We start from the raw sequence: 72,089 nt of genomic DNA, 5'->3' as shown, positions 1-72,089 counted from the left end.
AGTCTGTAGCAAGGCTAGAGTGCAGCTCTTGCATAAGTGCTTAGGGGATCTTTATATAGGAAAGTGCCTTTCTGCACCTCACTCTCAGTACACTGAGCTAATGAGAACTGACCCTTTTGCAGCCAGAGAAGAATATTCTTCCCAAGTACATACCTATGCCAGTTGCTTCCTTTGAGACACAGAAGAAGGCTACACGCATGCAAAAATTAGAGACAGAGAGAAGATGCAACCTGAAAGCAACCTTGTGTGCAGAACAGAATCTGTCTTATTATTAGAATAATCAAATTGCATCAATGAGCCCTAGTCAGGGCTGCAAGACCCTGAAGATTGTTGTTGTACTCACAGCCATGCTATAAAAAGACAGTACTGCCCCCAAAGAGCTTAAAACTGAAAGATTGTAGCAAACAGGTACAGATAAGCCAATAATACCCCTAAACCAAATAATGGTGGTTATGAGACAGATGGAAACACAAAGTGAAGGACATGATCTTCTCATAAGCTCTTGTAGCAAGTACATTTAGCAGGAAGAGGGCAGAAAATCAACTATTAATTCTGCTCTACAATATATCCTGGTAAGAACAGAGCCTGCCATGACTCAAGAAGGTGTGCTCTATTTCACATGTATAAGCAATGCAATTTGATTCCAGGTGATGTTAGTTTACCTCAGATTAAGCAAATGTGTAAGTGCTTTATTGAGTGAAAGCCAACCCCCACATATTTCATTGCAAAATATTTGAGTGGAATTAGGACAAACAAATGATGGTCTACTCAAACTCAGAGTGCTGCAGAAAGCCTCAAACCCAGTTATCCAGTGGGGTAAGAGCTACTCAGTATCACACTGTAGCTACTTCTGATGCTCTTTTTTCTTAAAAAAAAAAAAAAAGAAAAAAAAAAAAGAGCAGCAGGGAGACATTTTTTGGGGAAAAAAAAGAAAAGGTAAGGGTGAAGATAAGATGCACCCACCCCAGATTTTTTCACCATTGTCATCTTCTAGGTCAAAGGGCAGATCAGAGTATTAACTGGGGAAAAAAAAAATTCCAACTATTCTAATTGAATCACACCAGGATATACAGCTAATCCAACATATAAAAAAAAATCAAATATCCTTTTAAAAGATACTATTGACATAAGAAAATTATCCAAATTATTTTTCTTTAAAATATTAATAATCTTCATTCTAACTTTGTATCAAATATCCTGATTAAAATAGATTGGCCAAATTTGATACCCTTGTTTGATTTGCTTTCTTTCACTATGGCTGCAATTGTAGCCAGCACAGCCAAAGAATCTGGGTAGAAAACTTGGACATGAGCAGCAAGTGATCATTCACAGCCTACAACTTGCTCTGAAAGACAGCTGTGAAGTTACCTTGGACGGCAAAATTATTTGGATTAATAGCTTTGTCCCATATTCACAAAAAACAAGTCTCAAGGATGCTCCTACAGCCTTTACAGATACAGTTTTCTGTGCGGATTTTCAGAGGTCTGAGTAGAGAAGGACAGAGACCTTTTGAAAAAAGCAGTACCCTCTTCTCTCTAGCACTGAGGAGAATATTTAGCACAGTCAAACTCTGCCACAGTCAAAGCAAAAGGAACTTTTTTTCATGTGTTAACTATATGTTTTTATGTCTATGGTTGATATATTCACATAAATTACAGTAAGTTCAAAAGGAAAAGATACTGAGGTTTATATGATTATACTGCACAAGAAATTTTTTAGCTGAAGATTTAATTAAAGAATGTGTGTTATTTTGTAAGTAGAAAAACCATTGAATAAATCAGGTTGGAAGAGGATGTCAACTCCACATATAGCTTGCAAGGTAAAATTCATAAAAAATGAAATAAAATTCATATATGCAGTAATGCTACAAAACCTTTGATATCCAGAATGAAATAAGAAAATTACCTCTTTCTCACAGAGATAAAACACTCCTTATTTCTTGTTATTTGAGCAATTTTTTATTTATGCTCTGCAGATGTTGCACAGAGAAGCAGCAGAAATGTAGTCTGTCCTCCAAGATGCTTGCAGCTTGGACTTAGATAAAACTTCAGTGAAGTCCTTAAAAAAAACTCTAAAGCAGGCAATTTCTTTTTAAGAAAGAGCAATTAAGAGAGCCAGGAACAAAGTTCAAATATATACATACTCACACAAAGGCACATGTGGAATAAAGCCCTTTTTCTCACCTCAGTGTATCATCTCCCAGTAAAAAGTGACTTGCTGTTGAGTGATTTAATCAGAAGTTATTCTGCATAACAGTACTTTAAAAGGTTAAGGGGATAAGTTCAGTCTTCTTGTAATTCTACTTACTTTCCAGTCTCTACTGTCCAGACACTTGGAAAGTGGGAGAAGAAGTAAAAAAAAAAGACAGAAATCAAGACTATTTCAAGCATACTCTTTGGCCAAAAGTTTAGATCAAACTGATAAGACTGCAGACTGCTGTGCATACTCCATCACAGTGTTTAAGAAGTGAAACAACCACACTGTACTTCCAAAAATAATACACAGAAAATAAGACTATAGATAACAACCCAATTTTCTTAGAGCTGGGATAGCTTAATCAAAAATGAAAACTGCTGCCTAATCTTCTCACTCTGCTTTTCTTGTCACCTTACCAGGTCTAAGTCCTTTTTTACTGAAGAGTAAATACTTTTAAATTCCCTCTATTATTCAAGATAAAGAATGCTGTAGTGCTGCTGACAAATTCCCTCACTAGGGTAAATAATTCATTTCTCTAGGACCATGCAGACACCTTTTCCTGTGGCTCTCCTTCGGTTTTCCTGATGCATCATCTCACACATGCACCTATTATCTGCTTAACCACCACGACCAGAGCTCAAGTATTGCAAAAGCAAACATTTTGCTCAATCATCCTCAGATTTTCCTTTATATACATGAAAAAAGAAGTACAAAAATATAAAAGCTAGTTAACATGCTGTGAGTGAAGGAGGAATAAAAATTACTTCCTGACCCCAGGCTTTCTTGAAGCCTCTTTTTACCCTGAAGGTATTTTGGAAAGAGAATTAAGAATATTATAAGCATAGCAGTTCAGAAAAAGAAGGAAAGGAGGGAAAAGGCTTGTACCTAAGTAGCAATCCAGCCGGAGCTTGTATTAAAGCCTAAGAGGTCTGTGTCTCAGCAGCCCTGTGGTTTTAAGGAAGAGCTCTAATACCTGCTTGCAAAGAGAATCTGATTTGGTTCTACCTGCTGAGATGCCCATGCACAATGACAGCCCCTGTACATTGCTCCATTTGCTTCATTTGAAGAGATCTGAAGACTTTGGCAGAGCAGCTGAAAGGCATAAGTGCCAAAATTATATCCCTTGATGGATCTTTGCTTAGCTCACTTTGTTGTGAAAAAAAAGAAGTCATATCACATTTTCAGCACATTGAAATGACATTAAGGTTGCATGGTCAGGCATTCAAAGATGCAGGAAAATACCAGAGTTAAGGTTTTATGTGAAAATTAAATTAGTCTCATAAGACAGACATTGTAAAACTTATCTTTATTCTAAGGTGTAATTTTTCGTTATTTTATCATTTACTTTTCTCTCCTCTCCCCAAGATCTACCATTGCCTGCCAGATTTCAAGTGGAAGAGTATAGACTGTAAGGTTTCTCCCCCTACCCCTCCAAGTGAAGCAAGATGCAGGATGTTTTCCCTTTGTAATACGAAAAAAAAAGTCATTTTCTGTCAGCTTATTCTAAGTGCACCAATATAAGCCTGGCTGAAATCCCTCCTCTCCCCACCTCCCTTGAATGAAGACACCTATCTGGAAAATCTCAGCCAAAATTGTTTAAGCTTTGGCAGCATTAGCATGAACAGTTAAAAACACGACCTTCTGGCTGAAAGCGTTAAGCAACCCTAAGCATAGGTAGCGTTAGCAGCCTTGTCCCTCATACACAAACAGAAGAATGAGATCACAATATTCAGAAGTTTTTCGAGTTGGAAGGAGATCTACTGCCAGAGCTGTGTGAGGAATATGTTTAATGCTTCTTCCAGCCAATGCAATGGCATCCTTCAGTAACAGGATTAACAATAGATATTTGCACATTTTCCTACAACATCTCTGCCAAAACAACTTAGCTCTGACCTCCCAAACCTTTTGCCATACCCTCAATCTCTCAATTACAGTACACCCAGCTCCAGGAAGACACAAATATTCCCTTTCTCTATAGATGCTGAAGAAAAGTTTGTAGCAGAATTTTTCTTCTGCCCACATGCGTGGTTTACATTCTCACTGGAAGGCTGCTAGCAGTATGTCCTCAAGGTCCTCCTCTTCTCTCTCCCATGCACCCATTTACTGTTTAGACTCTTATTCCACATCAGGTACTGCTTTGCATTAAAAGACAACTACAGCAGTCATCTCTCTTCTGATCAATAAAAGGAGATCCCTTCTGTGTTCAAAAACCACATTCAGCTAATTTGGTCACAAATTACTTAACCAGCTGCAAGAACCACCAGAGAGATTCACTGCAATGCAGTGCAGTTAATGGCCTCTTCTGCCCTCCAGAACGATCAACCTCAGAATCTCTGTAATGAACAAATTATCCAGAAACTAGGTCTGAGGTTAGTGCTACTCAATTAAGATGTATAAGAATATCAATATTAATAGGTGGTTTGGTTTTGCATTTGGTTTTTGGTTTGGGTTTTCTTGCTTGTTTCAAGAGATGGAGCAGTACTATTTTAAAAGCATTGATTCTAGGTGAATGGTAGAAATGTAATGGTAACATTCACTGATCATCAAAACAGGATGCACACACAAGGTTTATGTCAAGCAACACCATGGGGTAAAGCCGTGCTCTTCCTTGCTCCCAATCTCCAGCTGCAGAATAGGTTCAAACCTGCTGAAATCAGCTGTCAGGTATTTACTCCCTGCAGATGGGGCAACCCAAAAATTGCTGTGCATTTGCAGAGATGCTCCTCTGGCACTGCTCTTGTGCTTCCTCATATTGCAAAGGATATTCATCAGCAGTGAGCTGGGGTGAGTGATTCTTAACTTAAAGCTCACCAGTCTTCATTGCTGCTGTTTCCCAAGCTATGAAGCAAACTACTACCATCCTTCTCTAAAATCTGTGTAATTTACAATCATGCCCATTTGAACATTATTATTAAAGTGGACAGGCTGATTCAATCTGGAGACAGTTTTACATACTAAAGTTCATTTCAAAACACTTGTTGCCATGGGGCACTCGGGCTGTTTCCATCAGGGCAGTTCAAGTTCATGGCCTAGATAACCTCCTTGACTGCCTGCCTCCTGGGTCACATCACCTGACTCAGGACATCAGCAGAGGCCCATGAAATCATCCCCCTGCCAGGATCAACACCTCCCAACAGCCTCTGTGCTGTTTCATATAAGCACTTCTAGGTGGCCACAAGGTCATTTGGTTGAAGAGGGAAATGTTTGGTTTGCGTTAGCTAAAATTAGTCGACGGGTGCAAAGTATTCTTTTACTTTGCTATTAGAAGCTTGAGAGTAGCTGGATGTTCTAAATGGAAAAATTATTACTATAACAAGGAAATATCTTCCTTTCAAAAGCGCCATGTCCTCCACGTGGCACAGGGCTCTCAGTTATCTTAGACTGGGATTTTAAAAACAGCAGGGGAAAGGCTTTGGGTTTGAATTTTTTGTTTTGCATCATTTAATGTATTCTAACAAGCATTGAGTTCTGTAAATATTATGCAGGTGAAATTTAACTGGGCAAAGAGCTCTTGAAAAGAAAATATTAATGAACAAAAAATTTATGTATTTCACACTTCTATTTTTTCCTCAATGCTTCTTTGTTAACTTTCTTGAAGAAAGCAATTATATAATAAAGTGTATGCAGAAGTGGGGGAAAGAAATGTGGTTACCATGTAACAGAAATAAGCGGCAAGCATTTATTTTCTTTGTGGTGTGATGATGTCACTTACTTTGCCATCTGCAGCCAGCTTAAAATCAGGGTTTCCATAAAATAATGCACAAGGACACCGCAGAGGCTGCTGCAGTACAGTCACTTTCTAGGCGCATGTGCTCACAAGTCCTTGAGCTGGTTTAGGCCCCAGCAGCTTTTCTTTCACTGACCTCCTGATAGAAAGCAAAGCATGCCAGTGGGGCTCTCAGTAGAATGGCACTAATGATCTTATACTCTTTTATATTTGACTATGGGTTGATATGAGCATAAATTCTCAGACCTTGAACAATCCATTCCCCAAATGTACAATTATCAAGGACACAAAACAGTCCATTGCAATAAAAGCTGGGAATTAAAAATAATAATTTCTTGGTTTTTTGCCCATCGAAAAAGCCAGAACATAGATGGGCAGCTAGGTTTCTGTTCCTGCAGCTCACCCTTTGAATTGTGCCTTCTCCCTCTTTTGTGCAGCCAGTTCTCCCAGCCTCAACAAGTCCTGATCTTTTCACTTTCCGGCTTAGCTTGCTGGGAACACACAGCAAATTCACACCAATTCCTGTGTGTTCCTCCTTCAGACGAAGCTGATTTCCTCAGTTCAGTTCCAAGGCACTCCCATCCAAATGGGAAGGCACAAAGGGTAAATGGAGATTTACAAGAGCTATTTAACCCTATTCTGTCAAATATCTAGGGATTACACTGATGATACTGCAGCATCATAGTTGTCAGCAGGGATTGATAATAGGCTTGTGGACAGATGCCCTACATTATGACAGATTCAGGACAGATTTTGTGCATGGGAAATAAGGTATGTTTTTTGTTTTACTTACTAAAACATGAAGTTAAATATTCAGTTAATCTACAACAGGAGTTAACTTCGTTTTTTTTAATTTCATTATTATCTCTTAAAGGTATGTTATCTCAATAATTCTGTCCAGGATAATCCAGCATTTGGAATCAAGGGTACTGGGCCTTTAAAAGCTAGAAAACCACTTTATTATGAGACCAAGAGATGCAGAAATGCAAAAAAAACCACAGTTTGAGAGACTGACATTTGTACTCTGACACATTAGTGCACTATGTTGGTTTTGACATAATTTGAAATCTTTGTGTGCTATTATACAACATCAGAAATTAATTACTTCCTATTCCTATTAATTCCCATTCACTTTAGAAATGGTTTCATTAAACAGACGTGTGCCTGACTTTTCTCTAATTCAGCAAACCACACTGACTTCAACAACAAAAACAAACCAAATCAATCTATTATTCAGTCCATTTCAGGAGTTTGCTTGACCTCTAAAGCATATAACGAATACCCAAGCAGCAAGAGCTCTGAGGGAAGAAAATGCATGCCTCAATCTTTCAATGTAAGCAAGAGCAGTGTGTCTCAAAGTAAAAGTTACTGCAACATTGATGTTCCAGCATTACATCAGTAGAACCAGTTTCTACAACACAGAAAAATCAAGTCCTGGCACATCAATCTACCAAGCCACTTCCCCAGGTTTTCTCTTAGAATAAATCTCAACCCCCAAAATAGAAAAGTTAAAACTGTGGTCTTCCTTACACAATCAACCCAGAATTTGGCAAGACTTGGAAGGCCTGAAAGGGTTAATTACACATCTGCTTTTGTTGGTATTTTTTAATTCTAATTGAAAAAATGAAAAGCTATAAACTGGATGACAACCATGGCCATCAACTGTTAATATTTCTGTTCATTTGTCATGCAAAATAAGGATTCCCATTTACTACTTTATTTTTAGTACTGCTTGCTCATAAGCAGCTTTGTATCATCATCTGTCAGTTTTGAACTTGAAAAAAGTTACACCACAGATTGCATTTACACTTTGCAGCTGGTCTAGGTAAAACATTTTTATATCACTTGAGAGAGCATATTTTCATGAATCTGCATTCTATCAGATGCACAAAAACCAGAAGAATTGTGCATTTTAATTTTTTTAGAAAGAAGAAATTCATTCGGATCTTTTCTTTGTATCAGAGTTATTCTTCGAGAAAAAAATTATAAGTAGAAAAGAGGAAAGGAAAAAATGATAAAGAAATATTGAGGTGTGAATGCTGCTTTCATAATCTTTGAGGTTACTAGATAGAGCTATAATGGACAGCTTGACATAGTTCTTAAATGCCAGCCTGCAGGAAAAAAAAAACCTGTGGGTTCTTTTTATATGTGGGGGGAGGTGAACTTGACTTTTCAAGTGTGTCACAACTGATCTTAAAATATTGTGCATACTGGGGACAATCTCTAACAGAGAAGAAGCCTCAGCTTGCACACAGGGTGAGTGTGTGCAAATTCCACAAGCTTTCTTTTTCCGCTCTGAGAATGTATTAAGAGTCCAAGATTAACCAAATCATTGAAAATTATAATAGAAATTTACATCTGAATGCTGAAGGAAAACAAATTGAAGTGAGGGCAAAGACATTTCTTTCAAAAGAATTGGTAGTCAATCAATAGTACAGTTTTCTCTTGGCATCGCCACACACAGACTAGATGACTTTTTTACACTAAATTAAGCAACCTGAAAAGGTATGGAGTTTACTACTCATAGAGTGAAGGGTTAAAACATAAGCATCTATAACAGCTCAAAGAACCTTATTTAAACAGCCTCTTTCGACTTCCCAGTCTTTGAATAACCTCATCAACCTCAAAGGACAAAACAAGAAAAAGTTAAAGGCAATTTCTCCTCTACAGCACTATAAAAATTACATTTATTTCTCTTTTTATTGAAATTATTTTATCCATACAATATAAATAAGTTTGGTCCTTAGCATCTAGCCATAAATAGAATTCCTCCAGTTATAGAAATAAAAAAGTCTACGAAAAACTGAGAAGTAACCTCCATACTAAATGAAAGGCTAGTCACCTTCTCTTTTAGATTTTTTTGTTATTTTTTATGATCTATTCTTATTATAGTAACGTTCTTTGCACTTTTTTCTGAGTCAGAAGGTGTAATAAATATTATTTGTTGTCAAACTATAGGTACATGGTGTGAATAGGTACATGCAGTGAATGTAACCTTTCTCTTCTAACCCATGTTGCCAAATGACTTTCTAGGGTTTCACTGAACAGGTGAGAAATGCACAAACTGCCTCAAAGTAATGTGACAATTGGACCTTCCAGTCTAGAATACAGCAGAGACTCAAACATATGAAAGAAGCCACTGTAGCTAGTTAAAATAATCCATAGAATACAACTAACATTTTAAAACATTTCATCTGAGAATATACCTCATTTCAGCTGTGGGCATGCTTGGGTTCAGAAGCTGGTTTCACAAGTAACAAAGCAAATATATGAGCTAACAGAGCAAATGATAAAATACATCTAATTGAATCCCTCATTGCTAAAACCAAATACAATAATCTTATTCATGCTCATATCTATGTTCATATCCATTTTTGTATCTTCTGAATCTAGGCTTTTCATGTTAAATGCCAGCCATGAGTCATGGAAAGCTCATCACATTATAAAAAAAAATTTTAAAAAATATAATCCAATCAGAAACCAAACATTCTGAAATAATATCTCTGTAGAACAAAATAATACTGAAGGTCACAGCCCTCTCAAAACATGCATGAAATTGACATTGACATTTATTAGGACTCAGTATACAGCAAAGGAGTGGGATGTGGCCTCAAAGAAACTGCTTCTGAGTGGTATACAAAAAACATACCAGTTTACAGGCAAGTCCTTCACCTCGTACAGGACTCGCCCAGATCAGCAGAATAGCTTAGTCTATGAAAGGTCTTCAAGAGACAGATTTTTATGTGAATAAAAGGTAGATTAAAAGAGATGCTATTTTCAACTTTTATTTCATTTATTAAATTAATTTATGCAATGAAAAGTGCTTTCCTTAAACAAAATCTGTGATAGGTACAGAGCTATGTCTCCTTTTCTTGTACTTCATATTTATTAAATGCTGAGTAATATGAACCTAACCACAGCCTTTCCCTTAAAGCTAAAAAAATCTGGATATTCTCTCTATCAGCAAATAAAGATAAGAACAGAATGCCAAAAATGCCAATTTTACTGCATATTTCAAGAAGTGATAACACACTTTCATAGCAAATTCGCATTTCTCTACCCAAAAATCAATAATTTAACCATGCTCTTTTCCTTGAAAAAAACCTCTGGAATTTTCTTAAAATATCAATTACAAAGTCATCCTGCTATTATTACAAATTTATGACCTCTGAAGAGCACAAATAATTTGTAATTAAGGCATGGTGGGAAATAAGAAAATATGCAACCATTTATGGTGGGAATGCCTTTAGGAAAATTTTACTTCTGTAAATACACATGAAAACGCTGAAAACTAATTGAAGAATATGAAACAAGAGTGCTTTTATACCTATGCAAAGGTTCACATTCAGCCAAGAATTCCACTTGAAGAGATGAAGCCTACAACGGCTGAATACATGACATTTACAAATAAAAGCAGCTGGCTATGAGGAGTCTCTTAAAACTAATCAATTTTCCAATACATTTTATTATGGTTGTCAAAAATCCAATGATGCAGGTTAGTAGCATGGAGCTATAAAAAGCCACAGACACCATGCCAGCTGCATAATCTTTGCTTGTTTGAAAGTCTGACAGTTTCCCTTGATTAAAATAAGGATACTTCATTATAAGTATTAAGCATTGCTTTATGAGTTATGTAAAGTTTATGCTTTTTCATTTATGCTTTAGAATTTTAACCACATTGTCTCACTTATGCATAATCCATCAACCCAGGTGACAAATATTCTTCTATATTTACACACTAGGAATATACAAGGAGCATAGTGTATTAGCAGCTGAAACTACAAACGCCACTGTCAATCAAACTGGCTAGCATAGGACCATATTTCTTGTCACCAAGAGGCTTAAAGCAAAGAATCTGTGCCTAATTCTCTTAAACCTTGCAGGTCAAAAGGTTTTAAAATTATTTTTGACACCATTTCTTTGCTTTGTCAACAGGCCTGAGTACTTTTTAACATGTAAAGGATATCAAAAAGCTGCTCATCGTAACAGTCTGGCATTAGCAATTTATGGATTTAAAGTCTAGAGCACACAGTAATTCCACTGGTACAACAGCAGGCTGTTCTGGAGTGAGAAGATGGAGATGTGGCTGTAGGACTAACTTTTATTAATGCAAAAGCTCCAAACCGATCAGTTGTGCTCCAGGCAAGCAGCACTTGCTGAGCCAAAGCCACTGCACAGCCTAAGGATGTGCCGCACTGCAGAACAAACACCCCATTGTCGGCGCAAGCTGTCGCAGAGACACCTTTCCTGCCCAGAGGTTTTATGCCTGTTTCCAGGTCTTGCTTTGCCCTCACACTCTCAAACAAAAAAATAGGGTCTCCAAATGGCAGCAGTGATGTCGTTCTTATTTGTTGAAGTACTCTGTACAGAAATTATAATCACCATCCTTGAAAAATCAGGGCTTTTAAAAATTTTCAGAAGTTCAAAAATTTGACCTTTCTTACTAAAGATACTGTTCTGCAGCAGGCCCAAACCCCAGCTGAAGTTCTGGCTCCAACCTGACAGGTCAGGGGAAAGAAATCATTCCTTCCCAGTGGAGTTTACAGAAATTTTCAAAATACTGAATTATTGGAAAACAAGCCCCCCACACAAACTGCTGGCGGCAGCTCTGGGGACGGTAGCCAGCAACTTCCACTCTCTCTCCAGCAGTTTCAAGACACATCCCTGTGATCTGGCAAGGAGCAGAAAAAACACCATGGAGGAGGCAGCACAGCACCTCTCAGAGAGCCAAGAGCCCACAGAAGCAGACGCTGACCCACCACGTAGAAATTACTACACAAACCACTTCCCAGTTTGTCCAATAAAGCAAGGCTGCTGCACCTTCCCAGCAGAGTGAAAAGATTTCTGGCTGAAAACAAAGACAGCAGGCTGAGCTGAGAGTTGATGTAAGCAATGAAAACACTTACATGGTGAAGAGAAATAGGGTGAATGTCAAGTAACAGTGGGGAGAGCATGAACTTGGTCATGCAAATAAAGATTTGAAGAGGGAAAAATGACAACAGAATAATAAAAAGGAAAAAAGTAAAATAGATTAGTGCAAAAGAAAAAAAAAGACAAGCTATCAAGAAGGGAGAAGAACAGATTAAGAATAAAGAAAAATACATTGTATTTACAATGAAGATATAGTCAGGATTAGAGTTCACTGGCCCAACATTACATTCAAACATCAAAATAAAAACAAGGAGTGAAGGAAGCTTAAAAATTCTGGAATAACAATGCTCATTGACCATGTCCAGAGGTACTTATGGGATCACAGAATAATTTAGATTTACAAATACCTTTAAGATTGAGTCCAACTGTTAGCTCACCACTGCCAAGTCTACAACTAAACCTGGTCCCTAAGTGCCATCTTTTGAACACCTCTGGGAATGGTGACTCCACCACTTCCCCATGCAGTCTGTTCCAATGTTTGATAATCCTTTCAGTGAAGAAATCTTTCCTAATATCCAGTCTAAACCACCCCAGGCACAACTTGAGACCATTTCCTCTCATCCTATCCCTAGTTACACAAGAGAAGAGACCAACCCCCTACCTCACTACAACCTCCTTTTAGGTAGTTAAACAGAGTCAGCTTTCCCGAGTCTCCTTTTCTCCTGGCTGAACACCCCCAGGTCACACAGCCACTGCTCACAGGACTTGTGCTTCAGATCCTTCACTAATACTGCCCTTCTCTGGACTCACTCCACCACCTCAATGTCTTTCCTGTAGTGAGGGGCCCAGAACTGGACACAGCACTCGAGGTGCAGCCTCACCAGTGCCACATAGAGAGGAAAACCCCTTCCTAGTTCTGCTGGCCACACTATTCCTGTTACAAGCCAGGATGCTATTTGTTTTCTTGGCAATCCCCAAAACTCGTCATGAGGGCTTCCTCTCTGTCAGGGAACAGGTATTTGAGATCCTCCAACCCTAGGCTTTACAAAAGTATGAGCACTGTAAGAAAATCAGGTTCTTGGACAGAACAAAGATGATGCCTCTGTGCCAGTGAAATTGGTGGTGCTTTGAGTGCGGTAAAGGAGACAGCAATGATGAGAACAGGTGCTGGTGTCCCTTCACTTTTGCTTTACTACAGAGCTATCATTGCCAAAGACTACATTCCTCCACTATTTTCAAAAGGCTGTACAACATAAACATACAATTGTCCCCAGGCTTTCCCAAGTGTTAGGCTAAAAAGAATTATTATTTACCACAGCAACAATTATATGTAGCTTGGAAGACCCCAGCCTTTCTGGAGTGGGTTACCTCCACATTCTTTCCCAGCCTTACAAGAGTTAATTCTCCTGTCTGCCAAACTGCTTAATTCAGACACTGAAGCAGAAGGAAGAGGAGGGGGAGGGAGGAGAAAAGAGGGGGAGTATAGCCAACAGGACAACTCTATGCAGTCCCTAGAAGTGCGCTGAGGCTGAATTTTGGCCCACAGCCCAATGCTGGTGAATACCAGTGGCTTCAACTATATAAGATGAAATACTATCATAAGGTTATATCCATGTTCCTCCCTGCACTGTTTGTGTGCACTGTGTCTGGTTTTCATTTTGGTTAAAGGCAAGGACACTGCATTCAACAGCCCAAACTGACACTCACAATTAAAACAGTGTATTTCATGACAGCATATGTACTGAGACATAAATATCAAGTCTATTAAGATAAATATTGTTATGAACCAAACCAAAGGAGAGACAGTGAGCTCTGGAACACTTGCACATAAGGATCACGGCTCACCTTCCTCAACTTTACCCTGTTGGAGCCTTGTTTCAGGACAACAGATCGCTTACCTGTTACACCTCCCTTCTTTCTCTGCACTGTTTTACTATGCAATTTAGAAAGCAACACAGCCACAAGCTTCTCATTTCTCTGAAGACAGAGATGGGCACAAACCTCACCCGAGGTCTGACCTTTGTAAGGGTTGCAACTTGTCTGGCAGAATAGGATAAGTGATAGATAACAGCCCATCATAAGGGCAGGAAGAAGAGGAGGAATAAAATATACCCTCCATACTGGAAGCAAGAGAGATGAAAGGCAGAGATAAAGGATTCCTATCAAGAAACAAGGTGAAAGAGATACACATATCTTGGAAGCAGAGACTGCAAACTTCGTGAAAAACAGGAGAAAAGGAGACCCTCAGTGAGAACAGAAACAGACCAGAAGAAAAACAGCAGCCACATGATGAACCCATTCTAACTTCAAAAAAAGGAAGTATAGGAATTTGCACTGTTACTAGAGAACCCAAAAAAACTCAGATGTTTACAAGGTAAGCAAAAAAATCACTCTTGGTGGTGGATTGCAAAATATGGTTAAATAACTTCTGAGCAATTTCAAGTTTCTACTCTTCTTCTTCCTTCTAATTCTTGTTTTCTCTGCTATCTATCTTTCTCTTCCTATCCCCAGATAAATTGCATGTTCCTTTTTTATAAAACTAAAGATCAGTTTGTGGAAAAAAATTATCCCCCTTTCAGTGAAATTGCCAAGGCCTTTACAACCCTTATTTTTCTCTCTTTCCCCATTAACAACTGCCAGTTCCAGTGTGCTCCTTTCATCCATATTGGGTGGCATGGCAGATGGTTCTGTTTTAGTGTAATGAAAGTGTAAGCTTTTCTGCTGATTTATAGCTGAATAATACTTATATTGTTTACAATACTACAGTTTTATATGTGACATAGAACTTCTCATGGTTCCACAAATATCTCTTAAAAAAGTGGAGTACATTTTCCATATTTAACTAAAGGGTAATGCTAATTGATAAAAGAATACCACACAGGCAATCATGTTTAGAGAGCTAAGAGAAAATTCAGGGAATTTCCAAGAAACTGGAAAGCAGAAGAACATTGATAAAGTGATGCCCAAACAGAGCCTTAGAGAGAAATTACAAGTTCCTTCCTTTTGTAGGTGTGCAATGAATTGAATGCGTGTCACGCTCAGTTGCTCACTTTATCTCGTGTCTTCCCAAATTTCTCTTGCTAGGGAGCTCTGACTGCTTTCAACTCTTTCTGTTAAAATAGTTGAAGCCTAAAGTGCAAAATTCTTTGGAAATATTTCCCTTTGTTTAGAAAGGTACTAAAAAGTTATACCTGCAAGAAAAACAAGCTACAAATCGGCAACATCAGGTTTCAGTAATAATCCCTTTCCATTATCTAACTAATTCCATCTAATTCTCAGAAGTTTTGCTTGTCTGAGTTTGAGATGCTTCAGATATGGATCATGCAGAAGAAACTCCCAAACACAGAAGATCCAAAGGTACTAGGCAATGTAGCAAGGCTGTCAGACTTGTTAGGACAGATTCAACATTGATTCAGTGTGTACTCTGAGGAGGGCCCAAGAGTAGGCTTTCCTCCAAACCTATTGAATCCTGGTTTAATTTCACATTTAGGCTGAGGTTTGGACATGTTAATATTTTTTAGGAGTGATTCATCCAAAACTTTGAGTTATCCAGGAAAAAATGTGGGATTAAATTAATCCTAGATGTTTGTATTTAAAAAGGAAAAACCATGTTTAATATGATCTGAATGGCAGTAGAAACGTGAAGCCACAGAAAAATGATACATGTATGGAACAATAGCATAAATTACTAAGATCAGTGCATCTTAAATAACAAACCATATTCAGGAACAGTCTCTAGGAGAGGGATCCTATACTGAGCAGAATTGGCTAACGAAGTAACTCAAATCTTGCCAGCACCACGACAAAGCAGCAGCAAGGGGCGCATCACCATCATGTACCAAATTGGCCCCACTAATGCAGCTGGGTACTCCATAACAGCTGCTTTTGGTTGCACGTGCTGTACAGGCAGGCATGGAAACCCAATTCCATTTCACTCCTCTACACCCAGCCCCCAATAACCCACAGCAAAAAAACTGCTGCACTTTCTTGCCAAGACCAAAGACTCTGGGATTTTAATCTGGGAGGGAGGGAAGAAGGAGAAACAAAGTCAAGCCTGCAGCTGGTTTGGGTCTCGGGTGGGAAAAAAATTGAGAAGTCATAAACTATTCATTCTTCAAGAGAAGATGGGCTCAGGAATTTGGAAAGAAATTTCTGATTGTATTGAAAAGATTAAAATAGTGATAACAAAATAAGTTTCAGAAATGGAAAAGTGTCTGGAAAAGAAGTCTCCATATCTGCATATCTAATCTGCTTTACTTCAGCTGTCGAACCAAATGGTGATTCTGCATTGTAGGTTCCTATTAGAAATATCATATGGAAAGATTGGATGCCAAAGTATTTATTTCCACAGTGAAAGGCACATTAGGTGCTGAAACAATCATCAGTTTTGTTGATGTTTACATTGTGAATATTTAAGCTGTAGTAAAGTCTTAAGTGATCATTTTTGTTATGAAAAGAAATGACAGGACATTTGTATTTTGAAAGCATCTGAGTTTATCAGATTATGATTTTTAGCATATTTGTGGTCTTTGCCTAAAGCATATTGTTTGTGTGTGCCTGTGCAGCTCAAGTGTTCCTATCCTGTTAGCCAAAGCGTGTATGGAAGAAAGCACTTTTATTTTCTAACTGGGCCTTTGCTGCTGTATACCATGGGCCTCTCTCTCTCTCTCTCCAGCAGAGATTCACAAGCCACAGGACTCCAAGCTGCAAAGCTGCTCTTCTCCTGACCAGATCAATGACAGAAGGGAGTCTTGAAATCCACCTTGGAAGAGTTCAAAACCAGCTTGGTTTACCTTCCCACAGAGCTATCCCCATAAATTTACCTGAATGCTTGCTTCAATTAACTTTAATTTTCAGTGCTTTAAACATACACAGGGTTAGGGAAAAAACCTTAAGACCCCTTCTCTGACCATACAAGAACTTGGACAAAGCATTCAAGGCCTCAGCAAGGCAATGCAACACAGCAAAACATGCTGTTCTAAGAAACCCTAAAGCACAAAGTCGACATCTTTTCCTTCATATGCTTCAACCAACTGCCTGAAATGAGGGATGGACACTCACCAAACTCAAAATCCTGGTCCCATATGAGACTCAGAAAGTTGCTGTCATATTGCCATCATGTGTGCACATCTGAGGGAAGGAGGGTCACCCAACATAGGGAACCAGGGCAGGGCAGGTTGAGGACCATCAATACCCCGTGCAACTTGCCTCAATTCCCTCTTCCTCTAAAACCAATATAACACTGTGATATAGGAATTTTTGCAGGAAGTCTGCTAAGCACTGCATGCTGACAATGCACAGGGACAAAGCTCAGCTGTTGCACAGGCTTCTTGCAAAGGAATGTACTTCCATGAACATTTGTGTGCACACCCAGCACGTCTTAAAAGCAAAGGAGTAAAAACCAAAACAAGCCCCTTCTTCCAACCTTTCAAGTCACACATATTCAACAGGTGATTCTCTGATCCAATTCCTTCTTTGGACTTGTCTCCACTGGCCCCATCTGTTAGGTATTTCTAGCTTACTACCATAATTGCTTGATTCCCCACTGCAAATACACGCATCAAGAGAAACTTCCTGACAGACCCCAGAGCGCCCAGTATATCAGGTCACCTAGTAACAAACAGGCAAGACCTGAGCAGAACCCCTCATTGAAAGGAATCTGGTTTTCTGTTCCCTTGACAAATCAAGAGGTTGCTTCTCTACTTTGTATTTCAGCCAGTCTTGTGTTATATCCTCCCAAATGATCAACTACTTTCTTCCAACTTAACTTTGAGTTCTCCTTCCCCCATCTATTTAAAGATTGGAATGAAAATATAATTTCCAACTGTACTATTTGTTTTAACCAAAGTTCCATTTGGCCTGTTTCTTCCTCACTTAGATATCCAATATTTAGAATTCACAGTGGATTTACTACTTACACACAAACCCTCTCTTTTTAAAAAATATTGCAAAATCAGAGGGTACAAATACCAAGCTGATGAGAATGAGGGAATACAGAGGGAAAGACTTTCCATAAGGTTGGAAGCTGAAGCAGCTGGACACATTTCAGAAAAGAAGCAAATAAAGGCAGCACACAGGAAAAAAAATATGGAGTGAGGTATGCAAAAGACAGTCACAATAGCTATTTTCCCTTATCTAAATTCAAAACCAAGAGGCTCATTCAAATTTGTGGACTCCTGGAAATTCAAAAAATCACTCAACTGAAACACCATCATGCAGTATACCATTAGACCAAGGAAATATAGGCTGCAGAAATTATTCAAACAAAATAAGGTAGCTGGATATATACAGGTGGATATAGCGTTAGTACTGACAACTAATTTCAGAAAATTTAAATCACATCCCATAAGGTTTAAGACAAATCCCAGAAAAAACTTCATGAAACTATGTTCTCCACAATCTATCTCAAAGTTCATACCAAAAGCAGTAACTAACTATCCTAAACTGGAATAAAAACCAAATTATTTTGATAACAGAGGGAAAAACCAATGCAGGACAGAAAAAAGTTTTCCTTCAAATCATAATCCTATTGAGCCTTCATTTATCTTGTATATCTCTATTAATGACCACACTTTTTCCATTGCTCGTCATCAAATGGAAAAGAATCCATGAATGAATGACACATTAAAGAACTTCACAGACTATGAAAATGAGTTGAAGAGGAAAAACCAAGCCAAATCCCTGTCTAAGAAATACATCCCACTCACCTGTGGTGATGTGAACAGTATGGCTGGTGAAGCTGGAGATTTTGGTAGCATGGATCTTCATATCACAGTCTTGTGAAGAGATTATATTAATGGAAAAATCCCATATCTCGTGGGTCATCTGATGGAAACTGGATGAAGAATGTTAAGGTTGCAAGGCACACATAAATATAAAAAATGCAGTAGGGATCAGTTGAGAAAGTAAAATATGGAGGAGGAATTAAGCAAAGCAGTCCTGTCACCGAGCTTTGGAATGACCAGTTCCCCGAAACTAGAAAAATGTACAATAACCTGAGAGAAATGAAATATCTAGGCAGAAATTACAACCGAAAACTGAAAATCCCAGAGACTTAATTTACAAATTAGTTTAATTGTTTAAGATGACAACTACTTTGCCCATTCAAAAAGAGCTGGTGGATTCAGAGAGAAAGAAGGGGGGAAAGGTGGGTTTTTCTGGTCGAAAGCAAAGGATTTAAAATACTGCATAAAGATCTGGGATGCACATTATTTTTAAAATTTTTTAGAAGTTTAACTGGGTGCAGGAAAGAAGAAAAAAAAACATTTTAAAGACGAGAAAATTCTCAGACTTTAAAGGTTATATCTGCTTAATTTATTAAATCAGACAATGATGGTGTCTTCTTATAAAAAGTACAAAATCCTAAAGGATTTCTTTGAACCAATGCTAAAAATTATAATACCCTGCAAGTAAAGCTAACAAATGTAGATAAAATAGTATTGGTTTGGTTTTTGAACAATGAAATTTATTTACTTTGGTAGCACCTAAAATAGAAATGGAAAAGTTTTGCTTGTTTCAAATCAAGACTGTTTTGGGAAGATATGTTTCAAATAAAAACAAACAATGGGGATCAATGCCTGTGTGTTGTTTCTATCAGGTTTTTTGTCCTGATGAATACAGGCAGTTAGATCTGATCAGATGACAATCTCTCCTGGCCCTTAGTCCTCTGCATCTTGTGTTTGCAGCTCTGGTTGCATGTCCCGTAAGACTCCAAAACATATTCCATTTAGTCATACTTACACCTAAGACTAATCCACATTTTGTTATACTTTCTCCTCCCTTGCAACTGGCAGATGACATATTACCACTTTCCACTCAGACATCACTTTACCCTTTCTATGCAGCCCTTTATTGTGTAAATAGCATTACTGCATGTTTTACATCTTCTCCCTCTGGAAACGAAGATTATGTTAGCACACTCACACCATCCTGCACCTATCCTCTGCTTGTATGTGGTTCAAACAGAAATTAGCAACACTACTAGGAACCTGACATAGATCCAGCTTTTGACATAACTCTATATAGAAGCATAAGATCAGGAGTGCTTAAATCATCTTGGCAAACGCTCAACACTGAGGCAAAATTGAGTATACATAAACTGTTCTGTTTAAACCATTGCTAAGACTCACAAAGAGAAAGTACCCCAGAGCCTGCCAGGTAACCTAGTAAAGAACAGAATTAAATTACTGTTGATTGCTAACTGGTGTAAATGAACACTAAATCAGTAGGGCAAGGAAATCACCTAACTACATTAAAAGGTAGGTCTGATACAGGAATGATCAAGAAGCCTGCCATCCCAATAGCTTCAGTCTCAGAAGACAACAGCAGCATAAGCTGTTGCTGGAACTTGGTAGTAACTCTTTTGTGATGCGTTTCCCCACTAAGAAAACAATGAGGATGATGAGCAATAAACCTCTCACCTGCAAGTCCATCAGGATCTTTCAGGACTGATATTCCCACAAGCTAGGACTGTATTTCAAGCACTGTGCATTAAAATGTACTATTCACAGAGTGACCTCAGCAGTTCCATTTTCCAGTTTTGCACATTAATTTCCTCTGTAAAACAGCCAGACTCTAACATTGTTTCATAGGGTGTGTCATTTCAGTAAGCTTGACTGATGCTCAGCAGCCCCTGAGAGAAGGCCAGCTATTCTTATCCATTTATTAGACTTAAGTGGGAAGATCATGCTAGTCAAAGAACAGCTATACCACCAGAGCTACTTTTGCAGCTCAGAGAGAGGGTGTCACCCAGATCTGTACTATGCTATTGCATAGTCCCTCTTTTCCTCACTCTAACTCACCCTGTCAGCCAATATATCGTCTGCACACGATGTTTTCAACTGCTTTAATTTGTGCCCCCACAATGAATTAGAAATGCAAATCTGAATGCTCTTGTTCCTAATTATCCTGTCAGCACCAGCATCCAAAGAATTATGGATTTAGGTGCTCGGATTTATACCACACTTGAACACAGCACAACTGAGTGAATTGAATTAAACACCTTAGGAAAGTAGCAAGCTATGGAAAGTACAACCAGAACTACAAATCGACAGAACACAGCAGAGCAGCAGCCTCTGACATGTGCCAATAAGATATACAAGTGTCCTTCATGGGATTTACAATGTATATATTAAGAAGCTAGAGCAATTTAACAAAATTGCTGTACTGACAATCTTAAAGCTAACTGCATGTGTCTTGACATCATATATGGTGTGGGAGGATACAACCACAAAGAGTTGCATTCCAGACAACTCATGCCCATGTTTTGAGTAAGGTATGATTTATTTTTACTTTTGTTTTGTATTCTTACTAGGGAATAAATAACAAAATAAAACATGTCACATTTTATTTATTCTTTTTTGGCCTTTCCAGCCAAGCTGTTCTTAGTCTGCAAGCATTTAACATTTTCAGCATCAGTGCTTTACCACAGAAGACATCTGAGGGTTATCCTCTTCCCTTAGCTCTAATAAATTATATAACTCAAAGGTTGATCAAAGCACTCTCTCAACTCAAGCAAAGTAATGAAAGAAAAGTTTAAATTAGAATCATTTAAATATCCTCAGTATTGAAAATGTGGCTAGGCATGGAAGAGAGAGGAGGGAGTTGGGGTTTGTTGCTGATTTTTTTTTTTAATTTTTAAACAGACATAATCAAATCTCTTTTAAAGTTGCAATTAATTCCTAGCTGGGAGAGGGCATAACACATATGGAATTCAATTCCTCTTTGAAAATCATATGTTTGCATTCCTCCTATATGATGATTTTTACCACACCAGAAACTTCCTAATTAATTGCAACCTACTTCACTATACTGAAACAGATGTAAATAAGATTTTTTTTCTAGTCACTATAACCAGCCTCACTACACATGTACATAAAGGAGAGCACTATTGGCTTTGTGCACCCACAGAATAAATTGTATTTCACCACAGGCTGAGGGATGAATGGATCAAGAGCAGTCCTGCCATCTTGGAGGTTCTGATGGAGGAGAAGCTGGACAGGGCCCAGCAATGTAAACTTGCATCTCAGAAAGCCAAACCTGTCCAGGTTTACCAGGGGAGGTAATCCTGCCCCTCTGCTCCACTCTGATGAGACCCCACCTGCAGGGCTGCATCCAGCTCTGGAGTTCCCAGCACAGGAAGCACCTGTTGGAGCAAGTCCAGAAGAGGCCACTAAGCTGATCACAGGAATGGAGCGCCTCTTCTATGAAGGAAGACCAAGGGCATTGGGTTTGTTGAGTCTGGGAAAAAAAAGTCTTTGTGGTGACCTAATTGTGGCCTTCCAGTACCTGTAGGGAGTCTACCAGAAAGATTTTACAAGGGGGTGTAGTGACAGAACAAGAGGGAATGGATTCAAACTGAGAGTTAGTTAAGATTAGAATAAATTCTTAACCATGAAGGTGGTGAAGTACTGGAACAGGTTTCCCAGGGAAGCTGTGAATGCCACCCCTGTAAGTGTTCAAAGTGTTCCTGTTGGATGGAGCTCTGAGTAACATGGTCTAGCAGAAGATGTCCCTGTCTATAACAGAGGGGCTGGAACTAGATGATTTCAAGGTACCTTCCAACCCAAACCATTCTGTAATTCTATGATCTCCTGCAAAATAGCAACAGGTGGTTTTTCCCATTGAATAAAGGAGCAAAGTAAATTTCCATAACATTTCATTCATTCCTACTCTCACTCTAAGGAAAGTCAATGCTTAGGCAAAGCTCTTTAAATAGCCAACCTGAAGCAATTCTGACTTGTAACAGAATGTGGCTCTAAGGGATAAAACATAAAACGTGACTTGAAAAAGTCCCCACCTCGACATATTTTGCTTCAGAGTCGGGGGGATATTTTCAGAACCTGAGCATTTGGGAAAATCTGCCAAGTGACTGAGCTTGGTTTTAAGTACAAAAAGGTTGGCAGAATCACAGGAGAGCTTAAATTATTGGAGAACTTAAAAGTGAGAAAAAGCTAAAGCAGTAAAACCCAATGAAAACAAAATATTGGAGACTGAAACATGCCCAGGAGAGGCAAACATGGCCTAATGCCAATCAACATCAGCTTGAAAGATGGTACTTATTAAGAAGAGAGCTTCATACTCAAGAGACTGTTTTGGAGTAAGCCATGGAATCAGGAAGAGGGTAGCTCAGATGATGGGTATTACCAGTGGAATACTCACAATAGGCTTGCTAACAAAGAATCCTGAAAATATTAAAAGAATAAAGAGAAATATGCTCTATTCTTTCAGTCCAGCTCTATTGAGGCATCTGGTTTTTTTATTTAGACATCAGCAGCTGTAAACTAATCCATTATCCCAACAAGACTTTCTTTGGGGTTGAATGTTGAAGGTCTCCACAATGAAGAAGAGCTGGTGTTTTAAATCTAAGAAACACTACTTCACTGGGGTAGTACCTCTAGCTTATACAATATCATAAAAAGTAAACTGTGACTTGCAATATCACAGACATTTTTGCAAATCAAGCCCAAAAGCAAAGAAACATCCTGCTACACAGCCTACAGAACCTCTGAAAAGATCATTATGATATTAGGAAAATTCAGTCAATGTGATTTGTATGAATATCCAATTTTTTTATTAGTTCAGCACTGCATAAGGATTTGGACAACCTACATTTAACGTTTCTTTATAGCAGAGACTTCCTGGGACCCTGCAAACATCACATTTTTCAGGCATCTTTGATTGCTCATAGGAAAATATGGGAAATAATTCTTCCCCATTCTGCTAAATATATACCAGTTGTAAATTCACACTGCAGCTGCACAAGTCACTGACACAGCATTTCACACTGGGTTGTTTCAGGCTCCATGGTAAATGTTAAAACTTGTTTTAACATTCATTGTTTAAAAAATTTCTAACCTTTTGAACCTTCATTATATGTCTGTCCTACAGTGACTCAATAGTTTGCACTGGAACGTGGCTCCATGGGTTTTGCATGGGCAGGACTACAGACCAAGGGAAGAGATCTTCTCTCATAACACCAAAACCACTTCACCACACAAGTTTTTCCTATTTCTCTCCTCAAAACTGTTTTTGTTTCATCATATGCAAGGGATGCATGAGAACAAGAAGACAAACTAAAACTCCTTTTGATAATAAAACCATTAAATGGTGGGAAATAATTTTTTCAGTTTAATCTCTTGCCTTGGCTTTTCCTAGTCCTTGTCTCACTGATTATCTTCAGGACTCTTTAAGGCTGCTGCAGTAACTTAGAATTCATACTCAAGATGTCTCCTTCTCACAATGCAACTGGCTCTCACTTCCAACTGCCAGCATATCTCATTCCTCATCCGCTGTGTCAGGGGCTGTATGAGCCTCACAGCAGTGTTGTCAAAAAAGCAACAAAACAACAACAACAAAAAACATATTTAAGAATATCCAACTGTTTCACATCTGCACTGTACTCAGCCAGATTGAAAATGTGTTCTGAGTAAGTGATGGAAACAGGTCAGTGTAAATACTTGGCAACAACAACAGACATGGCAGTGTCCCATATTTTATTTCAAAAGCTAGCACATAGCCTCTGTAATAGAGAAAAAAACATGAAATCATCACCAAGGGCAAGGTGATTTGCTCCAGATAGACATTGAGCAAGCTTGTTTTGATGTTCAGCCCTAGAAACCTTTCGTTATGTAAACACACCTCCCCAGAGGTAGGATGCATCATTTATTTGATGATCAAAAGGTCAAATATACTTTAATTTCTTCAAGTGACATTAAAACTAGTGTCCTTTCATTAGCATTTTGAGCTGCTGTTGCTGAAGTCAAGCATTTTAACAGCAGTTGTGCTCCTCTCTTCCCCACCCCTTTTCTGCTAGGATGCCCCCAAAAAATTACATCAAGCAAAGTTTTCTCTGTGATTAACTTGCACTTGGAAGGAGCCTAACTTATTATTCACACATAAATAAGAAGACACTTAAATTAGTTTTCACACATAAACCCCACTTAGCTTGTTTAAGCATTCAGGACAGAGAGAAAAACCAGATAGAGACATTTTGCTTTTGGAAATAGCCTTAACAATGTATAACTTCATGGGAGTAGGGGGATATGGTTTCAATTCTAACCTGGATCAGACTCTAAATATTCTGACATGTATCAAGCAGAATTGCCAAAACATATTCTTCCCTTTCAAAACATTCCATTGGCTCTGGCCTCATTAGGCGGTTTAAATACTATTTCATTTTTAAAAATTAAAAATACAATGTTAAAAGGTTACACTGAAATAAAAATTTTATGTGGACCCATGGTACTTTATTTATTCTACTTTTGCAGTCTTTGGAGTACCACAGTGTTAGCTATCACTAACACTGTGATTAAATTTAGGCATTGCTCAAATGAATACCCTTTACATTAACTAGAGCCATTTCTACCCATTATTCTGGAATGACTAAAATTAAAACCATTGTTTCACTCTTATGTGACACATTAAGCATCTTGCTATAAGCACAACTATGAGAAACACTTCAAGAGCCACAGCTGGCTCTGCTTCAGAGTAGGATGGACCAGGTGACTTTCAGAGATCCTTTTCAACCTAGATTGCTCTACAACACCCTTAAATGTTTTTTCCATTTATTTTTCAAATAAATGTCTCAAGCATTTTCTTGGTTGCACTAACAAGTAGATTAGATTGTATCACACAGAGTTTCTGCTGGCCACATAAGTTGCTCATTCAATGTTCAGCATCACCATGGTATCTTGCTGTCCCATTTTACCTTTCCATTTGGTTACTGAATAAAGAAATTAAAAAAATTTATATCATGGCTATAATTCCTTTAAACAGAGGTGTTAGAGTGTTCTGGGGAAATAATACAACATAAGTGTCATCATAACCACACCTTTATCCACTCTCCTATAATAATTTTTTAGATTTACTTATTTCACATTTGCCTTTTTTGCAGACCTAAAAAGGAAAAACGTCTTTAAGGTCAATACCACCATGAACCCATCACATTGCTAAACTCCTACACTTGCCTCCCATGTGAAGGCACAATCAGCAGAGTCCTGTCCTCAAGATCTTGTTATTCCACAATCTCACGATTAAATCCTGGATTCACCCATGTTTGCAATTTACCTCAAGTAGAGCAGCTGTACCACACTGAAGTGATTTAGACTGAAGAATGTAGCTAAAAGAGCACAGGTTAATTGAAACAAAAAAAAAATAAAAAATAAAAAAATAATAATAAAAAAACCTTATCAATGGCAGATTAACCTACTCACACATCTGCAGGTTAATTGTTCATATAACTATATGCCACTCATACCCTGATTGTAACACCTCTTACATGATGCTCTGAAGAAGCCACCACACCTCACAGTCTGGATATTTTTTTTCTTTTATGAAAATCAGGGTAAGTAGTTTACTAATCAGCTTTTACTGTGGAACCCTATAAGACTTTGTATAAAATGTTATGCACATGATATCAGTAAATAGCCCAAAAAACACTAAGCACCAAAGTGACAAAATAACATATCTACTTCAAAACAAGCTTTGCATTCATTATAATGATAATTTTAACTACATTCAGAAAGATCTGGGGACAGTTGTAGAACAAGTCACCCAAACATCAGCTGAACAGTGAAAGCATGAGCTGAACTTGACAAATTATTAGAAAATTACTGGGAAAAAACCAGAAGACTCTGGTATGTGCTCAAGGTACAGTTGCTGAGAAAGCAGGGAGGGTATATTTAATATTTCTACTGTTACTTATGATTCTGCCTATCTGTAGCTCAATAGGCTCAGAGACATCACAAAGTCCCAAATGGGTCTTTCATCTAGGCTACAATACCCATCCTTAAGTCCCTGAAGAGTTTAACTACTAGCAGAATAAGATACTTCTCTGACTTATTTTAGCCAAGCCATATTGCAAATTGTAATGATGACCTTGATATGCTGCAGAAGTTATGTTTCCTTCTTTTCCTTATAGCCCAACACATCAAACTAATCCCACAGTTACCTAATATTCAGTCACAATAGAAGTCACAAAGAGGTATATTGAGAGATAAATGCAAAGGTAGTAAACGAACAGATTGAAAGTTGTGACAAAAAAAGCCATCAAAATTTCACCCTTTTCATAACACAGGTTAAAAAAAAAGAAAAGAAGATACAAAGAAAAATTCTTAGCTTTATTATACTTTAAATGGCTACTACATGAGCTTAAAAAAACCTCAGTAGAGTAGTATAGGCTGACAGAACCAATTCATCTAGTTAAATGACACCAAGATATGCCATTCATACAACTAATGAGGATTAGCATGCTGATGATATTCTAAAGATAGCATTGTTAAATAAGCCAAATATATCCCAGGAATCAAGCCTAATATATAATGCCAATCTATGTCCATCAATTAGGATGACACAGAGTGCTAAAAATATACAAATCTGTAATAACCATTGGTCCTCTGAACACAGTCCAGCTCTCTAAACCTACAGGCTATGGACACAGGCTGATAGAGGGGCCTGTAAAGTCCAATTGCGTTTGTAGAGAGCAGGGCTTGGTTAGTACAATCTGCCTGGAGCACAATATTGTTTCATTATCTGTATCTCTGTAAGGCACCTTGATCTACTAAACAGCTGTACATTACTGTGTTACTAGTTTTTCAAAGGCAATGATTTTACTTAACTCAGAATTCATAATGGCAAAAAATTTAAATATGTCAACCCTCTAAATCAACTTTTCACAAGAAAAAGTTTCTGGGAAACTAGATTAACAAGCCTCTCATAAGAAGCCATTTACAACAGGACGTTTCCTACCAGGAAACACATCCTGAGCTGCACAAGCAGTGCAAGTTCAACAGCCTTGAACTGCACGTGACCAAAATTGTCCACAAGGGATGCAACCTGATGAGCTCCCTATCAACGACATAGGACACAGAGTCGAAGATTAGGGGACAGAAAAATTAGGCAAAACATCTTTGAAAAAAGCACCCCACATACTAGTGCAATTCTTTCTAAAACACTTTGTTTTCAGTCATTATACATGCAGTAGTGGACAGGGGGAGGAGTGGAAATGAATGCAACACACAATTCACGTTTATGGAAGTCTGACTGACTTAGGTTGTTAGTAATGAGAATACCACAGACTAGTACAGTTTTTAACAGTGTGCTTAACAGATGGAAGCACACTGTTAAAAAACTCCCTCATAGCTATTAGCAGTATTGTTCTTCCTTCCAAAATCCAGCAAAGTGACCAGTTCTAGGGAGAACAACATAAAAGAGACATAAGCCACAGCTTATTAGGAATACCTGGTGTATTCCAGCTGCTGGCATGGGAGGAATTTCCTTCTGGTTTCCATGAACCACAATGCTGCAGCAACCTTGACAACAGCTCATAAGGGACTGCAAATCAGTGTTCTCCAGATCCTTTTTCACCCTTGCAAGGTTTGAGTAGAGATGCCAAGTGTATCTTTAGCATATCCATTCTTTCACTGGTAAAAACTTTGTTCTGACATTCTTGCTTCCAGAATAGAAGCCTCTAACTGTGCTCTCAAGAAATAAGCAAAGGCTAAACATCCAGACATACATGTTTTATTCTTTTTTTCTAGCCTTGTAAGCAAATACAGCTCCAAAGAAATTGCTCCTCAAAAAATAATGTGTTTCAGAGAAAATTTATCTAGAGTTTCAGCTAAAGAATTTATCACCATCTCTAGCTTGTCGCACACTCATTTTTATCACTTTGGGATCAGATAATACAGCACTCATTATTGATAAAGCAGCATTGTGATCCTACTTCATAAGAAAATCAAGAACACAGCTGTGCATAAAGGTATCAAGACTTAGGGTGAGTTACAGTTCTAAATACATATTTTGGACATCTATTGAGTATTTTACTCCTCTTCTGCTTTTTGTGAGCTTTTTTCCTATTTCAGAGTGTTTCTCTAACATATCATTGGTTAAGATTTAAGTTTACCTGGGACCCACAAATATACCATGTTTTATAATCTCTCATTGTAAAAGCAACAAAAGATGAGGAAAAACCTGACCTTTGTGGCTTCAGCCATCTGTGGAGCCAGCATTAGTCTTTTATCCGAGCCAATTATAAGCATACTGATACAAATATGAGAAACTAAGAGCAGGTAGACCAAATCAAATAAAGCCTAGCAAGGGTAATAGGGAGGTGCATGACCAAGTAAAAAAGATATAATAAAAAAAAAAAAAGTTGAAGAGAGCAACCTTTACCCCACTTATCCCAGTGCCTTCAATGTTTCAGAAGTACACAACACTTTTCATTCTAGCCGCTGCATCCAATAGTTACCCAAGTTTCTAATTGCTATTGATGCATTAAATCTCTCTAAATGCATCCCTTGCATAGTCCCATGACACAGAACTCCAGAACTAAGTCATTAGTCAGTCCCACTGCCTTGCAGGACTGATCCTTCCTATTACCTTTTCAGCCTGTAACCCCATAATTCTGCATTTATCCACTGTGAAAATTGCATGGCCAAAAACAAAGGCTCTAATGCTAAAGTACATTTTCAGAAAATAAGTGAGGTATAGACTTGCCTTAACGCAGCTGTATTCCAAAATCACTGAGACACTTTTAAAAGGTTCTTTTTACCTGTACAGAGCATAACTAAGAACATTTCTGGAAATCCAAATGCCCCATTAAGTGATAGACAGTAGATGCCATAACTGAAACAGTCCTGTACATCCAAATAGTGAAACTATTTACTATGACAAGTACATATTGAACACATTCAGATTATGCTGTGATGCATATTTCCTTGCATACAAATCAAAAAGGAAATCTTGACCACCTGATTTTACTGTAATTTAAAAGCAGAATTTCTAAAGACAGCATTACCCCAACACCACCACAAAAAAAAAAAAACTGCTGAATTTATAGTCTGTAAAAGCTCTGAAGAACAAGGTACTGTGTGTTCCGTAAATACTCTGATATTCAAAAAGCAAGAAACAAGCAGACACCTCACAATGAAGGGGATGTCACCTGCACTTTGACATTTCTTTGGAAAGATGTCTTTGCATCTGCTTTGTCCTATAGGAAGTTGTTTGGGTTTTTTATTTGTTGTACACAAGTATTTAAAGACACATCAGTGCAACTCTGTAGCAGGGATCATGTTTGATATTTAAAAATGGAAGTCTAAAAATAAACCGAGATGATACAACATCAGGTTCTGGAGACAAGTACATGATTAAATAACTTCTCATCTGAGAGTTTTCTGCCTGATAGGAAAGAATGAGACTGCATACATTCTCATTTCAGTTAATTCCTTAGATCCTGCCCACTTTTTCTTATATAAGATATAAATGGTGTAGCTACTCCACTTGCTAATTTCAGGTTTGCTCACTAATGCTCAGTGGAAAGATCTTCCGTGGAGAACACGTAATGCTTCTACACCTGCGTGTGGTGAGTGGTGGGACCCGAACCCCCACAGGAATAGAGATTCTGTTTGGAAAGCCACAATATCCATTGCCTCGAGCCAGATGGAAAACGCTTGAGGAAAAATGGAGAATACTTTCAGCAGTAGAATTTTTTATTCTAAGAAAGGTTATTTTTAAATTAACAATGAGTTACAAAGTTTAATTGTTAGTGCTTGAAAATTAAGCAGGCTGCATTAAGAGAAGACTTCAGGCTAGAAGAATTCAGTAATTTTATTCAATGTGCAGGCCTGAAAAGTCACACATGACAGAAAAAAAATTTAAGAGGTACTAGTGATGTTATGAGAAAACGCCAAAACCAAAAGAACCCTAAAACCTTTCACTTCTTTTGGAAACAACTTAATGTCTAGTAAACAAGCATAGAGAAATCTCTAATACTGGTTGCAAAGGTAAGGAAGCCATTTTGCAGCTACTAAGAGATGGAGTAGGCACACAGATCCGTAAGACCATTTAATTACGTAGAGACGTACTACTTTAATACTTTACATAGGGGAAAAAGTGAAGATTTGAGGCTATACCATAAGGCTCATGAAACGGCACATTAGAGAAGATATGGTCAAAACACAGAAATAAAGTGCTTTCTGAACATTTGCTGCAAATGTGTATCAGATTTAAAACCAGCAATCCATTCCCGCTCCTTCGTGGCGTATAGCTTTGCTGTGGACTGCTGAGTAGCTGTCATGCTATGCAGCCTGGCTGCTTTCCAGTCCTGGGTGAAGCAATCCCCACAGTATTTGCATGAAAGAAATGATGGGTTCCTTTGATGTGAATGATCTTGAGTGAATAAAAGGTGGGTTTGGGTTTTTCTGGCCTTTATAAGCATTCTTTGTCAACGCCTCTTGCTCACAAGTAAAAACCTGTGCCAGGTGTCCCAGAAAGTCTTTTCTCTGACGCCCCATGTAGAAAATATCCATTCCTCACATCTTATGTTATAATTAGCCTTCACAGAAGGGACTGTCTTCAGCTTTTTCAATAGTTGGGGTTTTCTTTATATTCAGGAATTGTCATCTGCAGGTATGCTGTGAAAAAGACAATTCCTTTGATAGATCACAAGTGTTTTTTATCTAAATGCATTTGTTGGTTTAACTTTACAGCTTTATACAGTTTCTGCAAATAATTTCAGATAATTACTTAAATGTTATTTCATATGAAAGTCATTACTACTAAAATCTACAGTATCCCACCAGCAAGAAAGAAAAAAAAAATAAATGGGCAAAGTTGCAAGCACAGCTCTTCTATTGTTTCTGACTCAAACAGGGCTGCAAATGCTGGAGACAGTTGGCATTTTGAACTGTCTGGAGACTGCTGCAGATTTCTAGAATTACATGCTATGGCTCTTGGTGTTCCACAGTTACCGCAGCTGATTTACTAAAGAAAAATTAAAAATGCATTTCTCAATAATATGTGTATGCTCCATGCCTTACTGAAAACAGGAAATCCATACACCCATGGCTGCATAGTCAAGCATGCAGAGCCACACAGTCACAGTGAGTTTAGATCAGAGAGGGTGTGATGCATGATAATCTCCAAATGTTCTCTGATCTACTCAAGTCCATCTCTACTCTGAAGTTTATTTGTCTGTAACAAAAGTCCAATAGCGCCAGCAGCTTTTAGAAGGAGAGGAATAGTATGTCTACCAGGAAAAGCAAGTCTACGTTAAAACGGAATTCAAACCAATAATCTAGCAAATCATTAACCTGACTGGGAAGAATTCTTGCCCTGTCAGTATATGTCCCCTGCTAATTTACTCCTGGCTGTAAGTGATGCTGGCAAACTCATACTAAAGTTTTTGAAAACAGAGGACCTTGAATGAATTCCATGTAGAAATGGTTTGGTAGTACATCAGAAAATGAGTAAAGATTCTTAGTATCTGCACAAGGCCCTTGGCCTTCACCATTGAGGTGGGAGGTAATGACAGCCTCATCCCTCTTTCATGCTGCCCAATAATTATATCAGCCTGTTTGTATCCTGACGCCACTAGAATCACTCTTGGACTTCAAGATTTTCTCAATAACAAGTTTAGCATGCTTTTGGCATCCTCAGCCTTGGTCTTCTTTTCCATAGCTTGTTTTCTGCCCTCCCACTTTTTTGTCCCACCTCCACCTGCATCCAAGCTGTGTTGATATGTGCAGCACACCACCTGCCCAAGTGGAAGGGATACCAACAGCTGAAGCTTGTTGAAAGTTTGCTCTGCTTCTGTGCAGAGACCAAGCAGTTGCAAAGTAATGCAACCTTTGGGGAAGGCCTGGATTGCCATGATTACATCTAGGGTACTTTTCTAATTTTTTTTTTTTTTTGCAGTGAGGCTGAAAACAAACCAGTGTAAGTATGATATTATTCTGGCAATATCTAAAAAGCAAGCATGAACCCAAAGTATTAGAAAAATCTAGAAAAGGTGTTTCTCCCAGTTTCAGAGCATGTGATTATTTTATAAGATGAGAAAAATACATTCATTCCTAAGGCTTTCCTGGAAGTTTAGATCCAAACCCAGCAAAATGTTTTGTCTAAGAACAAAGCATTATTTCAGTAAAATTAATCTTCTGGTAGATAGTTTCTTAAGACGCAAAAATAAAACATTCTAACACAGATCTAATATTTTATATCTTACAGTGATTAGAAAAATACAGGATGGAAAGCAGATTAAATACTTTTTTATAGTCTATAATTTTAAAAGTTACAAATACTAAAGCTTTACATGAGCATGAAAAATTCCCATCAAAGATAATAAACCTTTCCTTAGGACAACCAGCAAAACCTAGGAAACTTTAGTCTCCCAGCTGTGACCAACACAAATATCCATCTCTTCAGCAGGATCTACAGAGAAACAGTACTGGTTACTCAGGCACTGTAACAATTTTGGGCCCTTCTGGCTTTAACAAGCTCATTTTAGTACAGGTTAAATCAACTGAGTTACTTTTAACTGCTGGAAAATTACGAATGGGATGTCCAAGCAGAGCTTGCCTTGACTAATCTTCTTCTCAAACAACCTCAAATTTAACCACGATACCCTTTTGTTTAAATAAGACATACACACATTTCTGGGATAGCTTAACCATTCTCCATTATTTAACCTTTACGTTTTTAAATGCTGTAGTGTAAAAAGTCTTCTTAAAATACACTGGGACTGTTAAGTTCCTGTAAAGGGTTCACAGTATCTTTGCTCTTCCTTACTCCAAATAGAAAAGGCAGAAAGTCATTAGGAAGTTTTTGGGGGAGTTGTCTTTTTAATTTTTTTCCATTTAAAATATGTATTTCCATAGCCTTACACTAGTACTCTGAGTCTGTTTTCTACACTGTTGTTAATACTCAGCCACAAATAAATTTCCAGTGTAGAAAAAAATTACTACAGCCAAGTGTATTTTTGAAGCAAGCAAATGGGAGAAAAATTGTTTTCCACACTTATTCCTTCATATTGTTTACCTGCATTACTCTTCTGAAATGCTGCTGGGGACACAGAAGTGTTCTGTTGTATGAAATTTACATTCAAGAATTCTCAAAGCTCCACAATTTTCCCCTCCAAATCTCTAATGCTCTCCTGTACCAAAACCTTAGCCCAAAAAAAAAAAAATCACAAAAAAAACACCCCAGCTTTGAAGCCGCTGGAAGTACAAATTTACATTGGTGTCCACTGTGGTCATTCACTGTATTTTCCTCACAACCACTGAGACCTTTTTTTAAACCATATCCATGAAGCATCTTTCGTAATAGAATCCAAGGCTTCATAAAGTGCCATGACTGTGATGAAAAATATATTTAACTAATGACACTGTAACCAGTAGAAAAGAATCCAAAAATGGGAAAATAAGGGGAACTAAGACTAGAAATCAGCTATATACTTCCACAAGAGGGTTGAAGGATTTCATGCACCAAGACTGCACTGTAAGTACCATTTCAGTGCTGAAGTCATCAAAAAGGTTTATCCTAATAAGCTTAGTTTTTCATGGTACCAAGCTATACCCTGGTCTTTAAATTAATAAATTTAGTCCATTTTAATACTTTATAAAATGTGTTCAATTTAATTGCTGGATAAAAAATGTGGTCTTTAATTATGTACAGAGACAGCCTGGATTTAACAAAACATAAAGTGTAATTTAAAAACTGGGAATGGTAGGTGACCAGTAGCATTTACATTTTCAATAATCATGGTCAAGTTTTCTTCATGTAGAGCTCTAGGATAAACTCAAGAGATTATTACTGTAATTAAGGAATTTACAGATCTCTTTCTTCAGAGACAATCTATTTGGCAGAGATTTGCAGTCTCTTGAATGAACTCCCTCCAATCCACTGACGTCACTATCTTGCACTCACTAAGTTCCCAACTAGCGTGCACATGCAGCTGATACTGGTGTCAGTCAAAGCCCTATCTCAGTCAAACAGATCTTGCCAATAGAGATATTTTCTGGCGTCTGACTTCAAGGTACATGAGGGCATTTACAGTCCCAGGGAAGGAGGCAGACTCCAGCAAGAACCAACCCACCAGGTGCTCTAACATTACACAGCCGACTGCTCCAGTCTCAACTACATCCAGAATCATACTAAGTAATATCTTTGAGAACAGAGGAGAAGAATCCAGGCTTACACAGATGTAACTGAAATCAGACTATTGCTTGTCACCAAAGAGGTTCCATCACTCCAGTTAGAGTCTGTGATTTATATGACACAACCGACACATTACAGACATGCAAAAGCTGGTAATTCACTCCTAGGAAAGATGGGTTAGAGACAGCACACAAACTTGCTTTATAAAATACCTTCCTTACTGACAACTAAATCTAAGATTTCACCTGGGAATAAGAGCATCTAATCACATGCCATAAACTGAAGCAATCTAAAAATATAGCCCACTTATCAATCCATGACTGTTCCAAACAAGTATTAAAAATAGGTGTTTTAGCTGTAATACAGTATCCAAGTCTAAACTAAAATTATACCCTGATTAAACCAATGCTCCCTAGAGAAGTCACAGAATCAATGGAAATTTGAAAATCAGTGGTTTGGGGGGCCCAATTTGAAATACTCAAGAAACAGGATTTTGAGAAGATGGGTGTGGGGAAGTGCTGAGCCTCTCAGACTGTATGTACAGACAGTAGTCAGGCTAACACCATAGTTTCACTACTCAGTGAGAAAACACGTAGTAACTACCTTCTACATCGTTATTTATTTTGCAAACCACAATGTGGTGTGCAATACATCTGAGAAGACTGGTTCAAGAGGAAAGGGGACATTCAATTACATTAGAAGAGTTTATTCGATTTTATCACCATTCATGCAGTTTTTTCTCAAAGTTTAAAAAAAAAAAAAAACCCACACATAAACCCAAACACTATTATCCAAAGACAAACCAAATCTGGACAAAAATAAGAATATTTAGAGCAGTTAGAGTCACCAACCTAAAAAGACTGCTGGAAAGGATAAAAGCTCCTGCTTCAGTTTTAGCTCAATTTCTCATTAGAAGGGATTAGAATGAAATTTTCATAGAAGCCTCTAATTCCTATGGGGTCTACCATCCTCATCTCAAGCATCTGGTATGGTCATCAGAGAAATGGTAGTACATTAGACAGACCACAAGCACAATCCAATATGGCAATTACTACATGTTTTTTTCTGCTTGATAAAAAGTTAAACAGTCCATGATACCGCTGTCAAAATGCAATCTTGGAACAAAGCACCAAGTAAACCCTTTGTGGACCAAAAAAAAAAATAAAAAAAACAAATATGCCCACTAGCAATTTAAATTCAATTCCAAAGATGCACGATTACCTGGCTAGACCACAGTCAATCCTACCAAGCCCTTTGAATGTTCTTTTGAAATGCTTCTACGTAAAATATTTCTTTAGCTTGCAGAGAAAAGGGTACCATCACTGGTCTATATAGCTGGGTTAGGAAAAGCCAGAGTTCACTGTTTTATTTTTTTAGATCAGTGTGGGCATCTCGGTAGGATTTTGCTTCTCAGTGACAAGGGGCAAAAGAACAGATTGTCTTCTAAACAGCTTTTCTGCTCCTTTTGGGGCAAGTGGTACAGCAACCATCTCTCAGAATTGAAAAAGAGAACAAAGAATATTTATATCTTTAAGTTACTAGGAATATGTTACACTTAAACTTAACCAATACAGAAAAAAAAAAGAGAGGAAGAAACGTATTTCTCACTGCTTTATCCAAAATAATTTTTAGTGATATGCTAATAAAGAAAAAATACTATTCACATGACTTCTTTAATTTCTTTTCAGGCCGGCACAACTGTGTAGGGATTACATCCTTTATTTCCTCTTCTATTATTTTTATCAAATTTAGCAAAAATACAAGAGAAGTCAAATACACTGTTCTTAGAATTTAAGCTTAAATTCATGCTCAAACCCTGAGAAACACAGCCCAGCCTCCTGTATCAAGTTCACAGCAAATTCTCTTAAACACAGATACCGAAGTCTGCCAATTGCAGCAGACACAAGATGCCAGTGATGGATTTTCTCTATGACTTGGTCAGGTAAAAAGAATATCACACATTAACCAATGTTAACACATGATGTTACATTATTGAAATAGTAATAACAATAAGCCAATTTTACAAAAGAAAATTAAAGAGAAAGCCTCTACACATACTGATTGTTTATAATTCCTTAATGTACTTACAGACTGAAGTGAAATCACACTGAAAAAAGAAAGAATGGGGTAAAGCCCTATCAGTTGCCTTGGACAAGAAAACATGAGAGCCTTTTCTAGCTCATTTTCCCCTAAGAACATGCTAAACCACCAAAAGTATAATGGCAGGAGGAACAATGTGAAGACACTATTTGTCAAGCAGATGAACTAACATTAATTGCTTAAACAGTACAAGCCAGTACCTATAAATAAGAAAAAGTCTCTCTGGCTTTTGATACATGTGAAACATGGACCATCATGCAAGAAAACAGATTTGTAAAGATTATTTAATATTTCAAATCAGTAAGAAGCAAAAAGAAAAACAACAAAAGTGAAATACAGTCTTTCACAGCAGCTTCTCTAATCAGAGCTTAGAAAATGGGACTCTACAATTAGAGCACTAAAGTAATCACTTCAGTTTTATGCCTTCACTCCCCAGTCTAGCGATGAAAATTATACTTGCCCGTCCTCAGGAAATTATTTGAAATCTGCAGTTAAGAGGTGACTTTGAAGTGTTGTTCTACAAGAACTGCCTTATTAAGTATAACACCTACAGAATGAATAAAAGATGGTTTTTTCCCCTCACTTGGTTAACGGCTGTTTTTCCCTGATTTCTTTACACCTATTCAGTGACCAATAATATTTCCCCATAATTTTGCTTGTGTGTCTTATCTTCTGTTACTTGATAAGAAAAAAAGTCTTGTTCTCCTGGCTGTTGCCTCCAATCCTTTCCAGATATGCAGAGTTCGGTGCTCATAGAAGGAGACCTCAGCAGCAAGAGGAAGTCAGCATCCTACTAAAGCAGAACTAAAAGCAGAAACTTCCCCAACCAGGACCACACTCAAAAAGCACATTTGGTGCTGTTAATATCCTGCATTTTAGAAGGTGATAACTCCGGTGGCAATGAAGGTACTTTAGAAACAGTTTCAATCATATCAATAGTTTTACTCTAAACAAAATTGGCAGGAAAGCTTGAAGACAGGGCTATGAAAAACTGAGGAAGGCCTGAAGCATATTTAGGATAATATAAAGCTAAAAGCACATTGGATATTTGCTTAGTCTTCCCTACGACAGATTCATTTCTACATCTGTCTGAAGTACTCTTGGAGGAAAAATCAAAACAAAATGAAAAAAAAGTGTCTGGACAAGTTAGAAAGACATTTCTACACTCCAGAAAATATTCAGCTCTGAGAAGAAGAGTTGGGAGAAGCTAAAAATTGATAGCCTTTAGGAAAACACAGTGGAGCTGGAAGGAATATGATTAGTTCCATTTCTTGAAGAAAGGATTCAGCTTTCTAACACATGGGGACAAATGGTTGTGTCTGGGGAGGAAAAAGAGCAGAAATCAGAGCTTCAGTCAATAGTCTGTTTCTTGATCTAAGGCTACCTTTTATGTGCATATTCTGTGATAATCACCTAAAACTTTAATGTAACATAGACTTTACAAACCTAAAATGTAATTTATGTTTTTTATCTAAGATGATCCACAGGAATGAAATTGATGGCTAACACCATTATTTTTGATATCCATGAAATACTTAAACTGAAAGAAGTGAAAAGGGAGATTTTGTACCCACTAAGCTGATGGAGTTCTCACTGAGAAATGTGAAATTATGTAAATGTGGACTTTAAGAGCAACAGAGGAACTTTCTTCTATGCACACACAATTAAAAAGAAGAGGTCACTCAGTGGTTAGCTAAGCTTCACAGCAAACAGCTTATTTAAGAACCATGCACGGGTATAATAAAAACTTGACATAAGTTATCAACAGCTACAGTAGTGATATAAATTTCTGACTTGTAGAACTAAGGGTAACTTTAGCTGATTTAAACAGAATTAAGCTACTCTGTTTCCTGGATTCAGTTGAGACAGGAAATAGCACAACCTGGACAAACCATGTTAACTCTAAAAAGACTATTTGTTTTTCAGGTCAAATGCAGGCATAAACACAGCACACATTTAATTAAGATATCTATCTATCTTTCTCCATATTTAGTAAGTTATAACCAGAGTTTTTTAATGTCTATATTTTTTTCTTTTTCTATCACATTTTTCTGATGACCTACACATGCACCTTCAGGTCCATGCATTTAGAAATTGTTTTTTATTAACCATTTGCTCAGAAAATGAGTTAGAGGACAGTGAAATTCCACTAATTCTAGTTACAAAATCTGGGAATCTAGAACAAGGAAAAAGTTTAAAAAAAAAAAAAATGTTGTTCGAAGTTCATGAAAAAATTTATGTTATTCACATACTTATAGATTTCTGAAGCATAGCTTTGCATTTTATTAATGTTTAATAATAAAGTAAACAAAATAATCATTCACTGCCCATGTCAATCATTATGCTGTATAAAAAGACCAGTGGATATTAATTTCCAGGGGAATTCCTCAAGAAATTTAAAATTAATGTTAATATGACATGCCAATTTCACCCACATGCATTTGAGATCACTGAGGCTACTTCCCATTTTGCAAAGAAACTTCTTTTGCATTGCACTATATCACACTTTTGGCTTAGAGGCTTTACCCCCAACAGGGTAGATGTTTAGATCACTACTTTTTTTTTTTTTAAGGATTCATAGATTGTATTCTTATAACTGTAGATTTTGTATGCATCTAAAGATGAAAGCATAATATCTTATTAAGTGTTCTGAAATCACTAGTTCTCATTACTTTTAAACAGCCAGTGTTGGTAGCATATTGACCTTTACAAGTGCCTTGAAATCACAGAATTTCACTGCATTTAAATTGCTACTAAAGATGTATTACATTTGCAAGAAATCCTAGACATCATGCAGAGGAGTAAAAAGAACATGGTTTCAAACAGAGAGATGTTGCCCTTAAGAGTGCACTGTACATCACAATACTGGAGCATAGTGTGGGATTTATTCATCCAGGTAATTAAGCACAAGGGTGAGTGTTTGAGCCAAATGTACAAAACATAAAAAACTGACTGGTCTAATGGTTAGATTTTTCAAAAGCTCCAAGCTGTAGCTTCACTAAAAAAGGTAAATTCATCTCTGCTAAACAGATTATTCTGGTAACCACCCAAAGAGGAAAAAAAATTCTGCTTCTTATGTTCTTAATCTAACCATCACATTTTAAAATATTTTTAGTAAGCATATAATGGATAAATTTTCCAAATCACATCAAAAAGTGTCTTTCTAGACTTTCACAAAATATAGTTGGGTTTTTTTCCTTAAAGTCATGATCTTTTTTGCTCACAGCAATAACAAATCAGACATGCAGTATTAGGACCTTAAGAAGATGGGAAAACAAAAGTTAAGTTCACTTGCACCACTGGTCATCATGTCTTACAAGTCAGTCTGCAGCATAACATGTATACTAGTAACACCTTTCCCCGATGATAATTAAATCTGATGGAGTTTTGTGATTAATGCCCTAATTCATAAAGTAGATTAACTATTTGAGATGTCTAATATTATGTTTCATTGATATATACAACAAACTACCCCAATAAGATAAATTAACCAGAGTATTTCTCAGCCCTGTAACTACACTCATTTGAAGAACTCCATTGCCACTTAAACATTTCCAAAAAGCTTCCCAACTAAAGAAAGTTTAAACACTAGAATAACAGAATGATTGCTCTTATCAAAGCCCCAGCAGGTAGACAGGACTTAGAAACAGGAATTAGATCAGAAGTCTTTAAGCCTTATTGCTACCATTGTAGCCTGTCAGAGTAGTTTGTCGTTCTTTCTTGCTTTTCTCTGAGCAGTCTCATGCCTTTCACCAGCACTTTGCAGCATCACACATATCCTATGAGCTCTGCCCCCTAGCCTGAAGTAATCTACACTTAGTTGACAGACCACAGTCAGCCCCCATCCTTTTGGAATAGCTGGATTTTTACCAATACTGTAACTTCCAGTAAAATGAGTTAAGCTAGTTTCCTGCTAGGCAATACATTATCTCCAAACATATAAATGATTTAACACAGGAAATACCAGCATGCAGAGGCAGCTCCCCTGTGCTATCCACATGCACGACTGTCAGTTTGCTGCGGAAATGACACTTCAGTGCATTGAGCTGGTTACGTTTGCTTTGATTCTGCCAAACTGCAATCACATCTTCAATTCAGTGAAACTTTATCCGCTGCATACCAATCTGGATTTCCCTTTAGGATTGGATCGACACCTAAGCTTTAATGAACATATTTACTAAGCCTAAACTAATTTTTGGTTTGGTGACATGCTTAATAGTTACAAGACCAAAACCCTGTCAATTCACCCCAGCAGCCTGTCTCTAATTCTAGTGGCTGAAGAACTGGCCTTCAGTGACCATACAAACAATCCAGAGTTTCAAAGGGTTCTGCAAATCGGTTTCATTGGTGCCGATTTTCCAATATCCGAGGTCCAACTATACTTCTGATAATACACATATACAATGTTTTATCATAGAGAATTGACCACAGGTTTTTGAATATTGTCATATGGGACATTAAGAGGTCATTTCTGTACCTTGTTTCAGGCATAGTATAAACCGTGCTTTGATGATTTTTGATACTTATTTATTTTTGGTGTTCTCCAAGAACAGACTAGAGTCTCCCAACAAGATATTTAAACAATTCAATTCTTTGTTTCAAAAGAATATCACCTAAAACTGCTACTAATCCATCTTTCTGAAGTTCAAGTCCATTACTGCTTCTACTCACCATAGAGATAACAATGTTATACTGCTTTTAGAGCAGGCTTGCAGACCATTATGTCACCACCTCTGATACTGCCTTCATCAGGTCAAAGATCAAAGTCCATTCAGCCTGTCTCATCCTCCTAACATCAAAGATGCTTAGTGCTTTTCCGTCATTTCTCTGCAACCAGTTCAGACCCAATTACCTTTATGATGGGACAGCTAGCTGGATAGATGAGGGGAGAACAGTGAATGTTGTCTATGTGAAATTTCACAAAGGCTTTTCATAGTATTTCCCATGATATTCTCGTAGGCAAACCCAAATTCGGCAGGCTGGAAAAGTAGACAGTGAGGCAGATTGAGAACTGGCTCTATAATAGGGCTCAGGGTTTTTATCAGGATCACAGCCTCATTGAAGGCCTGTAACCAGTGGTGTCCCCCAAGGGTTGATAGGGGATCCAGTATTGCTTAGCTTTTCCACTAACTTGGATGAAGGGATAAGTGACTCCCCTGAAAATCTGCTGAAGATACAAAGCTGAGAGGAGTGGCCAATACCCCAGAGAGCTGCACAGACTTTCAGAAGGACCTCATGCACTGGAGGGATGGGCAGGGCAGAACCCTTTGAAACTCAGGCAGGTTCGGGGTCCTACACGTGGGAAGGAAGAAGCTGGTGCACCACTACAGGGTGGGGGCCAACCTGCTGGAAAGCAGCTCTGCTGAGAGGGACCTGGAGGACAACAAGCTGTCCATGAGCTAGCATGTCCTTCTGGCCACAAAGGCTGATGGTATCCTGATGTGCATTAGGAAGAATATTGCCAGCAGATTAAGAGAGGTGATCCTATGCTTCTATTCAGCCTTGGTGAAGCCACATCTGGAGCGCTGTGTCCAGGTCTGGACTCCTCAGTACACAAATACCTGGAGCAAGACCCACAGAGAGATATAAAGAGGGAAAAGGGACTGGAGCACCTCACTTATGGGGAAAGACTGAGGGAGCTAGGCCTGTTCAGCCTCACCAAAAGACAATTGAGAGAGAGCCTCATTAATTTCTATAAGTATCTGGAAAGAGGGTGCCAAGGTCAGGAAGCCAGGTGGTTGTTTCCAAGAGGCATTGTGCGGAAACCAATGCACAGAGAGTTAACTTCAGTATGAGGAAGAACTTTGCTGTGAGGGTGACTGAATACTTAACAAATTGTCCGGAAAAGTTGTGGAGGCTCCTTCCCTGGAGATATTGAAAAGCCATCTAGATGCAATCCTAAGCAACATGCTCTAGGAAACCCTGCTTGAATAGGGAGGTTGGACTAAACCACCTCCAGTGGTTCTTTCCAACCTCCCTGTTCTGTGCAGTCTTTCTCAAAGTAAGCTCAAAATGGGACATAGCATTCCAGGTGAAAGCTCACAATGGCAAGAAATAAATGTCCTTCCTGTTACAGTTCTGTTTAAGTCTTTATCAATAAAACAACACAGCTAAGTCAAGTTTCTTTTGTGATTTGGCATTGGATCTTTCTCCACAAACCTCTGCTTACTCCATTGCTTCTCATCCATACTTATGCAAGCAACTACTACCCCCAAAAAATCATTCAACCTTCCTAAATTCCATCCTATACTTTTCAGATCACTCAGCTTCTAATTTACAAAAATTATTTTGAATTCTGATTCCACCCTCAAACAATTGCAGTTCATGTCAGTTTGCTTCACTGCAGTCTTTAATAAAACAGCCAAGTTAGCAATGAAATCCTCAGACAGAATCAAGCTCCAGATAACCCTGTTTATTACACCCTTTTTTTTTTTGGTACAAATAGCTCCTCTGTGGTACAGTTGCCCGACTGGTTGGGAGCCTACCTTACAACAATTTCACCTAGACAACAAGTATTAAATTAAATACAAAAGTGTTGCATAAGACTGTTTTAAAAGCTTTTCTTAGTCCAACATACACGGGAATTTATTGCTTTGCCTCTATCCACATATATTTTGCTCTGTCATAGATGGGGGTTATATCAGTTAGATATAATTTGATCTTGATTTGATCCTAGCTATTTCCAAGCTGTACATTAATTCCTTACAGAATTTTGCCAAAGATTAAAACCTCTCTGGCTAGTCTAGAAGGTGCCCTACTTCTTTCCTCTCATCAACCCTTCATTATTTTAAAAGATAAGCAAGCACTGTCCTTTTCCTTGGGGTTTTTTAGTACCTTGTCCACTCCCTGCAAATTCTAGAGGTACTTCTTGAACGAGTGAATAAATCACTATGGTCAAGGACAGACTCAAATGACATGGGGAAAATCCAAGGCTGACTTTCCCACCTATATGGAAACATCACACCTTTTTCAGAGGTATTGACTACACTAGCTAGCAGCATGCAACTGTCTCACTGAGTAACAATGGATATGAATGAGTTAAAAAATCAGCCTTCTCAGAATCCATCCTTAGAGGCACAAGAGCAACTTTGTGTACTACATCCCAGAATTTTGCTCTCTTGAACTGAAGGCACAACAATTCCTTTCAACCAGCAAAATGGAGGAAGAAATCCTTCAAGCTTTCAGACCAGATTGATCACTCAAGAGACACAACTGACTTCAGTAAATGTCCAAACTCGAGTTGCTTTCTGAATTGATGCTTTTGAGGTTTGCTCATTCCAATCATTAGTCACTACCATTTATCAGCTTGCAGATAAACTGAAATACATCCTGGGAAAGAGAGAAAAGTATTCTCCCAGGACCTTGGTTATAGATTTTATTTTTTAACTAAACTTAAGCTAAGGCAAAATTAATAACATTCTACATGTGCAGCAGAAACTTGGAGGAGAGACTGTGTGAAAGCAGGCCTCTCCCATTTGTATACCTCTGAAGAGGTCAGCTTCTATCCTAGGCCTCACAAATTCAGGACCATAAAGATGAGTGAGCATTAAACACCAGCAGACAGAAGTGAGGCACGAACCAGGTTGTTTGGAGGCATACCAAAGGACTCTACCAGCACAGCCCTCAGAAATGACCCCTGCCACACTGATTCTTAGACCCTAAGCAAACAGGCATGCACAAAAAGACATTGAATTTCTCATGTCTGACAGACGGGAAATTTGGAGCTGACTAAACACATGCCCAACCCCATACCCTTAGCCCAGATAGCACTTCATTGACCCCTGGCTGATGGAAATGCCAGAAGAGTATCATCTGAATGTGACCCCTTAATGTAGTCCATGTGTGAAAACCTTAAGAAACAGTTCTCTTTCCAGTGGAGGCCAGGAAACAAATGAAAAACGTTCACTGAAGTCAAGGGATTTACATTGGCATAAATCTGACACACAGAAAAATTAGGGATCCAAACTCCATCCTCCAAACTGAAGCCAAAAGGATCCCAGAGAAAGATCATCTACAGCAGTTTCCATATCCATAGCCACACTAGTCTGCTCAGAAACATAAAATAGCTAGTGCCATATTCTGCAACACTAAAGACTACAAAATATTGTCCTGAAATAAGAAAGAAATTCTTCAAAGGAATCTTTTTTGTGTAGACCCAAAGGCCTTTTCAAGTTAATTAAGTTTACTGAAAGGGCCTAGGGGCATAAAGTACTGAAATTGTATTGAAATTCAATAAGATTTAGTGGCCAGTTTCCTATTTTAAAAATCCTAGTGTCAACTAATTATTTGGAAAGAGTGGCTCTTCAGAAACATTTACTTCTCTAAATAGATATTCCAAATACGTATGATCCTTGCCTAAACAAATTTGTATTTCCTTCAGCACAAACATATTTTTACACCAATATTTATAGATTGCAGCACTGTGATTCATTAACAAATAAATCCCATTTTCTGTGCACACAAATGACTTAACATTAAAATACATTCTACCTTCCTTCTTGGTTATGGAAGGGCATGTTCTTATTGACATCTTTATTTTGCAAAAATGCTCCAAGAGATGTATTTGGCAAATAATATTGCTCTTGCAGATCTCACTGCTTCAGAAACATGACTTCTCTGAGGAAACACTAGATCTTGTAACAGAAATATCTTTAAATCTTTTAGATAGCCAGTCCACAGGGAAAGGTTTAAGAAAGGATCAAAGCTTGTCCTTTCAGCTTGAATTATTCCATTACAGCTGAATGTGACATAATTACAAAAGATGTTGGATGTGGAATCTCATCAGGATTATCTGACACTCATCTTTGTTGAAAAAGTCTCCCCAGCTGTTGCTCTGATAGCACAAATGTGACAGGAGTGCAGAACACAAAAGTACTTGCAAGTGACTGCTGCTTTGGGGCTGGTTTAGGCGCCATACAGCACACTGTGACTTTTCAGCCTCCTCAAACTTTGAGGATGTTTAGAACTGCCTTGCAGGTGAGAGGGAATACCAAGTATGCTATTGAATTTCTAAATAAGAAAATTTGTTTGAAGCAGCCCATAGACCAAAATGGACTCTATACTGTGTAGCTGACAGACACAAGGAATTAATCTTCTTTCTTATGCAAGGTCAACATAATTCAGTGAGTAGCTGCTCATTCCTTTTTCCCCCCTTTTAAAAAACTTTCTGTATTGTCTGAGCTTGTTTTCACTGAGATCAAAAAACAGTGCTGGTTACAACATGTAAGATAAAGCACATCCTTTTTACAATCTACACTTCCCTTTGCATTTGATGCACTCTAAACCAGTACACACAGTCTTAAATAGGAAGGAGCACATTTCCTATAGTGCTACTATATTTGTATGTATGTATATTTTCTTTTATTCTGTGGAAGGAGCTCAGTTGTAAACTATAACATCAAATCCTGAATAATTACCCATTCCAGAGGATTTGGTAGCTGTAAAAATACTTTTCTTTCCTTCCTTGTCATGGATTACATTTCCTTCATACATTATTAATGAAGTTAAACTACTAGTAACATGCCAAATGTGCTGCATAGGAGATTTGTGCCTAATCCAGCACAAAACAGGCCCAGTCACATAATGATAGAAAAAAAAGAACAAATGTCAACAGTTTCACACTGGGACTAGATTAAGCGGACCATACTTACTGATTCCTTACACAGGGATTATCTCACTTTTAGTGCTATGAGAAGACAAGCCACACTTCTCCTATATTATTAACACAGAACTGCACCTCAAAAAGAAACACCAGAGTCCCCAAACTGGCTTACAGACACACACAGAGAAATTGTCGTTTATTAAACATCAATCCAAACTCTTGGATAACAGATGGAAAACCAAGCTATTACTATTAATATATATATAAAATGTCCTCCTCCTGCTTTAGATCTCAGTCCAACTTTCAATGGAATTTGTGCATGACCCTTAAGAGAATATTACTTACAATTAGACTCCAACTGAATCCCAATTAAATTAAAATATCTGGTGTCTCTGATCTTTACCTTCTTACCATGGAAGATATTCTTTGCTTAGGATCCAGAGGCCAAGAGCTAACATGTTAGTCTGATAAGTAAAGTGCTCACTGAAGGCAACAAAACTGTACTAAACTCTTAAACATTTACAGGAACAGGCATTTGGCACAAAGCTGTCTGACAACTAAGCAATAATAAAGTCCAAACAGAACTAGAATTTGTAGACTTTAATCCCCTATCTAAAAGATGTATTCAAACTCCTTAGGGCACAGACAGATGTTTGCTGAGATAAAGTAAGTATAGTTTTGCAAGATGAAGAATATTTCTTTAAGGTGCTTACTGCTGTATCAGGATCCCTGAAGCTATGACACAGACTGCAGAGCCAGTGAAAAATTGCTTGGTCATTTCAGATTTGTTAAAAACGTTCAAGGAGTAGCTGTCCCAGCAGACTGGGCGAGATCAGGTGTCATCTGTCTACACCACTCTTCACTTCATGCTGGATCAGGTATCGTCTGTGCTACTGCAGCTGGCATTGGGCTGGTAGCAACAGCACAGCTTGTGCTGCGCCTGGCTCAACACAGCACAACTGAGCGCACACTGATCCAGCCCTAATTAGTGTTAGCAGAGATCTGGCAGGAAGGATTGTTAAATCACAAATCTGCAGCTCCAAGTTGCTCTTTTACAGGTAAACAGGCATTAAAGAGTTCTGTCTTCCAACTTTAGCCCAGCCCAGTCAGAACTACCTAGTCTCTGAAAATTACGTTTGTTGAAAGTCAAAATATTGTAAAACATGTTGTGTGTGTTTTACAGTTCCAGGCACTTTAGAAACCTAGACAGGAACCTACAAATGGCTCAGTGACAGCACAAGGGTAAGTTATTCCCAACAAAGCCGTGCTTTAAGCCAGTTTCAACAGCACTTGTGGATAGACATCCTGTAATTGACCTGCCATCCAGTCTGTTCAGGGTCCCACAAAATGCACTGGAATATACAGAGCAAATAATTAAAATCAAATTAGAATGTATTCCACACATTGTACGTGCATTCTGAGCACTCTTTCCCACAGGCAGGGGGAAATCAAGTGAACAAAAAGAAACCAGAAGTTTACCTTGTGTAAGCTCCAAAATATTAGTAACTTCAAATAATTATATAGTCACTAGCACATAAAAACTAATTTGCTTATTAAAAGCCTGTGCTTATGCTCCCTTACTGAGACCAGTATGTGAATCATTGCAGTCATCAGAACCCATGTCCTTAGTTTCTTAGGGATTTCCACTGAAACCCATGAAGAAAACAGAATATCGTGCCCACCATGCAACCTTTCTGCATTTCTTCTGTACACACACACAACTCCCATGGCAGGAACAGAGTGGGAAATACTAAAGGCAGAAGAGGAAGAAAATAACCAAAGTGCGTGTTCCGGAGAGATGACTGGGATGTATCAATCTCTTTTTTATAAAGAAATAATCCACTGACTGCTAGAAAGTGAAGCAGACGCTATCTCCATGGAGCCCCTCCACTCCATACCAGGCTTAACATTTGTTCCTCTCATAGCTCTCCAGACTGTGTAACTCTGTAGACCTGTTCTGATGGAGCTTTCTGCAAATACCCCGTGAAATGCAGTTTCTCACTGCAGAAGGGGGCCCATGAGGAAAATGTTAGTCAGCATCAAATTCTTTCCACAGTCTATGGACATTTATTAATTCAGTCCTTTTCCTCCTGAGTCCAGGGCCTCGGATTTCCCTAAGCTCTCTTTGGACCCCACAGACAGCAAGAAATTATGTTTCTGAAGAGACTGAATTTGAAGTTTAGGGAATATCCGAGCATAAGGGTTTCTCATTGCGCTATGCGTGTTGTCTAAATAGGATATTAAGAAATAAAAATTCAAGTTCGTGTGACTTTTCTGGCCCACTTTCAGTTACTAAAATATTCATTTTTGACCCCATGAAATGCGTGAATTATGAACTGTTGGAGTTCAAAGTAATATAACACCATGAATTGCATGCTCAGTTTCAGTAAACACTAATTCATAATTGCAGCCCACAGTTTACCCAGTTTCAAAGTAGTTACCAAGTCAGAAGATAGTCATGACATGTCAGTCATCATTCTGTGAGAAGAGCACATCCCAAATGAGGTGTCTTTAAAGACAAGAAACAGGACAACTTGCACTGACAACATTTATCCTTTGTACTATGCAAAGCTCTCCTGATTCATCACCTATTCATCTGCCACAGCCATGTTACTGCCCTACATCTGTTTGCGTCTTAAATCACAGCCCTACTGCAAACTCTCACCAGTTATGTGCCCTTGGTAAAGTAAAGTACCATTCCAAAATGATCTACTAAAAAGAGATCTAGGAACTACTGAAGGATTAGAGTATAAAATATTTCTCTTTTTTCTGTCTTAATTGCTATTTCCCTAACTCTGATTATTTCTTTTAATCTCTTATATTTTATATTTCCTTTATTTGTTTAAGGCACTTCAGATCAGAAAGGCCTGAGAGCAATACATTTTTTTAATGCAGAGAGACAGTTTCTAGCATTACTCCATTCTGGAGGGGAACAGCTGAAGTTCAGAACACTAGCCTTATTCATACCTTTTATTTTTTGAACCCTAGGTTTCTCCCCCATATACTTAGGCCTGCCGCAGGCATCATGCAAAAATCTTGCAAGCACACACCTGTCAGTCATCAGGAGCATGTCAATCACAAGCTGCAGCAAAGGTAGAAATTTATGACTAAAGCAATTTTTTTCTACTAATAAGGAAAAAATACCTAGATGGCTTGGAAAAGGCCAAAGGTTGCCAACAGATGTACTGAACAGCATCACCTAAGCTTTGGTGGTCGGTAGAATTTACCTACCATTCAATTTTCAGGCCTTTAATCATTAATTCTGGCACACGTAACAAGGTTTTTGACAATTCAAATGCTAAAAAATACATATACATGTACCCAGTGATAAGCAAATATATTTCCCCAACAACAGGGAACACACTATCCTAAACTAGAGTGGTTAATATTATCAGCCCATAAGGCGTTTCTGAAGATACAGCCTGTACTTTTATGTCATATGGTTACAATGCCTTGACCAAGAACTTTCCTGAAGAATTCTCACTGTGCCATGTACTTGAACCATTCTCTTAAGTTACTCCAGAAGGAAGAGAACTGTCTCATTTTACCCAGTTCAGCCCATACCCCTGAAATACCAAGAACAGAAGCAATCTCCACATTCTCCCCAAACACAAGCAAGCCCACATGTACAAGTAGAACAGAACAGGGAAAATTTTTTCCCTTGAAGGATTGCTAAGAGCTCCATGATAGACAGGAAGAGTCCCATGAGTCTCACAGAATAGTTTTCATTTGTGCTCCAGGTAATATTTCCATATCAAAAAAACCAGAAGGCTTGCTCAATTGGAGACCTGTAACAAAACATCTACTTGTTGATGTATGGTTTATGCTATACGCAGCAAAATAAATGAAGCCAATGAATGTTTTACAAGTGTCATGTTAGTATTCTGTAAAGGATATTTCTCCATTAGAAAGCCCTGATACTTAAAATGGATTCAGTGGGACTAATAAATTGGTCCAGTAGGTGTTAATCAATAATATAAATGAATAACCAATGAAAAACTGCCACTAGTATGCCAAAGGGGAAATCATCCAAGAATGAAATCGGTGCAATAATACAAGTGTATTGTATCCTTCAACAAATACATGTAAAGCATACTGGATAGAGACCAATTCCTAGTACAAAACTATGTGGTCCTTTAGACAGCCTCAAAATACTTGATTTTATAAGGAATTTTGTCTAGGATAAGAATTTTTTTCTAATTGTAAGCATTGATATGTTGAATTCAAAGATGTACATATGCTGTGCTTGTGCACTGGATATTTTGTTTAAATTTTGTAGGGTTCTGCCCCCCCCCCCCCCCCCCCCCCCCCCCCCCGTTTAATTATTCTTGCAGACAGCTTTTTGACAGAGCTCTGAACCCTAGAGGAAAATCCCTGGAGATTTACATGAAAAAAGCTGGCGTTCCCTCTTATTTGCCTATTGAACACACGCACAGTGACAGATTGTTTGGATGGGCAAAGCCTATCCTGTTTTAACATCTGAAACATCTGTCCAAGATCCTCAGACAGTCTGCATGCATTTACAAAACTCTGACTTTGCTCATGTTTATAATACTCATTTTACAGTGCTTAAAGCACTGCCCACAGCTCCTGCAAGAGCTGAACTTGATGATTTTTGCCACTAAAAATTCCCTCTTAGGCACAAACCACTAATCTCCCAAGTTAATTTGGTTTTCATTGTTTGAGACTTTTGGCAAAACCCCACATTTGTGCCAGAGTACCTGGCACAAATTTTTATATTTACAATTGAACCAGACACAAAATCTATATATGAAATGCTTGAAATTATTGGAATTACTTTCTTTGATGATGGAGGAAGCTGAACTACATCTTTCATTTTCCAACAGAGACAAATGAACTAACATGTCACAGGATTATTTTTTTTCCTTTGTAGAAAACTTTTCCCCCACCACCACAAAACAACCACTGGCTCTTCTGGCCTATCCCATTCCACTACCTCTCATCCAGCAACACTAAAAGAATGGCTGCCATAAAGCTGGCAGCAAGAATTTTGACTCAAGATTGTCAATACTGATGCTGAATATTTAGATTATTATTAAAAGACAGGTCAAAAATGCCTAAGACATCCAGAAAAAATTGACATCTTGCAAGGGATGTGTACATCAATATTTGAAAGTTTTATCTTTCATGAAGCCTCAATGGCTACTTTTTGCTAACACTAAAGCAATAAAATCCACATTCAGTTAAACTCGATCTTCCACAACACCACAAAACCATACCACTGCTCAACTCAGCCAGTGTGCAAACCTCAGATGATTTTTTTTTTCACAGTTGTGCCTTTACTGTTCATTCAGCAACTGGCATCACCTCTCTGCACTGATGATCTGAAAGCTTCTCTGCCTTATATTAACACATTTTCTTTTAAATCTCATATTCCTTTGGATCAGATAGCAGATAGGTGGAATTGATTATCTAAAAATCAGGAAGCAAATAATAAAAGACAAAACAATAGAAACCAATTAACACCTTACATATCAGAACTAGGTATACCAAGGGGTTGATATAAAGGCCCCCCACTCTAACCCTCTGTTATATTATTTCCCACTCATCCCCAACACGTGAAATTATGTGGCAAAATTCCCACTGGAGAGAGTTTGGCCTCAACTCTAAGCTGTCTTTTTATTGTGCCTCCTCAGAGGAGAAAAGTTGAAGCAGCAGCAGTTTTATATCACCTTCACATTTTCTCCCCTTTATCCCTGGGCTAGTCCCATGCACAATAGTTCACACCTAGCTTCATATGGACTCAGAGTCCACTTCTGGCAGCCAGGAGTTCCCAGCACATGGAAATGTTACAGCCTACTCACTTTGCTCAGGAAAGGGTGCTTACACCGAACAGAAAAGCAGGAGCTTTTTCAGGCAGCAGAAGCGCCATCCTGGTGACCTTCTGTCAGCAGAGGAGTCTTTCAGTCATGAGTTAAGCCAACATTACAGCTACTTCACACTACCTGGTAGCTGAGCTGAAGACCTGTCTGCTCATCTTGTCTGCAGTCTAGGGGGAAAAGAAAAAAAAAAGAAAAAAGTTAAAAAGGAACAATAACAATAAATGGGAAGCATTTGACAGGCAGCACAAACAGTATGTTTTGTCAGTAACGCCATGTAAATCTTGCAATAGATATGATATGCTGACAGATGCAATAATGTGCAGCAGAAGCACAAGTGTGTGTAGCCCTCCCACAGGTATCCAGCAAGGTTTTCGTACTCAGATCTGCAGTGACTGGACACATGTGGCAGGTGCAGGAGGTTTTAAGACTGCTCCCACATCCCTGCTGCTCACAGTGGTTTGCTGGCTTTATTTCAGGCATTTAGCAGACTCTGTGAGCCCTTCTAGGCTTGGAATTGATAGCTGCCAGACTGCACACAAGAAGATACTCATTAGTTGTTGATACCAAGAGAACATCAGCATCCATGTTTTTTTTAATTCTGTTCTTTCCCCATCTCGGGATTTAGGAATAAAATTTAAAGTGCTTTTTTTGGAAACATTGGTTACTATGGCTTCAAAACAAAACATACTATAACACACCCACAGGACATGTGAAATGTTGGATACAATTTTCCAAGTCAATAAGAGACATTTATGTATTACGCAGGCTGAAAAAAGGTATTATATTTAATACTCCCCTCCAATTCAACTCAAGGTTTGGGATTTTTTTCATCAGCACTACAGAAACTGCCCCCATGCTCATCAAAAGTGATTGTTAGAGTTCCCATGTCAACAGCTATTTTGATAAAAATTTACTCGTGACAAAGTAGGCAATAAATAATCTCAGTACATTAAACAACAAAAAAAATTAGAGCATTCTAATCTGTATACACCTGCCAGATATTGGATTCAGATTTTATGTAAATTTTGAAGGTAAAAATCAATAGTTCAGTTGAACTGACATTCTTAGCTACTCATACAGCATCATAAAACAGAGCCCAGTAGTGGTGGATTTTTAAATATCCATTATACCAATGTTCACTGCAGAATTCCAATTCCTTCCAGGAAAAACATGCACAAAAGAAGTTGTGTTTCAGCTTCTTTTTAGAAATTCTTTGACTCCAATTCAAGTTATTTTGTTCAAACACATACTGTATCTCAAAAAACTGCAATAGCAAATTTGATTAGTGTCAATTCCAGCCTTGCATAAAACTTCAAAGACTTCAGTGGCTTAGGCTTATTCAGAAAAGTTTTCAGATGTTGTTAAAAATATATCATAATGTTATGATTTGCAGAATGATTTCCTGCACTTATTTAGAAATGCCTAAACAAGTGGTAAGAAATCATCAGTTTGTATCCTTCAGGAAATTAAACAATTCACTGTTCAAATCAAACAGTCTCCCCAGCACCTCCAGAACAACTGGTCTATGGTATTCCCATTTTTCATCATTTGAACCTACAACAGGTAAATAGCAGACCATGAACTGAAACATCTGAACAATCCAATACGTACCTTTCTTGGGATGCCCTTATAAATACAATTCACATTCTGGGATTTTAGCAGAGTAAGTTAGACATAATGTTACCACCACCACTCTGCTGGCATTTTTACTAATGAACATGACTTCATAAAGTTGATAAATGAAGCCCAGATATGTTCCATATCTCAAATAGATACCTGAATCTATGTGCCTCTCTGGATATATATTTTTCTGAAGCAACCAACCACACAAATTCTTCAAAAAGCACTCACATGTCCAACTGCAGTCTTGATTGTGCTTCTGCCACCTTTGCAAGCCTTTCCCATCAGTTTTATTTGGCACTTGCTGTTCAGGTTTCAGCTTCACACAACCTGCAGTTTTCCCTAGATAATTCCACCCATGAAAACAAAAAAGAAAAAAAAAAAAAGAAAAGAAAAAAAAAAGCAGGGGAAAGCAGGTGTGAAACAATTCATCAACTGAAGAGTCAACACAGATCATTTACACCTGAAACCTATTAGCCTGGTAAAGTTACAAAGGGTAAGGAACTCCAAGATTTGAGCAAACTCCTAAATTGTGCATGTAGGAAATAACTAAATATACAAATTTTAGCCTTTAAATATTTTTTTAATGAACTTGATAAAGTATTACAAGGTCAATAACATTTTTATTGTTAAAAACAGATAAATAATGACCAAGGGAGTTTTCAGATGCAGGGGTTTTTATATTCAGTGTATACACTGAGTATACACCACCTATTAAGAGTCAACAATTTCCTCCCTCTTTTCTACTCACATGCCTCCCACAGACAGCTAGGTAACTCCTTCAGCCACTGCTTATTTGCTTTGCTGGGAGAAGCAGCAATATAACCAACTCTCCTTACAATTTCTCCCTAATTTGGAAAGTGATTAATCACCAACAAGAATGATGGCAATGTTCATCTCTTCAGTCGATTATGTTATCACTACAATAATTTACACTGCTAAATTTATGTGTGGTTCAACTCACACTTCACTTAAATATTCAGCTAATGAGAGTTTTCCCCTTGATATTCCTTGCTGTAACAGCAGCCTTTCCAGATCACAGGAAATCTCTGCAACCACTATTTAACTCCACAGTAGCCTCAATGATTGAGGTTTTTAAAAAACCTATATCATCCCAACTTCCCAACTAAAGAGAAATGAAAATAAAGGAACGTTTGGAAATGCACTGATCCCCACATCTGTCCCTCTGCCAAGTCCCCCACAGCACAGACACATCCAACTGAACTTTGCACAGAAAAGTAAAGTTCATGCAATAACATTTGATAATTAAGTCTGTACTAAGAGCATGTCTGAAAATACATACAGAGCATCCCACCACAACCAGAAACATTTGGGCCACCATTTAGTGCACAGTCTATGTCACACAGTCACCCTGTGAGTCTCTGAGCTACTTAAGACACTGATTCCTGACACTCCTTGAGGATGCAGTCCAATGAGACCATTTAGCTGATTCAGTCATATTACTGAATTCATGCTCAGAGATCTGTGGCAGATCTCCATTTACAGCAACCAAAGGGAATAATTCCTACATCTTTTCTGCAAAAGATATTGTCCACATTATAGAGAAAACAGATTATCCCTCAGAAATAGGACATCTAGCACTGCTTGAAGTCAACTTTGAAAAGAAAAAAACTTTTTACTGCTCTACATGACAGAACTTCAGTCACTACAAGACATCCAAGCAATACAGAATTGACCCCTAAAAGCCAGCGTGACATTCTGACAGTGATGCATTGCTGTTCCTTATGTCAAGGGAGTGCACATCAGCAGCTGGCTGATGCAGGAATTGGACACACATCCTTTTGCTGGAATACAACCTCCTTATAGGCCTTGCCTTCATTCCAGCCTGTCAGGAGAATTTCTTCCACTGCACCCGAACATATTGCAAGTGTTTTGCCTGTTTGATGAAACAGCAACTCTTCATTTGTTTCCTTCCAGAGTGCAAGATGCAGCCTCAGAGAATCTTCCTCACACATCAAGCATTCATGTATGAAAATGTAATTTAAGGCAACTATTTAAATAATGAGAAAAGCTACAAGACTCTGTTAATAGATGTGGTTTGTAAAAAGCTGACCTAACCTTATGGGACACTTTCCACTTCAAATATAAGAATCGAGATTCCGTGTAGAATTTCTTCATAAATTTATTTTGATACATTTAAAATACATAGTTTATGACAGCTCTATTATGAAAATGAAAAAAGCACTTAAAAGTGTTGTTGAATATTGGAATGTAAATCTCAGAGCTCCTTATCTTATGAAGTAAGTCTTTTTGTGTGCATAAAACACAGTTCAAGTATTTCCTAGAAAACAGATGACAAATCCGGGTGTAATCTTCATACAAAGTTATTTCAGATGCCTAATACCTGTAAAATTATAGCTGTGCCTGGTCCTAAATTTGATGGCCTTTCAATACAGCCATTATAAAAAACAGTTTTCACGTTCTTATAATTCAATAATAAAAATTTGATTCAGGATGCATCTTGGCATAAGAGTGTTTGGACCAGAATATACAAACAAGTGTCTACAGGTAGAGGAGAGTGCACTTTCCTCTGGTCATAGGAGCCAGGATCTCTCCCTAAAAAGATGATATTTGCATTTACAATGTTCATAGTCATATCATTCACATACATGGGATCAGTTTCAAGAGAATAGCAAGCAATCTGCATTTTTACCTACCTGCCCTGTAAGTCTGCACTGAGCAACTGAAGAACAAAAGCCCTTCCTTCCTACAGTAAAGTGAAAGGCATGTAGAAACTCAAACAGTATTTTAACAAGTTTAAAATAGTAAAAATAAAAATGAGCTCTTAAAAAATCTAAAAAAAAAAGCCTAAGAGACATTTTCCTGATATGCAATACTACTTTAAAGTTAAGAACCACTTAGCTACTGTACTAAATTCCCCAAATTACTATTTTTTAAACTTGATCTAGAAAAGAATAAGAGGATAGGCCACCCTGATGAGGCCTTCCTGCTGGGCTTGGGCAAAGGAATAACGTAAATTGAGAAGCCGGATCTGATCCTAAAAACTCTTTTCAACAACATGAGACTCTGGCAAGAGCAAAGGGAGAGGCTGGTTGGTTATTTTAGCCAATGCACATGTGCTACTGCCTGCAGCTCACAGCTGCTGAATTAGGCAGTGGGAGCAAAAAGACACATGGGCAGGCATCTTTAAGCAGAAAAAGATACAAGCAGCAACGTTTGGACTCATCTTTCAAATGCACCAATATCCAGCAGCTCTCCAATCACGGCAACAGGCACCACTTTGCTTTCATTGTGCCCAGCCACAAATTAAACAACTGAGAAATGTTTGCCCACTCCACAGTATGGCACCCTAAGAGCCTGCCAGCTAGATTAGGATTAGAGTTTCACTGGCTCTGAAAGTTTGGGAGGAAGAGAAGCAGCTGTGGTTGAGAAGAACACGCATACACAAAAAGCAGTCATCCTCATTCCTGCTCTATTGTATGTTTTAAGCACAGTGAAAAGCCACCTTCCAGAGACTGGACCCATGGCATAGCAGAGAGAATGCTAATCTTTCCCACACCCCATCATTCAGGGTTTACAACATAACTGAAGAGATAAATGCACACAAGTGTGACCAAAAAAAATTTACAAAGAGAAGAAATAGCGGGGATAATTATAAATACCCACATGTAATCTGACTATAGGAACAACTCAAGTAACAATCAAGTCATATTAAAATCAGCAGGTGACCAGGAGGAGAAGGGAAGGCTCAGCTCAACTGTTTGGTGTTGTTTAACTTTTGCCAATTTCAAGTGCCCCTTACAGACATCCCTCTTTCCTTTTACAACAGCCTATTTCTATTATTTTTGTGGTTCTGAAGAGGAGCACGGGGTCTGCCAAGAAGATTCCTGCTCATTGCTATGTGCCAAACACAAATCATAAACCAAATTATCTTTCTCCACTGTTTCTGGAACTGTGCTCTAAACAGCAACATCCCCCCAGCTATAATGCACACATACCTCAACCCTCACCTCCACAACAATCACATATGACATGAGTTCTCTGTCCTTCTGTCTCTGCCAGAAGACTTCTGTGACCTGAGATGTACTTGGGACATTGCCAGGTGGCTCATCTCCTACCCTTTTATTTGTAGCTAGCAAAGGTATTCTAATAGAATGTACAGACTCTTTACTATTCACGGCTGGCATTTAGATCTCTGCCTTGATGAGCTGTGTATCAACAGCCAGCCACTGACTCACCAAAGAGTCCTAGCCTTTTTCAGAAATCAGCATGTTGTCACAAAAGGAAAAAAATATAACAATCTCTGTTTGAAATGACAACTAAATTTTCCTATTCAGAACTATATGCAAATCCAAGTCAAAACAGTGACTGAATAGCCTACAGACAAGCCAAGTGATGGCACAGCCACAGGTTTTGCTATGGTAGATTTTTTGAGGTTCTTTTGGAAGGTGGGGTGTGTGTTAATTTTTAGTAATATAATAGAAATGCCAGTCTTACAATTGAGAACCACTTAAAACCTAGTGGGCAGTCAAGATTCCTTTCATTTCTGTAGATAGCTGTCCAAGTTCTGCTTTCCCTCTTCTTCTCCCACGTCCTTTTCATCATCACACTATTATGCTGTATCAGTTAACATAAATAATGCCACAGCTAAGTCTCCAGTAATTCATTATATATCTCACTAATGAGAAAATTAAGATAAGATGACATATTTTACTAAGAACAAATTTAAGATACCATCTCAGTTGTTTTATATACTTGTGTGTTTTACATGAAAAAGCCTATCCCAGTGCTGTACAAGCAACTGCATCAGACCCATGTGCCTACAGGACCTGTAGTAATTGTGCACAGCATCTAATCAAGTATGAAGAAGGGCTTTTGTGCCTGAAAAGTTTGTCTTTTTTATCCTCCCCGTCCCAAATCAGACACCTGACTGGCAGGAAAGGCACATTTATTTGGGAGAAACAACATACCACCACTGCACATAATCAAGTCTAATGAGCTTGCTTCTTTATACTTTTCTTTAACAGCTGCATTTTTTAATGTATGAGGTCCCTTCTTTAACTGAAAAATGTCTCTCTGTTTCAAAAGCAACAGTCTGTAGATCTCTACATTTCTTCAAGTATCTTCTACGCTTTTCCTATTAACTGACAACAATTAATCAACAATTTTTTTTTCCAGACAAGCATGGATACTTCACTTCTACCTGTAGCAGCTGAATAAAACACAGGAACATACTGAATCTAAAGAGTCTTATAGTCCATGAATCTTCAGAAATGCAAGTCATGACAGACCACGCTCAAAGACCACTCAACCTGAATATGGATTTATCCTTTGTATGATTAAAATTAGCAGTACTTAGAACAGCAGCATCCTGACAATACAAGTGATATCAAAGAAAACATGGAAGTACAGAAAAGTATTAGTAAGCCACAAAGAGCATGGGGTTCAAATAGAATAAGCACTAGCAACAAACTAACCACAGAAGTATGGTACCCTTAGAGGAATCATTGCATGACCTTCACATTAAAAACCAAGCCTGAACACAAAGATGCACACCACCACCAAAGACAGCCTAGTAAAGGCTCTGTAATGACAAACTATTTAGGTTCACCTCACTTGGAGCAGCAAAATAACTGCTGTTACTCTGAAACTGTTCATGCTTTATTTAAAAATAAGAGGCACATACTTTTGTGATACGGGACTATGAACCACTTGTCTTCAAGTTTCAAATTATCAAAGTCTGAAGAAACAAATAACCTTAAAAATCACTACGGACAAAGATGCTCAGGACAGAACAAGTGATGGCCCCACTGTTCAAGAAGAGCCTCAAGATGTTCTGTAACAGGAAGCACAGAAGTCCAAATATCAAGATTATCCAAAGCTCTCAATTCCATCCTTTGCAAACTACAATCAATAAGTGTTTTATTACAAATACTTAGACATTCTTTCCGTATATTTTCTCTTGAGAATCTGCTACACTCACAACCAATTCTACCATTACAGTTTGTGTGGGGTTTTTGTCAAAAGATGCCAGTACTTTTCTGGCTACATCTGCTCTATCCAAAGCATTTCAAACATTCACTAATCACTTGCTTTTAAGTGTACACATAGTGTGCGTATATATATTTCCATGTCTTTACATTGTACCTGGTGTCTGATAGGAGTACTGTACTTGGAAAAATGTATTTACATCACAGTGCCTACAAAATTAAAACTTGATAACTCGCTTTTACATAACATTCAGATAACTTATAATAAAGTCAAGAACTCAGTTTTGCATTCAAGTCCACAGAAAAAATTTCAGAACTCAAATTTAAGGTATCTGTTTAAGTTCTAAAGAAACTTGAGGGGGTTAAGCAAACCATTACAATCAGCAAAATTGGAGTATTCCTGGAAACTTCCATGTTTATCCAAAAGCACCAGTTTAGTAGAAGGTGGTTTCAATATAGTCAGTACACACTCTCCTAACACTTTAAGGTACATATACACAGACATAGAACTCCAAAGACAAAACTATTAAGGACTGAATGCAGAGGTAACAAGACCTCAAACTCTGCAGTTAGGCCCAATTCAATTTTCATTTGTAGTATTTTCTATGAGGAAAAAAATCAAAACTCAAACCCAAAACCTTTTTTCAAGTAAAGCGACAGCAATTTTTTTTAAATACTCCCAGTATTCTTGGCTGCAGAATATCTCCTGGCCAGAAGATAGATTAAAGCAAACCAGAAAAGTCTATTATAAATATTCTTGCTATGATACTGAATTAAAGGGACTGTATTCTTTTGTTGGGAATTACCTAGATTAGCATGCATCCTCATTTTCCTTTTGGCTTGAGTAACTCCACTAGCCTGCACTGCAAACCCCTTTTTTTCATTCAGCGATCTTAACACATTTTAAGCAGATGTATTGTCAAATGTATGACATGCCAATCTGTTTATCATTAAAATGAAAAATCAATGTCCAATTCAAGCATAAACAGGAGTTGAATGTTCAAGCTGTCATTGAAGATGACATATAATTATTGAATATGAATTGTACTTGGCAAATTATTATTTCCTGAAAAGAACAACAGACAGTAGCAAGGAACTTTTCACAGCAAGTCAGTGTAGTGCCACTTATAGCCAGGGAACTAATTTTATGAATGCAGAAAGATACCTATGCAGCCAAAAGAAGCAATGAGAAAACAATCACTGTTAAATTTAATCATTATGTATGTTTAGATGATGAGAGAATATGTAGCTTTATGTTACTGGGCTGAGTCCAGACTTTTATTCAAAACAGGAGTACTGAAAATAAGAACTTTAAAAAATACTATGAGGTTTCAGTTCCAGACCATTAATTTTTCAGTCAAATCAAACTATCATTTAATTGAATCCTGATGCTAAAACTTGGATTCTACATGAAAAATTTGAAACTAAAGCACATAGAATAATTTGTTATGTTGAGCTATTCAGCCCAATATGTCTAGGAAAAAAAAAAAGTACAACAAACTCAAAATAACATTAGTCTACTTTCTGTGATGACACAGAACTAATAACAAAAGGAAACTAAGCATTGTCCTGGCCAAGAAACTAAGCCCTTAACTACCATTACTTTTGAGCAAATGCTCAATTTTAAAACAAACTTGTAAAATGACAGAAAATACTCAGCAGGAATATAATATCCATCAGTACGTTACTTGTGACATGCGCCCCCCCGTCCCCAAAAAAAAAAAAAAAAAACATTTCACAGGCAGCTAGAAATTTTAGGAATCCTCTTAGAGCCTGTACAAAAAAGCTTGCTCTTCAGGAGGAGTAGAACAATTTCTAAGTAAAGAAAACTATCTCTAAAAGAGTGTCCAATCAAATATTTAAACACTATGGCGATGGAGAAAGGGGCCATTTCACTGGCATACTTTTAATTCTATACCAAAAGAGAATTTCAATTCAGAAAAGGAAACAGGAGTTCTTCCTCTGGTTTTGAATTGCAATTTACAGAAACATCCAAATCTGGCCTTTTTGGGGGGCTTAAATTAACATTTTGTTCCTTCTTGAATCTCATAATTCTTGATCTCTTCCACTGCTGAGTCCCTAGTTAGCACCAGCTGCATAACGAAAGAAAAAAGGCCCTCCACGTCATTCAGCTAACCAGCTGTGAACTTTTTCAGACAGACAAGGGCATGCTGAAAGTATATGGCAGCCTTCAGCTGGGGAGCTGAAAGTATCCTGGTTCTGCTGAACAGTTGACAGCTTCTATTTGCACGTGAACCAAAGCATCTCAGTCTTAAAATAGCCTTGGTACATGAGAAACCATCTAAGATTTCAAACAACAACGACCGAGAAGCCAGTATGCTGCCAGGTCATAAACATTAACAGAAACCCAAAATCCCATTTATCCTTCCTAATAGCAATCCTATAGACAAGGACAAAAGGTAGAGTGCATGTTGGGAAGAAGGGATGAAGAAGAAGTCAGGAAAAAAACCCCAGCATTCTAATTAAACATTACAGTTAAATCCTTTGAGTTCTTCACCAGTTACAGGGCTCACAGCTGCAGACTACCAAAAACATGTGGTATTTCTATTTTGCAGATAGGAGAAAACATTAGACTTTTACTTCAACACTTCCCAACGTAATGATCAGCTAGGATAAACTAAAAGTAGCATTGTTATCATAATTAAATGATCAGGAAAAGTAATTTTTACAGCCCTTTCACTCCACAGTATCTTTGTTTCATTAACACTAATAAGAATGCCCAGCATTTAGCATATCTACAGATTGGACCAGATATTTCAGAAGTTAAGCACCTGAACACTAATTTTGACACTTCTAAACCTACTTACATTTCCCTCCCCTCCCCCAGGTCAGACTTTTTACAAGACTAAAGGATATGCTCTAACATCTATACTAAAAGTATATTTAACAAACCCTCAAAGATGCAGCAGCCTCCTGATACTCGATTGGTATTCCAGCCTACACCCCCAAAAAAATTATTTTCAAACAGTGTATGTTGAATTAGTACAACCAGTTTCTTCCATTCAGCAGAAGAACAGAGATATGCTTTAATCTCAAAAAAAAAAAAATTTACATAATTGAAACAAAAGCTTTTGTATAACAGTAGAAATCAAAGGTTTACTAATAATCTTTTAAATACTAACCTGCTAATACAAAGTTCCCTAATACATTAAAATCCAGCTTTACTTTGTCAAAAAACAGCATCTCTTCTGTTACTGCTAAAACAGGGACTGTCTTACCTTTAATAAGGGAACAGTGAAGAGTTTGACATATTTAAGAAAGATAAAGCTCACTAATTTTTTCTGTTGCTTGCTTATAAAAGTAGGGCACAATTCTCTTGTGTACACATTTACACATATTCAATATGTGTAGACAGAAAGTGGACGGAATTGCTGAAAACAACTCTTCCTCCTCAATGAATTCTTGGGATGGAGAAAAATTCTCCAGATCTTTAGCTTCCCAAGACAAAGAGGCCTTCAACCCCAGCAAAAATAATCCTCCCAGAGCTGGTATTTAAAGTGCCAACACCTGACTGGAGTTAACAGGTGTTAGCAGTTATAGAAATGGTGCTGTTGATTGCTACTCTGTGGTTTTTTCCCACTGCCTGTCCTAAGACCAATATTTCTGGTTGCCCGTAAGAATGAGAAATTTTAACTGGGAAGGCAGCACTTTTCTGAGTGGAAGCATCATTCCAGGAAAAAAGTCACCCTTTGATAAGCCTGTAACCTATTAAAAGAAGAGAAAGATAATTTTCTTTTCTCTCTTAAAAATTTAAATATTAAAAAAAGTCTCTTTTTCAGTAATGTGTAGCATATGGGGCAAGGTACAGTTCTGCATTAGAGTGAATTTTCTGTATCACTAGGAAAATTCATAAGGTTGAATTCAAATCCTTGTATAAATTGTATGTAAACATTTCCAGAATGGAAATCTGGAGTAAATGTGCAAGATCAAAAATCTGGAAAGCTGATGTAGGAGAGAGAGAACAGAGAAACAAGCAAAAAGTCTCAAAAAAGTGGGTCCTCTGGTAGAGTGATGGAATGGGAGCTCACAATCAACTCTGTAGTTCATCCTTCCAAGGATGAAAAAAGCACCCTTCAGGAGCACTTAAAGGATGTGAAGATGCCCTCCTTTCATATTATCATATCACCCGTAAATGCACAGTTACTTATTGCTTGTACCACAGCTCAGCAGGCGTGACAAGCAGCCCAAGAGTGAAGCGTGTTGTGTTTCATTGTGCTTCAGCAGATTAGGAAAACCCACGGACAGGTTTTCTAAAGAAACAGACTGTCATTTGACACCGTCTGGGTAGCTGCAGCCTTCACTCTGTGTGAACTGACACTAACTGGCCTTTCCAGGTACCAGGCAGGGATGGAGTTTGGCAGGCATTGATGCTGCTGCCCATCATGCCCATTTCTGTGCCCACTGTGAAACTTTGGTCTGCCCAAGCCCTACAAAAATCCTTACCTGCTCGTTCACAGGAACACTTCTGCCATAGCAGCAGCTGCAACTCCTGCTTAAGTATCTGGAAATCTTTTTCTCTCACCCCCCTGTCTGTGAAGTGCCAAGAAGGAGCCCAGCTGTTCAGCACTGGTTTGCTGATTTCTTTGGAAAAGCTTAGAGAAGTAACAAGTGGGCTGCTTTCCTTTTCTGCGGGAGAAGAAGAGCCTTTATAACTGGGGAGGGGGAAAAAAAAATTACCTCAGGACTTTTCACTGGTCCCTTGCCCTGTGTAAACTCAAGAATCTCAAAATCTTCACCCTCACTGTATTTTGAGCCTTTCTCTGCCATCTTGCAGCTCTCAGAGCTGCAGAGGAAGTGTCTCTGCCTATCACGCACAGGGCTACATATGAGGCAAAGCCCATATTTCAGGCTTCTCGTCTTTTTGCAGAGTGCAGTCAGCTACTGAGCACACTCAAAAGAGATCTTATCGTGCCTTTAAAAAAGATTTTTCTCCCAAACCAAGCAAAGGGGGAGTGGCCAATGTCATCTACATTCTTGCCATGTTTTATAGCTCAAACATCAGATCGCTCATGCTGTAATGCAGTTTATAAAGTGTGTTTGGAGGGAATGAAAACAAAGCAAAAAATTTGGTGGGGTTTTTTGTTGTTTTTTTTTTTCACTGCTTGCAGATCAAAAGGCTTACATGCCATACTTTCACCACAAAGCAAATGTTTGTGCTAAGTAAACTCCCAACAATTGAGATTATAATGAAAGCACTAACAGCAATTTTTGTTGACCTACAGCTCACTTATAATCACAGGTATATTCAGTAGCTTTTAAATTCTGAGAAGACAGAAATAACTTCCAGGCTTTTCATATAATGCAGTGTTTTCTGAACCTCCCTGCTTTAATTTGGGCTTTCCTTTCATGGGAAGGTAATTGCCACAAAGTTTTCATGGCCCCTTGTGTTTCCAGTGCTCTAAGGCAAAAAGAAAAATCAGTTAAAGACAAATAGACTGTGTAAAAATGTTTGGTCTCAGAAATCAGGAGGGAAAACAACAACCAAAATGTGCTATAGCTACTCAGTAGCGTGCAGAGACAGATAAATCAGCTGCAGAAAGATCTCCTTCAGTTTCCAACCAGTCTGCTTAATTTAAAAGGTCTCTTTATTTTCTCCCTAAAGTTTACATGGGGAATACATTATTTTACATAGCCTGATGCTAAACAGAGAGAGGCAGCACAACTCCTACCCCCAAAAACAGTGGCAGGAGTAAAACCCTGCCCAGGATGGTAAAAGCTTGCAAATTAAGGCCAGTAGAGAGCAGACAGGGAAAAAAAAAGTGATATAAGCAGGTGTGTAGAGTTCAGTCACGACATCAATGGCTGTAGATACCATTAACAACTCCACAAACCTGTATTCCATGAGGGTTCATGGAGCATCCCCAGTTAGAGTCAAAGGTGAAGGGATGACCCAGCTGAATGGAGAATTGGTTTATGTGACATGATCTCCTCAGGAGATTCTGTCGACACCACCCACCAGTGAAAGCAGCTGGGAAGATTGCCTCCCCCTGCACCAAGCTGCTTCTCTGTTCAGCAGGGTGGTACAACCCTGGCAGAGTTGGCAGACACGCTGCTCTCCTGAAAGCAAGATTCCTGAAAGCAGAGATAAGTGGGGGAGAAACCTGCCAGCAATCTCTCCTCTTCTGCTTTCTTGTCTGCTTGAGTGATTTGGATACATTCATTCCCAAAATCAAAATTTTCAAAATCAAAATTAATATCAAGAATATTTTTGCTTTTCTTGTCAAGTTTGACCTCAAATTCAGCGTTTCTTCTACCTGGGGAATACTAAGACATTCCTACAGTGTACCTATAAACTTATCTTTTAGCTCAGGTGTTGGACTTTGTAGGGTTTTTTAACCTGATAATATTTCCAAATCTATTCTTTATTTTATTATACTCACATTGTGCTTCCAAACACTTTTCAGGAAGCTGTGCAAACATGCCTAAAAATATGGCTTTTCATGATTGCCACAATTTCATCAAGAGCCTTTTTACCTAACCTGCCACATCAAGCTAACCATAAATTTGAATAACAGATCACATCATAAATTCCATCAGAAAAAATATTTTCCTGAAAGCATTCAACATCCTCTCTGACGGAGGCGGTCAGAATAGTTCCATATAAAATTAAGGGAAGGGAAAATAAAAATAAAATAAAGAAGCAGCCCTCAGCTGGTGAAGAAAATTTAGCACTACATCTCCAAGTGAAACACTTTTTAAATGCAGTGTCTAATATGGAGCCAGCACTTGGACACAGTGTATTACAGTGAGTAAGAGAGCTTGGCCACGCTCCCAGACAGAGAGCAACCCACCGGGTGCTGCCACCTTTGCCCTTCCTCAAGCGATTTTCCCAAATGCCTCTTAATACTTTAACCTTCCTAAAGCGTGGAGACTTTCCAAAGGCTGGGGCACAGCCTGGCCAGCCGCTCTGACCACCTAGCAGCCACCCTGGGGTGCTGCTGAGGGACTGGCACAGGGGCAGCACGTCCTGCCTGGTGGGTCAGGGACGTCAGGGCTGGAGCCTCCCCTCACAGTGGCAGGGCTTCCCAGGCTGTCCCAGTTAAACAGCTGGGCTGCTGTTCAGCTCTGTTTGCCTTGCTTTCAGCCAGCTCCTCAGGCACTGAAGCCTGTCTTGACTCTGGCCACATCCTATATCACCTCATGCCACAGAGGAGGGCAGTGACAGGTGTCCCTTCCAACACAAGAGCAAGGTCTCCCTATACTGGGAGAGATTTTGCCCTCCCCCTCATCACTCCACTGCCATCAGGGATGGGGGTTTGTGATCCCCTGCACTCCTGGGTGGGTCTGTACATGTGCCAGCCATGGGTGAGGAGGCACAGCAGTGGCTGCAGTGAGGCTGATGTGCAGTGGCCCCTCAGGCAGCCATGAGCCGCCCCGGGCCTGTCGCAGCCAGCCCCAGCCATCTTCGAAGGCCAGGTAGTGCAACAGTCCTGCCACCTACCAAAACCTGGCTGTACATCCCAAAAACTCATATCAGAGCCTCAGAGCACACACAACACCCCTTCCCAAATATTCTTACCGAAAAAAACCCATCAGCCAGGACAGAAGATGCAGTCCACGGCCTTCCGTGCTGAGGGGGGCAATTGCGGTGAGGGGCTGAGGCTGAACCTGAGGGGGACCCGCACCAGGGCAGGGACAGCCCGGAGGAGGCAGAAAGGAGACAGAAAGGTTTGCTGTGAGGAATGATGTGAGATCAGGCACAGACAGTATTTTCAGTGTGCATCTACCTTTTCAGCCACGTGTGGCTCAGATAGCAAGACCCAGGAATGGATCGATTGCACATCATCACACTGAATGATCACGAAATCATGTGTGAGAGGAGAGTAAAGTCCAAGTAATGCACATTTACTTCATCTGCTTCAATAAGCTTAATCACAACTGTGTTGTGTCCAAAGGAGGAAAGAGTATTGTTTTGTAACAAAACCACATTATAAAGATAATTTAGGGTCATTCTGGCATCAATTCTCCCCTTTCTCCTTCAGAAACACAAAGGCCACAGCCAGAGATTACATGTTTTAAGTGGAGCATTTTGCAGCTTGAGAGATGGACTGGCAGCAACAAAGGCAAGTGAGACACAGGAGAAGCAGTCACTTGATGAACGTGACAGAGGCTCCCTGAAGAGGGGGAGCACAAACACTGCCGGCACTCGTGGCATGAGGGATGGGTCCCTCCGTGCTGTGACAGACAGAAGGTGTGACACCTTGCCTGCTTTCCAGATGAAAGTGGCAGGGAGACTGTGACACTCCAACACTGGCAGCACTGTTGTAGTGTAGTACCTGTTTTTTGAAAAATGTGACATCCTCTTCAGCCTACACCTGCAGCACTTACCAGAAGGTCTAATTTTACCAAGTATGGATGAAAATAAATTAAGTAACTACACTGAGATCCTGGATTTCCATAAGCTTTGGAAAAGATTTTCAAAGAAACATAGAGAGTCGTGTCAAAAAAAAATCGAAGTGCCACCTCTTCTAGGGTTTGTCTACTAAACTCCCAAATCTTTTGAATTTGAATCCAGCTCCTGTAAAATAACAAGGAGTGGTTTCATTCATTCCCTTTGCTACAACATGACGCTGCTCAGAAGGAAGTTCAATGGCAGTATTGCAAAGTGTCAGGCATGCATGGAGAAGACAGATATGTTAAGCACACTGTACTGGATGCAAGATGTGAGCAACCTATGAGCCAAAAATTTCTGTCACAAATGACTGAAGCCATACAATGAGGCTTGAAAACGAATGCTAGGCTGTGTAATTTCTGCTGATGGGTGGTGCCATCCCATGAACCAGAATTTTGAGGATCTGAGGCTCAACAAAGAGTATAAGACTCAGGTATTATTATACAGTCCTGGTTGCCATACCCTAGCAGGTTACCCACTGGAAATGGGAAAGGGGGGCAGACACAGAAAACAGGGACATCATCAGCCTTGCTTGATGGGCAGATGTGATCTGGTGGGACTGGCATTTGTTTGGAAAGGACAATGCCCCTTCAAAGCTAACAAGGGTACAAAATGCTAAGCAACAGCCTGCTGGGCTTTCACAGCCTGGGTCCAGCCACTGCTGTGAGGTGGACAGAATCTGATGCCAAAATAGCTGCTAATCCCAGCCCTCAGCTTTCTGATACTAAAATAAAGAACAAGCTCACATGGGAGGGGTGGTGGTGGGGAAATAGAACAAGAAAAGGAGATGGGGGAAAACTATGCATATAAAGGATGGGTTTTGCTTTGTCCTGCAGAAACAGCAGCCAGAGTAGGGAGAAGGAATGTGCATGTGTGTGTACACCATGTGGGACAAAGGCAGTGTATTTCTCTTCAGCCAAGAGCATGCTGTCATCTGTCAGCATTGTACGCCTGTGTACAAGCAACACCAAACACTATTTGCCTCGCAGTGCCTTCGACAATATGTTTTTCATGTTGATTTCCTCATCTAAATTTTCCTTTTTGCTTCCCTGCTTGGAGTGTATACATCTAGTTTTGATGACACTTTTAACAGCTGGCTGCAGACAACTCACAGGCTTGCATGTCTGGCCGAGTGTAACACAAGCATATGCACACACACACACACACACACACACACACACACGTTGTCTTGACCTCTCCCCATCTCCTCTGAGGTCTGTTGCATTTGAAGTGTTTTCTTTAGCAACTCCCTTCCCAGGCTCGCCCCCCTGGCCCACAGAGGGCTGTTCCCCAGACCTGCTTTAGGTCCGGGAGAAAGAAAGGGGGCTTCGGGCGGTGCGCGCATTGGCAGCAGGGAGGAAGAGCGCTTTCACTCCGCGGGTCCCTCCGCAGCGCCCCGCGGCTGCTCCGCGCCCGCGGGCTCGCTGGATCGCTGCGCCGCTGGACAGAGAGCTCGGGCCTGCGGGGGCAGAGGCTGGGGATGGGAGGGGATGGGGTCATCTGCGTGCAGGGCTGCGGCTACAGCGGTGGAAGCAGGAGACACGGAGAGCTTCTGCGTGGTTTAAAAAGTTCGGATAAGCAAACTCTGGCGCTGTCAAATATCCCCCCCTCCGCCCCCTGCCGCTCTTCTCCCCCTCCCCCCCTTTTTCCCCGTTTATTTTTCTTTTTTTTCTTTTTTTTTTCTTTTTTTTTTTTTATATATATTTTTAAGGCAGTTGATGTGGTAATTAAGAATTTGTTGAGAGCCTGGTCAGGTCACCTCGTTTCTCAGATCAGAGCTCCATCAGAAATTCTTTCAAGTGTCCTTCTGCGTCGCCAAAGATGACAACAGCAAATCAATAAGTGCTTGAAATGAAAGGGGTTGCTGGCTAGCCCCCGAGGCTACAGATTTTCGCACCGCCGGTCTTTTTTTTTTTTTCCTTTTTTTTTCTTTTTTTTTCTTTTTTCTTTTTTTTTTTTTTTTTTCCCCTGAACTTCTTGCATTCCTTTGCACTGTCTCTCCTAGGAAGATCTACCTTTTTATCCCTAGTTTCATGACGAAGGTAAGTGCCGTGTTAGCATCTCCTTGGCGGGACGGGCCTCGCCAGCTGTGATTGCTCTTCCCTGCTTCCAGCAGACGGTCGCTGCCGGGAGATGCGAGCCGAGAGCGGCTCCGGCCGAGGGCATCCGCGCCCGCCCGGGAAGCGGGGACCGCCGGCTCGGAGCACAGAGGCAGATATTTGCGCTTCTTCTTCTTTTTACTTCATTATTTTAAAAAATAAATAAATAAAAAAGAGGAGAGAGAGAGAGAAAGCGTAAATATTTTTTTAAAGAAATAATAGAAGAGGGGTAAGGGATCAAAGAAAAGGAAAATAAATATAGGAATCATTGTGTTAACAGAGGTTGCTTTGCTCCGGTTCGCACTGTCATCCCTACCTCTAATGTGACACGATTTAACAATCTTCCTAACGAACGACGTCCTCGGGACGTTTTAATTAGGCAATTCATTAGTAAGTCAATACAGACATTTATATTTTCTCTCAGATCAAGTGGTTAAGCGCTAATTTCGAAATGATTATAAAACACTAGAATTCGCGAGGCGTAATAATTTTAATTTATATGCAAATCAATGGGTCCATTTGAAATGCTTAATTTTTTAACAATTACTGTATTGTAGCATCGGAACGAACAGCCTGAATGAGCAATTTGAAACCAGATCTGAACAGGAAGAAAATATTCGAGCAGCCCAACAAATCAATAATGTTTGAGTGTGTTAAACATAGCCAGCTATAGGTATTTACATACTCGTTTGCTGACAGATAAGGAGCTCAGAGAGGTGGGAGGAGAGGCTGGGGGGAGACGGGAGGGTTTGCTTGCGAGGGCTGAGATCATAATCCGGGAATGAAGAAAGTAAATGCTCGTGAATTGCCCCACCGCGCACTTCGGAGGATAAGTCCCTTTTCCGGCGGTTCCCCAGCGCTGGCGGCCTGCGCCAGACGCTGAGGGCTGCCCGAGACACGGCTGGGCTCTGCGCTCAGTCACCGCTACATCCGCTTTGAGGTTTTTTATTTTGGTTAGTTGGTTTGGTTTTGGGGGTCAGGTTTTTTTGTTTGTGGGAGGCTTTTTTGCCATTTTTTTTTCTTGTCCCTTCCTTTCCTCCCTCGTCCCTGGGCAGCGGGGAAGCTGATCGGACTCTCCTTTGCCTCACCCACTCTGTGACCCGGGATCACCCAGGGAAAACCCCACGGCACCCGCCGCAGTCCGGGAGCACGGCTGGTGTGCCAGGTGCTTGCAAACGGATAGTCGCGATAGGTTTTAAGAAAACAGTTTTTCCGTCTGGTGGGGCGATAAATAACTCCGACCTTCTCCCCAAGCGGTTCGGAAAGCCGGCTTGCCTGCCGGGGGCCGGCACGGAGGGTTCTCCGCGTCCCAGCCGGGCCGGGGCAGCTGCACGCCCCCCGCCACTGCCGCCTCACCCGCCGAGGAATGGCTCCGGAGCCTCCTCGGGGGTTTTAAAGCTGTTGTCACTGCGCTGGCGAAAGGGAGGAGATAGACTATAAATACAGCCGTCGCGCCCTTTGCTCGCCCTGAAATCTATTATTACATTTATTGCTTTGACAGAAGGGGAAAAAAAATTGAAATCCTCGTATTAAGTCGGCTCCATAGTTTCCAGACACCCTGGAACCCCTCTTCCACGGCAGCATGTCTAATGTATTCCCTGGTGATTCTAAGCATTAATTAGTTGTTTAATAGGAGTATGACTAAAAATGTAAAAGAAGGATTAGGAGCGTGAAACGTATGTCCAGCTCCTTCCACACACTCGAGGAGGGAATGA

At 38.9% G+C, this 72,089-nt stretch overlaps 1 long non-coding RNA gene across 1 annotated transcript; it reads right to left on the bottom strand.

The window, feature by feature from the left end:
• Positions 1-30,424: 30,424 nt before the first annotated feature.
• Positions 30,425-63,326, bottom strand: LOC120502796. Its single transcript, XR_005627595.1, has 4 exons — positions 63,102-63,326; positions 54,122-54,232; positions 52,253-52,437; positions 30,425-31,206 (listed from the first exon to the last, which is right to left on the bottom strand). It is a non-coding gene; the product is annotated as an uncharacterized LOC120502796 (long non-coding RNA).
• Between the last annotated feature and the right edge of the window lie 8,763 nt (positions 63,327-72,089).

Source organism: Passer montanus, unplaced genomic scaffold, assembly GCF_014805655.1.
Source record: "Passer montanus isolate IOZ18808 unplaced genomic scaffold, ASM1480565v1 scaffold23, whole genome shotgun sequence".
Taxonomy (NCBI): Eukaryota; Metazoa; Chordata; class Aves; order Passeriformes; family Passeridae; genus Passer; species Passer montanus.
This window is presented reverse-complemented; position numbering and strand designations above follow the sequence as displayed.